This window comes from Triticum aestivum, chromosome 6A, assembly GCF_018294505.1.
Source record: "Triticum aestivum cultivar Chinese Spring chromosome 6A, IWGSC CS RefSeq v2.1, whole genome shotgun sequence".
In the NCBI taxonomy this organism is placed as follows: Eukaryota; Viridiplantae; Streptophyta; class Magnoliopsida; order Poales; family Poaceae; genus Triticum; species Triticum aestivum.
In genome coordinates this window covers 606,148,480-606,220,568 of record NC_057809.1, presented here as the reverse complement: position 1 = coordinate 606,220,568, position 72,089 = coordinate 606,148,480, and the positions used below count along the sequence as shown (strand labels likewise).

Here is a 72,089-nt window from a genome sequence, read left to right as displayed (position 1 = left end):
CTTTGGTACGGCCGAAATACGCCAGGGGCTTCAGTACCCCTCAACATGGTGTGAGAAGTCCGAACACTTTAACAAGTGCAGCACCCCGAACTTATAGCATTATATGCATCGGCTCTGAATCATGTCTTGGGTCAATAGTTGGGTTTGCCCGGCTCCTATGTTTTGGTGCCTTACGTTCCGCTATATCGGCTAAGGTAGCACTAGGAGAACCACTGCGATTGTGCCCCAGTTGAGCTGGGTCGAGCACCTCAGTGGAGAAAGCTAAAACTGACTGTCATGATGAAGCGAGAGCTGGTCGCTGTTCGAGAGGTTTTTCGAGTCCCTAAAGACTTATGCCGCGAGGAGTCGGCTCTGTCCGGCAAAGGCGTGGATAGCGCCCCAAACTCGGTCTTCCGAATACCAGGGGCTTTGCCAAAATTTAAAATTATAGAATTCTATGTCTAAGTGAGAGTGTTCACGCATTATAGTCTGATTGCCTTGTTCATTGGGCTGAGCGCCTCCCTCGAAGGACCCAAACATGGGAAAAAGAGCACTCAGGTTTATCGCCGAACACCCCAGCACTAGCGGCACGGGGGCAGAAGCCGACGACTCCGCCATCTCTCATAATTGATAAACAGCCGCACAGAAGGTACTATTTTAAATTCCAACAGCATTGCTTAGCGCATATGAACAAGTTTTCAGCGCACAGGACAAAACGAGCAAGTTTCACTCAAAAATTACATCCCTAGAACATTCATCCGCCACAAGGCAGGCACCCTTCAGAACATCCTTATAATCATTCTCGGGCTTGCGATGCTCTTTCCCCGGCGGCGGGCCGTCCTTCACAAGCTTCTCAGCATCCAGCTTGCCCTAGTGCACCTTCGCACGGGCAAGGGCCCTACGGGCACCTTCAATGCAGACGGAGCGCTTGATGACTTCGAGCCTTGGACAGGCCTCCACCAGCCGCCGCACCAGCCCGAAATAGCTCCCAGGCAAAGCCTCTCCAGGCCACAGCCGAACTATGAGGTCCTTCATGGCCTGTTCGGCCGCCTTGTGGAGCTCGACCAGTTGCTTCAACTGGTCGCTCAGGGGCACGGGGTGGCCGGCCTCAGCATACTGAGACCAGAACACCTTCTCTGTCGAGCTGCCCTCCTCGGCTCGATAGAATGCGGCGGCATCAGACACACTCCAGGGAAGATCTGCGAACGCTTCTGGAGAGCTCCGGATTCGGGTAAGTAACAAGTAACTCACGTTTATGTGTTTGCTTTGCATAAAGAATGCTTTACCCACCGCTATCTTCTTCACCTCATCCAACTCCTGGAGGGTCTTCTGGGATTCGGCCTTGGCAGACTTGGCATTTTCAATAGCCGCCGTGAGCTCGTACGCTCGCGTCTTTGAGTCAAGCTCCAAACTCTCATGTTTTTTCATGAGAACCTGGAGCTCTTGCTGCGCCTTGCCAGCCTGGGCCTCGTACTTCTCCCGCTCGGTGCGCTCCATGGCCGCCCTCTTCTCGGCCTCGACCAGCGCTTGCTTAAGGGTCGCCACCTCAGACGTGGCCCCTACAATAGCCACGATAATCCTGTCATTTTTTGCAATTGCACCTTTTTATATATATTTAAACAAGGTATTTCTTACCTTCATTGTCTTCAAGCTGCTTCTTGGCACGCCCGAGCTCTTGCTCGGACCGCTCGAGGTTCTGCTTTAGCGTGTCCACTTCCGCAGTCAGTGCGGCGGACGCAAGCAGAGAAGCCTGCATATGCATATTGACTCCTTTTTGTTAGACTCCTGCAAATTTTATTTGATCCTCTATTCGGCTTTTCTTCCCGAACGCCAAACAGAGCATCAGGGGCTACTGTCTATGCGGTAATATTATTTACACATTCTTTACTTACCTCAAAGCCTGTTAAAAGGCTAGTACAAGCTTCAGTCAGTCCGCTCTTGGCGGACTGAACCTTCTGGACCACCGCACTCATAATGGTGCGGTGCCCCTCGTCGATGGAGGCGCCTTGGAGCGCCTCCAACAGATTGTCCGACGCCTCCGGTTGGACGGAGGTCACCGGCACGATGGGCTTGCTCCTCTTGGAAGGAGGTCCCCTACCGGACTCTGGAACCTTTGAAGGTTCCGGAGCGGTGTCCGGCCTAGGGCCGGACTTGGAGCCCTGGGGGGTTTCATCCCCTTTACTCCTGGAGTCCGGGAGGTCGCCTTGCGGAGCCTCCAGGACCACCTCCTCCCGGCTTGGAACCTGTTGGGACAACACTTCAGTGTCGTCCGTAGGGCGGGGGGAGGAAGCCGTCGGAAGCAAGTTCACATCCGACGAGTCCAGTGAGCCGCTCGACGACGCGTCGAGCCGGTCTTTGGGTGGGCTGCATAAACATATTCGACATAAGGGAAAGCTGTGCAATAAATGAATACTATGAATTACTCTGGTATCCGGATACTTACGATTTTGCCAGGGGCTTGGCCCTGGGCGGCCACTCCTCTCCGCCGTCGTCGGCGTCGGTGGAGTAGTCCGGAGGAAGGGTTTTCCCCTTCTTGGACCCTCTGGCCTTCCCAGAGAGGGCGGCCTTCCTTTTCTTCTCTCCTCCCGCTGGAGGGGGAGAGGTCTCTTCTTCTTCCTCCTCGTCTTCACGGGAGGAATGCATCTCGGAACCGTCGGATGATGGATCCGACACCTCCAGGCGCCGGGGACTCTTCCGAGGCCCCATGGCCTTCTTCTTGGCCCTCTTCTCCGGCACCACATCGGGTGCCAGAACCAGCAGCTTCGCCAAGCGGGCATCGACTGGGTCTTCGGGCAAGGGAGCCGGATAGTCGATCTGTCCGGACTTCGCCTTACAACTTTGTCAAAGGTAAGGGAGCTTAGATCTCACATTGAGTTAAACTATGGAAAACTAATACCCTGTAAAAGGTACAAACAACTTACCGCGCTAGCATGACACTGCGCACTGAATCCGCGATCCTCGGTGGCGGATGCGGGAGCCTCGGCGCCCATGAAAAGCACCTTCCAGGCATATTCGTACGTCGTGTCGAAGAGCCTGCTCAGAGTTCGGTGCTGCATCGGGTTGAACTCCCACAGATTGAAGGCATGTTATTGACACGGGAGGATCAGGCAGATGAGCATAACCTGGACTACATTGACAAGCTTGAGCTACTTGTCCACCAGGGTTTGGATGCATGTTTGCAGTCTAGTAACCTCTCCTTTGTTGCCCCACGACAGGCCCGTCTCTTTCCAGGACGTGAGCCGCATTGGGGGTCCGGACCGGAACTCGGGGGCTGCGACCCACTCAGGGTCGCACGGCTCGGTGATGTAAAACCACCCCGATTGCCACCCCTTTAGGGTCTCCACAAAGGGGCCCTCGAGCCATAAGCCGTTGGGCATCTTGCCCACCATGGTGCCTCCACACTCCGCCTGGTTGCCGCGCACCACCTTCGGCTTGACATTGAAAGTCTTGAGCCAAAGGCCAAAATGGGGGCGCATGTAGAGGAAAGCCTCACACACGACGATAAACGCCGAGATGTTGAGGACAAAGTTCGGGGCCAGATCATGGAAATCTAGGCCATAGTAGAACATGAGCCCCCGGAAAAATGGGTGAAGAGGGAAGCCCAGTCCGTGGAGGAAATGGGGGAGGAACACCACCCTCTCATGGGGCCTAGGGGTGGGGATGAGCAGCCCCTTTTCGGGAAGCTGGTACGCAATGTCGTTAGACAAGTATCCGGCCTTCCTCAGTTTTTTGATGTGTCCCTTCGTGACGGAGGAGACCATCCACTTGCCTCCCGCTCCGGACATGGCTGGAGAAGGTTGAGGTGGGGAGTGCGGACTTGGGCGCTGGACCTCGAGTGCGCGAGAATGGATAAGCAAAGGAGGAAGAAGGCGTAGGTGAAAAGGTGGATCCTTATCCCCTTATATGGGTGGACGCAACTACGTGTCCCCACCAGCCTGGTAAAACTCGCTTATCTCCAAGCGTCGCGATCAATGGCGCGGTTGGGTTACCCACGCCCGTATTGATGAGAATCCCGGAATAAGGGGACACGATCTCTGCTTTAACAAGACGTGCCAAGGAAACCGCCTCACATGACGCGCTGAGGTGGGATAATGAAACGACTCGGATAAAGGCTTGGCCGTGGTGTGTCACACTATGGAATACGTCAGCAGATTAGATTTGTGTAAATATTATTCTCTCTATGGCAATATGTGGAAACTTATTTTGCAGAGCCGGACACTATCTTTGTGTACAAAATCTTCTATGAAGTACTTGGAGGAGGAACCCGCCTTGCAATGCCGAAGACAATCTGCGCGCCGGACTCGTCGTCATTGAAGCCTGGTTCAGGGGCTACTGAGGGAGTCCTGGATTAGGGGGTGTCCGGATGGCCGGACTATACCTTCAGCCGGACTCCTGGACTATGAAGATACAAGATTGAAGACTTCGTCCCGTGTCCGGAAGGGACTTTCCTTGGCGTGGAAAGCAAGCTTGGCGATACGGATATGCAGATCTCCTACCATTGTAACCGACTTTGTGTAACCCTAACCCTCTCTGGTGTCTATATAAACCGGAGGGTTTTAGTCCGTAGGACAACATACACAACAACAATCATACCATAGGCTAGCTTTTAGGGTTTAGCCTCTCCGATCTCGTGGTAGATCTACTCTTGTACTACCCATATCATCAATATTAATCAAACAGGACGTAGGGTTTTACCTCCATCGAGAGGGCTCGAACCTGGGTAAAACTTTGTGTCCCTTGCCTCCTGTTACCATCCGGCCTAGACGCACAGTTCGGGACCCCCTACCCGAGATCCGCCGGTTTTGACACCGACAATGCTTTTTAATGGGTCTCCCTAATTCTTGTCCCACATAAAAAGGTTGGGTGTTCAAATTTGCCAAATTATGTGGTCGTAGTAAACTATCGATAATTCTTCCTTCTAATCTTCTTGTTTTAGTTTATGCTCACCGACTTTGATTTGTTCCAAGTCATTGTATTAGTATGGTAATAAGAGCAACTGATGGAAGGAGTTGAACTTAGAAAAATAAATCGGGTTTTTCTGAAGCACCGATGTCTATTTCTACAGAAAAGACGCTTAGTTAAGTGTCTATACAAATAAGCACCGATGCTTAAGGAAAGCCTAATTTATTTCTGTAAGCATCTTCCATTGTACAAGACCTTAGATGGAGTTAAAGGTAAACCCCCCCCCCCCCCCAACCCCACCCCGTCCCGTCCCGTCCCACATGTCACTCCCCTCCGGTGACTCGCGGGATCCCTTGTTGTCCATGCTAGCGCCCCCACTCCTCCTCGGCGCATCGCCACCACTAGAAGTGTCTGCCAACGAAGCTAGCCCATGCACGTTCCAAGGACGGTGGGAGCAAATCATTGTTTATGTTGGGAAGGTGAAAAATGAGGTTTTGGCCAATGTGGAGCAGCTGCCAAAACTCGGGGTGCGAATAGCTCTTTTGAGAAACTTGCACCATGTTAGCTACGTGCCATCACAGACACGGACCAACAACTACATTGCATGCAATATTTTGGGAACTTGGGTGTAATCCATCCATAATAGTAACCTAAAGCAAGCAATGGTAGCAAATAAAGATGTCTGCATTTTTTAACTATACACCGCCATCATTGATATAGTGGTTAATGTGTCAGGTATATGCATATGCAGCCACAAGTGTCTCGTTATTATAAGATTCTTACTTCGGTACACCCGGCCCCTCCACAAACCGTATAAGGGCAGTATGGTCGATGAAAACCATATACCCATCTGCATATGTGACAAGTACAAGTCATCGTACCCATTTTTTATCAAACTTCAATAGTAAGCGCAAGTGAGATGTATCGAACTCAAGACCTATTGGTCCAAGGAGAACCACGCTAACCAACTAGGACATCCTAATGCTTGTGCCAATCTACTTCTATTCTTTATTCTACTTCAGTTCGCGGCTAGGCCGGCCCATTGTTGAACCGGTTCTTTTATCATTATTTTTCTTTTTCATTTTTTCTATTTCAAAAAATACTCACAATTGTAATATTTTCTTCAAATTTGAATAAATGTTCACTTTTCCGAATTTTGTAAAAATATTCGCATTTTAAAAAATGTACAGATATGCCAAAAAATTGTTCGTTTAAATAGAATGCTCACATCGATATAATTAAATTTCTGAACATCTATTAAATAGAAATTTTGTTTGTTTATTGTTCGTTTAAACAAAAATCTTTGTTTTCTGTTCGTCTAAATAAAAACATGCTCGCATAAAAAATCGAGCACTTATAAAATTTCTAAACATCTATTGAATAGAAAAATGAAAAAGAAAATGTATCAATCAGCGACCGGTTTATTGTTCATTTTTTGTTTCATTTTCATTCTTGTTGTTTTTCATTTTTTTCATTTTTATTATTTTTCTTTTTCAAAAATGCTCACATCAATATAGTGGACCCAAAATTTTCAACACACTAGCATCACCATGCCAAGCATCCATGATAAATTTCATTGAGTTCTGACATTTTATGCATTTACTAGGGTTTTCTCGGTGAAAAAAACCCTAAACCACTAGCCGAACGTGACATAACATGTGTTCGGTTTTTGAATTCCTTCAAATTTTGCATGGAGGTCTGCCATGAGTATGCCCACATGTAGGCAAAATTTGATGTCATTTCATACATGGCAAGAAGTAGACCATGTTTTAAAGGTGGTTGTTCGGGTAGGCAGGTAGGGTAAGTCTAGATGCACTTTTTTCCACAAAAATAAAATGGACTCAATTTTTTTCACACACTAACATCACCATGCGAAGCATTCATGATAAATTTCATTGAGTTCTCACATTTTACACATTTTCTAAGGTTTTCCCGGTGAAAAAAAATGTTAAAACACTAGCCGAACGCGAGGCAACGTGCGTTTGATGTCCGAATTCCTTCAAATTTTGCATGGAGGCCAGCCATGAGCATACCCACATGCTGGCACAATTTGGTGTCATTATATACATGGCAAGAAACACACCACGTTCAAAGGTGATGGTTCGAGTAGGCTGGTAGGGCAAGTCTGGATATACTTTTTTCACATCAATAAATGGGCCCAAAATTTTTGATACACTAGCATCACCATGCCAAGCATCCATGATAAATTTCATTGAATTCTGCATTTTTCATTTTTAGGGTTTTCCCGGTGAAAACCCTAAAACACTAGCTGAACGTGACGCAACATGCGTTCGGTGTTCGAAATCCTTCAAATTTTGCATGGGGGCCTGCCATGAGCATGCCTACATGCTAGCAAAATTTGGTGTCATTTCATGCATGGCAAGTCTGGATAGGGTAAGCCGACAGGTGGTGGTTCGGGTAGGCTGGTAGGGCAAGTCTGGATGCATTTTTTCACATCAATAAAATGGACCCAAATTTTTTCCACAAAATTGTTTCACCATGCCAAGCATCCATGATAAATTTCACCTAGTTCTGACATTTTGTGCATTTTCTAGGGTTTCCCCGGTGAAAAAAAACTAAAACAATAGCCGAATGTGATGCAACGTGCGTTCGGTGTCTGAATTCCTTCAAATTTTCATGGATGCATGCCATGAGTATGCCCATGTGCTGGCCAAATTTGGTATCATTTCATATATGGCAAGTCTAGATAGGGTAAGTCTAGATGCACTTTTTTCCACAACAATAAAATTGACCCAATTTTTCCCACACACTAGCACCACCATGCCACACATACATGATCAATTACATTGAGTTCTGTCATTTTATGCATTTTTCTAGGGTTTTCCCGGTGAAAACCCTAAAACACTAGTCGAACATGACGCAACGTGTGTTTGGTGTCTGAATTCCTTCAAATTTTGCATGGTGACCTGCCATGAGCATGCCCACGTGACGAAAAAATTTAGTGTCATTTCATGCATGAAAAGAAGCACATCATGTCAAAGGTAGTGGTTCGGGAAGGCCCGTAGGGCAAGTCTGGATACTCTTTTTCACATCAATAAAATGGACCCAAAAAATTTCCACACACTAGCATCACCATGCCAAGCATCCATGATAAATTTCACTGAGTTTTGACATTTTATGCATTTTCTAGGGTTTTCCTGGTGAAAAAAAATACAAAAACACTAGTGGAATGTAACGCAGTGTGCGTTCAGTGTCCGAATTCCGTCATATTTGGCATGGAGGCCCGCCCTGAGCATGCCCACATGCTCGCAAAATTTGGTGCCATTTCATGCATGCCAAGAACCACATCATACTCAAACCTGGTGGTTCGGGTAGGCCGATAGGGCGGGGCTTTTGTTATTTGCAATTTCTGTCATTATCAATCTACATGAACATTTTTATGTATCCGAATTGTTTCTTGAAATTTGTCAAAAAAAAATTAGAATTTCAAATTGAGTTTGAGAGTTTTATATACATGCTTTTTTTCAAAATTGTTAATAAATTCCCAAATATTGATGATGTACAGTAATTGCAAACCAAATTTTCTAAAAAACATTATCAACATTTCGAAATCATGAAGATTTATTAAATTTACGAACAAACAAAAAGGGGAACATTTTTTGAAGTTACAGAACATCTTTATAATTTGTAAAATATATTTGAAAACAATAAAAAATAGTATTCCAAAATTATTACGGTAAAGTTTGAAAGCAAACAACATGAAATTAATGAAAAAATACAAAAAGGAAAATTCCAATGAAAAATAATATACGCTCAGGCCTTGCCCACTCGGGCGACGGCATCGCTTCCGTTGGGTGCCTGTTGGGCCGGCTCAAACATTTGCCTATTAGAAAAAAGTTAATCAATTTTGAAAAAGAATGAAAAACAATTACGGGCTTTTATAAAATGTTTGTAAAAGTTGAAAAGAGTTCGTGGATATGGAAAAAATATCATGAATTTGAAAACATAGTTTGCAAATTTAAGAAAATGTTCAGAAATATAAATGGAAAAAAATCGGTTGGGCGGAAGGTTCCGTCTCAGAGTACCTGTTTTCGACATCGTTAGATGGACCAAATTTTTTCTAGTGCCTTGTATCACCATTCCGAGGCACCAAGCTAAGTTTTTGTAATTTCAACAATTCTGCATTTTCAAATTATATTCGTCTTTTTAAAATTTATTTGGAATTTAGAAAATAATCCTGTATTCAAATGTTTTCTACACAAATACAAAATATGTTTGCGGGAACTCAAAATAAATCGGTTTCAAATTTTTCTTTATATTTTTTTATTGTTGCTTGAAATGTCAAATTTCGTAGTGTTTTTCAAAAACAAATGTTCAAAATTGTGTTTGCTCCTTTTAAAATATGTTCGTGTTATGAAACACTGAGCAATTTTGTAAGATATGAACATTTTTTTGACATATCTATACAATTTTTTAAGCATCTGAATATTTGTACTTTATGAACAAAATTTTGAAAAATCAAAGCGTGAGCATTTTTTGAAAAATAAAAAGGAAACAAAAAAGAAAAAACTAATAAAAAACGAAAAGAAATAGGGATAAAAAAACCAAATCAATAATGGGCCGGCCCTGCCATGGACTGAAGTAGAAGAAAATACAAAGAAGAAGTAAGGGGCTGTGGTTCGCTACCTGATGCTACCTGAAGAAGTTGGTAGGTCCCTGGCCTGGATGGCCATGCCTCTCAATTAGCCTGCCTTCTTATCGGATGTCCCAAAAAAGAAGAAAATTCTTGTTTTTTCTTTCTAAAAATCATTCTCAAATAATACTAAGAAAATAGTATTGATTTCTATTTATTTTAATATAAAGTGTAGAGATATCCTATTTGAAGGAGGATGGGATTCAAAGGCCTCCAATTTTCAGCGCATATGCTCGGGCTAACAGTTGCCTGACTTTTAATACTAGTATCGGGGCTTGTGCCAGCCAATAGCAGCCTTTCTTTAGTACTTTTGATTTTTTTTAATGATTGATACTAGTACACCAGGTCAGGCAACAACCAACCACATATCTTCTCGTCTTGCCTGGCAGGCAGAAAAATTCAGCTTGCCACGTCTCTACCAGGCGCCACTTTTTCTCAGGCACACCGATCAGAACGCAAACCAAACAGCCCGGGATGTCCAAGTTAATTAGTGTGGTTCTCTTTTAACCAAGAGGTCTTGAGTTCGATTAAAGAAGCTGAAAAACAGCTAAGGGCGTCATGAGGAAAAAAAAGGTGCCACGTATATGTACGCAGGCCACGTATCGGCGTGGGTGAAAAGAATATCCTACCTTTATTATGAAGGAGTATAGACAGATCTTAGCCGTTAATGTGTTTAGGATGTACCCAAGCAAAAGTGAAATTTGATTTTGTGCTTGAGCTCCATATATGATCATTTTGATTTGACCGATGTAGGGAGCTATCGAAGTGATTCACGCGTAAGTTCTCGCAATGTTGTGAGAGTTTTGGTTCAAAACACAGACATGTGTGTGACAAGTCTAACATATTTTCATTTGTCGGGTTTGTGTCGAATATTGTGTATGAGTTGGGTTACGTTGGACTTGGTGTTGTAGTGTGGGTAGGATACGTGTAGCGTCGGAGTCGGACACGTTATACCCTTGGCCTCTTTTTTTGAAAGGAATAACAGATGTATTCCACTTAATCATGGTGCCCCATATCGGAGATCACCAAACCTGATACAAAGTCTGGGGCATCAGTTGCCCACATGAATAGAGGGTCCAGAGCGCCCCAAGCATGCTGCGCCAAAGCGTGTGCAACCATATTACATTCCCGGTGGCAAGAGAGAAAGTCTGAGAATTCAAAGGAAGAGCGACACAAGCTCCTAGCCTCTCTGAACAGGACTCCAAGCTCCGCAGCATCATAGGCTCGCCCTTTCAGCGCCGTGACCATGTTCAGGCAGTCAGATTCAAAGACAATGTGTTGTGCCCCTAATTCAGAAGCGCCCTCAATTGCTTTCATACAGGCAATCATCTCGGCCTGAAGAGGGCTGCGCACATTTTGCATCTTGCCAGCCGCCGCCACCAGAAAAGTGCCATGCTCATCGCGTGCAACAAAACCCCATGCCCCTGCTTTAGACTCTTCATGAAACGCCGCATCTGTGTTTATTTTTATGAGTCCCGCGGCCGGAGGCGTCCATGAATATTTGACTGTAGATGTAGGAGGAGATTTGGTTTGCAGACACGCATAATCCATCAGGTGCTTGGTGATGAAAGCACTGACCTCACCCGTCGATCGCTGCTTTTCGCCCGCGTAAGTTTTATTCCTTGTCATCCACCAGTCCCAAAGGAGGACACATGCCCGTAGCTTTCTCTCAATCGGAAGCAAGCAAATATGCCTCATAACATCAAAAGCATCGGGGCACTCACATAACGCCACACGAATATCCTCCAAATTCTGTTCCCTCCAAATCACCTTCACTTTTTTACATTTCAATAACAAATGACCACCATCTTCATCCAGCCTCTGGCACATGGGACATCTAGTATCCAGCTCAATGTGTTTCCTTTTGATATTGAGCAGAGTAGGAAGGATGTTGTGTGTTAGTCTCCACAGGAACATGCGAACCTTACCTGGGAGTTGAAGCTTCCAAATATGCTGCCACTTGTTCAGGGACTTACCTTGCTCACTGGAGGGGCCAGAGTTTTGTTGCTTATTAGCATCCTTCAGGTTCACTCCTAGTTGGTAGGCAGACTTCACTGAAAAAAAACCCTTCTTGTCAAAATGCCAAGAGACTGCATCTTCCATGTCCAGTTTCAATGGTATGGCCAGAATCAACCGAGCATCGTAATGGGTAAAAAGCTCCCTCACAAGCTCCTCATACCAGTTTTCAGTAATTGGATTGATCAACCCATATACCTTCGACACAATGGACCTCCCTTTGTGAGCAACAGGTCTCCTTGCCACCCCCCTCGGCAGCCACGGATCCATCCAGCAGTTTACTTGAGTGCCATCCCCAATTCGCCAAACAATGCCCTCCTTAAGCAGGTCGCGGCCTCGAAGAATGTTGCGCCAGGTGTAGGACATATCCCTATGCTCACCGGCCTCTAGAATTGAGCAATCAGGGTGGTACTTCGTCTTCAACACCACCGCGCAAAGCTATTCAGGGTTTTGGATCAACCTCCAGCTTTGACGAGCGAGCATGGCCATGTTAAAAATATGAAGGTCACGGAAACCCAGCCCACCATCCTTCTTCGCCTTCATGAGTCTTTCCCACCCGATCCAGTGACACTTATGTTGCCTGCCTTGCTGACTCCACCAGTAACGACAAATCATTGAGCTAATTTCTTCACACAAGCTCTTGGTTAGGTCAAAACAGGACAATGCATAGGTTGGGATGGCCTGGGCCACGGCTTTTATCAGAGTCTCCTTCCCCACCTTGGACAAGAGTTTCTCAATCCAACCCTGGATTCTCCTCCAGATGATTTCCTTGATGTACTCGAACTCCTTACTTTTTGCTGCTCCTAGATGTACTGGTAGACCAAGATAGCGCTCATTTTGTGTTTCAGTACAGATACCAAGGACCTGCAAAACTTGCTGCTTGTTATGATTGCTCGTTTTCTTGCTGAAGAAAGCGGACGACTTGTCCCTGTTGATTTTCTGGCCAGACTGTTTTTCGTAGACATCCAGAATCTCTTGCAGTCGAGTTGCACTTTCACTGGTAGCCCTCATAATAATCAAGGAATCGTCCGCGAAGAAAAGATGATTGATACTAGGAGCCCCCGGACAGATCTGAACCCCCTCAATGGAGCGATCCAGCTCAGCTCGCTGCAGCAAGATGGAGAAAGCTTCCGCACAAAGGATGAACAAATATGGCGATAATGGGTCACCTTGTCGCAAGCCTCTCTGGGGAAAGACAACCTCAGTCAGTGTCCGGTTAAACTTGACACGATAGGAAACAGATCTTACACACTTCATGATCAAACTCACCCAACCGGCAGCGAAGCCCATTTTATGCATCATCTTCTCCAGGAAGTCCCACTCAACTCGATCATACGCCTTGCTCATGTCCAGCTTAATTGTAGCGAGCCCTTGCCTGCCTCCCTTCCTCTTGTGCATCAGATGAGTGATCTCATAGGCTAGGAGCACATTGTCAGTGATCATCCGGCCAGGCACAAAGGCTGACTGCGTTGGAGAAATCAAATCCGGGAAATTACTTTCAGCCGGTTAGCAATAACCTTTGATATGAGTTTATAGAGCACATTGCAAAGGCTGATTGGGCGGTACTGTGTTAGAAACTCTGGGTTTTTTACCTTGGGGATTGACACAATGTTTGTCTCATTCCACCCCTCCGGGATCTCACCACCGTTGAGCACTCTTAGGACCTCCTCCTGAATCTTGGGCCCCACCATGTGCCAAAATCTTTTGTAAAAGATTGTCGGCATACCGTCCGGGCCTGGCGCCTTCAAATCACCAATGGAATCAAGGGCTCCCTTAATTTCTTCACCAGTAAAGGCCTTGGCTAGCATCTCATTCATCTCCGGAGTGACCGAGGAAGGAACATGACGGAAGATGTCATCGTTTAGTGGGCCTGCAGAGGATAAGAACAAACTTTTGTAGTAGTTAGTGATAAAAGGTCATATCTCTTCCTCCCCCTCCACTACACTTCCATCCTCCCTCTTTAAGCTCCTAATCGTATTAATTCTCCTCCTCTCCGATGCTTGAGCATGAAAGAACTTCGTGTTTCGGTCCCCTTTCTGGAGCCAATTTACATGTGCGCGTTGCTGCCAGTACAAGTTATATTGATCCTCGAGTCGGTCCAGTTTGTATCTCAAAAGTTGCTCCCTTGAAGTCTGCTCTTGGCTGATCCCTCCTCTCCTACACCTTTCAAGGTCTCTCTTAGCAACCTTAATTCTGTGTTTAAGCTCCCCTAGCACTTCTCTATCCCACCTCAGCAAACTCCCTCCCACCCTCCTGATCGCCTCCCCCACCGAACCTCCCCCCCATCCACAAAAGATGCATTCCACACCCCCTCAACTACCTCTGCACACCCCTCCTCCTGCAGCCAGCGCGCCTCAAATCGAAAACCACTTGGCCCCTTTCCATCGCCCATTAGCTTACTCTGCCCATTCAACTCTGCAATAACTGGGCGGTGATCAGAATGTCTAGGATCCCCATTTATGATTTTGTGCAGTGGGAACAAACACCTCCAGTTGGCATTCGCCACCGCTCGGTCCAGTCGCTCACGGGTATACCTAGCCACCATTTGCCAATTATTTCGCCAAGTGAATGGGTCCCCCACAAAACCCAAGTCCTCCAACTCGCATTGCTCCAAGAACCCCCGAAAGGCATCCATACATCCCTGGGCCTGAGCCGGCCCACCCTCCCTCTCACTGGCAAAGAGGATCTCATTAAAGTCCCCCACACACAACCACGGGAGATCCGACTGGCCATACAATGTGCGGAACAGCCTCCAAGTGTTCTCTTTCTTGCCCGCTCTAGATTCACCATACACTCTCGTCAATCTCCACCTTGTACCATTATCTTCCACCACCTCGGCATCGATATGGTACCTCCCTTTCCATCTCAGATTCACCTCAACTCCCCTCCTCCAGAAAAGAGCCAGACCGCCACTCCGCCCTTCACAGTCTCTTGCCACCATATTTACCATATTCATCCGCCACCTTAAGAAATCCAGCTCCTTTTCCTTCATCTTTGTTTCTGAAAGGAAAAGGATGTCGGGCTCTTCCACCCTCTGGAGGTCCAGAAGGCTCCGAACCGCCGATGGGTTCCCAAGCCCCCGGCAGTTCCAGGGTATTACCTTCATTGATGCTCGCAGGGCTGTTTCGACAGCCACGCTCCATTTTTATCCTCAGTGTTCTGTCCGGTCTTGCTCTTTTTTGCTTCTCCACCCTCCCCTTCGTCACAGTCCATCTCGTCTCCTCCCCGCTTCTCTCCCACCTTGACACCCAAGGGCAAACTACTATCTTCCCTCCCCTTTCTGTTAAGCCTATGAAACTTAGCTCCCCCCTTGCCACCTTTTTTGTTGTTTCCCTGATCTCCCATCACATACTCCACCGAAACTCCCACGCCTACACCGCCCTTTCCTTTCTCCACGCCGGTCTCATTTGACACATCTCCCCCATCACAACCCCTTAGAGCCCGAGATCTCCATTCCGCCCCCCATTGGTGTCTCTTGTGCTGTGGATTCCACAAATGTGAGCTGCCTCCTCCGCTCTGTCTCCCTTCCCGGGTCCTCATCCCCACTGATTCCCTCCTGCACCCGTGATTGAGCAATTTGTTTCTTAAGAGGGCTTGTGACCTCCTCCTCCCTAGTCCCATTTTCTACTGACTGTTGCCCTGATCCTGTTTTCTCCTTCCTCCAACTGTCGCTGTCGCTGCCTGACCTGCCTTTAGAGGTACCCAGACTAAGGCTTCTTCCACTCCCATAGCTTCGCCCTCGAGAATTGTTATGGCCCTCATTCCAGCTGCCTCTATTATTTTCACCCGTGAATTTCGGTATAAAGGCCTTTAGCCAAGAACCGAACTGCTTCTCCTCCCCCCTCTTCAGCCTGATAGAGCAGCCACTCTCAACATGATCAAGCCTGCCACAGATGTAGCAGAAATCGGGCAAGAACTCATATTCGAACCGACGCCAATTTTCTTGCTCCCTCTTTCTCCTTTCTTCTTATGTTAAGTTCTTCTCCTCTATTTCCTTCTCATCATCAGCATCTAGCACGAAACCCCTCATGATGGGCTTTGTAATATCCATACGGACCTTGATCCTCAAGTATTTTCCCACTGTCATACCGTCCGCGCCGGCATCTACTTCGAGGGCTTCTCCTATTATTTCCCCAATTGCAAGGCCCGCTTCACGACACATCATCCCCAGTGGCAAATCAAACACTCTGACCCATATCGGGATCGTTGTGAACTTGTAGTCCTTGATACCCTTGCTTGGATCAAAATCCTCCATCACCAACAGAGACTTCCCAAACATCCAGGGTCCGTCATCGAGGGCTTTCCTTTTTCCTGACTGCTGATGGAAAGTAAGCACAAAAATGTTGTCGCCCAGATCTTTGCACCTTAGTCCCCTCAAGGGACACAGGACCTTCCCCAGCGCATTCGCCACCCCATCCGCAAATGCCGGTTTGTCCGGCATCAGTTTCGCGAGAGCTTGCGGTTCCACGATCCCCCCCTTTCCTCCTCCACTCCAGGCTATCTTCCGCCCCTTGCTCTCCAGATCAGACAACTTTAGATTCCTCATCAGACCCTCGACACGATCCATCCTCACCCCAGACCAGGAATCCCCCAAAGCACAGAGGACAGAGAAAAGCTAGGGTTACAGGTGGTGTACGACGGCGCACCCTAGCAACGCGCCTAAGGCCTTGTGGTGGATGGGCGGGGGGGGGGGGGAGGGAAGGGTTCCCACCAGACGGGGAAGAGGCCCCAGGGGCAAGGCCGACGGGGACGGCGGCGCACCCACCAGACGCCGGAAGGGGATCGCCTGGGATTCGCCTAAGCGGTTGCCACAGGCAGAGACCTACCGCCACTCATGGGGCGGACCAAAACCTTACCCTTGGCCTCTTATATATATGAGGAAGCACCCCATGTTGTAACCCATGACGACTAGATAGCGACAGACTCGGAAGGGGGTGCCAGAGACTTGTGCCGTCGGGGTACCGCTTGTAGCAGCGCTGAGCGCGCCGCCGTCCGTGGTGCCCGCTGCTCGAGCGCTAGGGTTTGGCGCCAGCCGCCATTGCCCGTCGCCCGTCGCCGCCTCACACACTCTACTCTAGGTCGTGGACTTGGGGAGGGAATCGCTCTCAGCCTCTCACTCGCACCTGGCTCTGGCTCTGGCTGGCGGCTAGGTTAGGTCGAGGGACGAGGGATGCGGCCGTGCGGCGGGATGTGGCGTTGCCGCGTTGGGCTGAAATGCTAATGGGCCACATATTCGGTTTATTCGGTAAAAATAAAAAAAAATCGGTTTTATACCAACTACTGCTTTGTACACCGGTGCGAGCTCGTGTCGTGTTGGTTCCAACTGATAAACCGAAAAGCACACGGCACGGAGAGCAGAATGCAGGCGCAAGCAAGCACTGAAGCAGACACAAAGCAGCCAAAGCTGCCGGGCGGGTCATGCAAACACGTCCAGTGTGGCGCGGGCGCGTGTACGTTGCCGCCCGCGAAAAAGTTGCAGGCCAGCCAAATCACAACACAGGGCCAACTAATCAACCAACAAACCAACAGTCGAGCGTGTGCGTGCGGAGATTTTTACTATTGCACTGTACGCGCTAGCGTGTTGCTACGATATATACGTGACGTAGTACTCATTTTCCTACTGTATTTTCTGTTGCACATTTTCATTCCATCTCTACTCGCGCATGCGTCTAGGCGTGCCGACGGTGGTAGTTGACGAGAGCCGCTCACGTGCACTGGCCGCCCGGGGAGGCCAGTGGCCGATCCGGTGAGCTCACTCGCCCGCCGGCCACCCTACCTCAGAGTCCGGCATGCCCGTATTTTCTCCTCCCTCCCACTCCCATTCCGTCCCACCTATGGTGGCATGCGCGCGCGCGGACGCAGGCACGCAAAGGATACACGGTCCATTTCTGGGCCTCTGTCCCAAAAGCCACCGGCTCCAAAGGCGTGGAACTGGAACCCGTCCGGCAACGCCGTCATCGTCGCACACGACGCACGGAGGCGTACGTTGGCATGGATATTATGGGGCCCGGCCGGCGAGCTTGCAGTCTCGCTTGCATTGCATTGCAGCTAGTCAGAGCTCTGAGGCACTGAGCTCGCTGTCAGGTGCAAATGGCGCTTATACCCCTGACCCCCCCCCCCCCTCTCCCTCTGTCTCTCTCCTGCTAGCTGCTGCTACTACGAGTCTACTCCTACTGCCTCGCTGCTCACGAGACACGCCCGGGCGGCAGCGGACACGGCGCAACTTTCCACGCGCGCGCTCGCTCCCTCTCGCTTGACCGTGCGCGGACCCGGCCCCACAACCATGGCCCGCATGTAATCGTCGTAGCCTGGGTTTACTTGGAATGGGGTGGCGACGGTCCGAGAGGATGAGGCGAAAACATTGGTGCTCCCGAGGAGAGTGTTTGTTCCTAGAAACAGGAGCACGCCAAGCGATAGAGCCCTAGCAACTAGCTCCTCATTAACAACTTGATTAGTCTTTAACGAGAGACATGAACGGAAGACAGGACACTGTGCGCACTGCACGTACGTGACCCACTCGTGTACAGGTACTAGGAGGAGCACTTTAACTAACCAGGCGGGCCGGCCAGAGCTTGCCGAGAGCAGGCGCCAAGGGGAGTAGTGTGCTGCTGTAGCGACGCCGTGTCTCTGCTCTGGCTGCCTGCGGCGTCCTGCAACCAGTAAATAAATACTCGTACATGCGCATTTGGTGTATTGGAGACGATCGAGGCCGAGGCCGTTGTTGGTTGAGCACGCCGGGAGGCCAACAGAACCAGCCGGATGCCGCCACGCGCCCCGACGCCGGAACTCATCGTCTCGTCTCTCTGGAGTCGCATGCGCCTCGGCAACCAGACGGCGGGGCCTCCGGCATGCATGCATGCATGGCCATCGGCATGGGCGCCGTGGCAGACGGCGCAATGGGCAACGACCACCATTAGGAGTAGTGGTAGCATATTTTTTTGCGGGGGAAAGCATTTCATTACTTAATTGATAATGTTTTTACAATCATTCATAATGATAATGCTAATCTCCGTAGGAACATTTGCTAACCAATATGCCGCTCGTTCTTCTGCTCGTCCAATGGATGCCATTCTTCTGCGTCCGACTAATCTTCTTGATTTGAGCTTGCCTCTCCTTCAATAGGTCTGAGATTCCAGCCACTTGGTACATGTTTCTTGATCGATCGGGTGAGCAAGCATTGGCCAGAGACAAAGTTTCAGCACAGTCCGTCTCCACTAGTAGCGGCTTCTGGGACCAATGCAACGCCAACTTGAGTCCCTCATATGCAGCGACCTCGGCCTCGATCGGCCCATGGCAGTTTAAGAGCCATCTACAGGCGGCATAGATCACCAAGCCCGCTCCTGTGGATCCGTTGGCGGCAGGCGACATATGATCCATCAAAGTTTAGCTTGACATTATTTTCCGGCGGAGGTTCTCATGATGCCATGGCCGGACGTCTTGACTCGCTGTTGCTGCTACTCCCTCCTTCCATCTATATAGGGCCTAATGCGTTTTTTAAGACCGCGTTTGACTATTGACAAGATTAATAGTAGATGACATGCATAATGTGAAAATTACATCATTGAAAGCTCCTTTCGCATAGGAATTTGACGATGTGCTTTGTGTAACTTGCATGTCATATATTATTGCTCTAACATTTGGTCAAACTTAGCCTCGAAAAATGTATTAGGCCCTATATAGATGGAAGGAGGGAGTATGCAATACTACCTCTTCCAATATATTTTTGTAGCTTCCCCTTGATGATATCTCCATACGGGCACTGACTGATCATGAGTAATGATTTCGCATAGCTAGACAAAAATCGTTTAGATGCTTCAATAGGGATCATTGGCTTCTCATGGGGAAGCTCATTGTGGAGTAGTAGCATGAACACTAATCCAAACCCTTCAGCTTCATGAGTCCTCCCTGTCCGCTGCACGTCGGCGGTACGAGCGAGCGGAAACTTGCAAATGACCGGTCGCCGGAGTCGTTCCTCGCCGTGGTACGGCCGGGAGTGACGACACGATCGATGGCCGGCCGGCCGGGGCGTCGTGTTCGATCGCATGAAACGAGCTCATTTATGCCCGCGTACCTTGTGTCGTGTTCAATGGTGCCGCGACCTTGGCTGGCGGGACGCGTCACTGGTCACCGCATCAGCGCCGCAGCATGCAGGCCGGGGGAGTACCACGCTAGGGGGTCGAAGCAGCTTTTTATCCATTGCCAAATACCGACCCCCAGCCCGCTGGACACCGACCGACGCGGAGGAGTCAATACTACCGCACGCAGCTGCCCGCCGTGTTCTTGCACGTACTAGGTTTGACCATACCAAATTCTTCTTCTTTTTTATATAGCATCAGTACAGACACAAGTGTTCATATACACGCGCATACACTCACCCCTGTGAACGCACACACGCACACCCTATCCCTATGAGCACCTCCGAGAGACTGAGCGGCATCGCCGAAAATTCTAAAATAAATTTAGGAATAATGCGAGCACCAGGATTTGAGCTCTGGTGGGTTGAGGATACCACTGTCCATCTAACCAACTCAATCACAGATTGATTCGCGGATAACCAAATTCTTCTCGTCATGTATGATACGGAGCAGCATTTCTCCAGACAGACACCAACACGGAAAATGTGTTTCGTTTCGTGGCCGACCCGTGCGTGGTCCGCACGGTTCTCTACGCTTTTACGGCGAGCGAGGAGTGGTGTGCTGCAAACACGACAGCAAGCCATCTGTGTGAGTGACCCGCTCCTGGACGAGCCACACGGAGCAGATGTGAAGCGCGACCCAAACCCAGTGCTCTCGACCGACGCGACGCGACCGATGTGCACAGACACTTGCACCATACATACCACTATTCTCTTCCCTTTAAAAAGTAAAAACACGTCCCGGCTCGTAGGCATGCAGCCGCCCCCTGCTACCCCGTGTCTCTGCTCGTAGGCGGGCGCCCGACTCCGGTTTCGCCTCCGCCAGCTCTAGCCCACTGCTGCGCTGGCTTCCTAGCTAGTAGTACTTCTTCCTAGCGAGGTCGACCGATCGCGACGGCGGGCGCCGGCACGTCGTCGTCCGTCGCCAGTTCGCCGCCACACCACACACCACACGTTCGCATGCATGGCCGGGTGTGTCGACCGCGTTTAAGTTCGTACCGTGCGCACCTCGGTCCTCGGCTCGTCTTCTTTTCAACGCCGCGCGTCAGCGTCGCAGGCGCGGTGCGTACGGTGTACCTACTGTCTTCGATTTGTACCACACCAACGTTTTGTTTCCAACGGGGCCGCGTTTGTCCACTCGATGCCCGCGAGACAGGCTTATCCACTAGAAGGCGAGTATTTTTTTTTTGCGGGGGATTTAGAGAGCTTTATTAAATAAAAGTGTTCGCTGGACAGTCACCCACACTAGTAGAAAACAGAGCTTTAGCGCCGGTTCGTAAGGGCCTTTAGTGCCGGTTATGGAACCGGCACTAAAGCGCCCCCCCCCCCCCCCCTTTAGTACCGGTTCGGTACGAACCGGCGCTAAAGTGCCACCACGTGGCGTGAGCTCGCGCCCTGGTATGGGGGACCTTTAGTATCGGTTGGTGGTGTTACCAACCGGTACTAAAGTTTTTTTTTTTGAATTTTTTTTGAAATTTTGGAAAAAAATTTTTTGATTTTTTTATTTTTTTGAATTATTTGATGATTTAGTCTCTAATCACCTCTCTTAACTGCTCAAGTGTGGATCACTCATTCCAAATCATTTAACTTCCCGACCGGTCATCCATCCCTCTCACTACTCCAACCCGAGCATGCTTAACTTTCGGTTTCTATTCTTCTTTGTTTCCGAGTCTGCACTTGTTGTTTTCCTGACAATAGTAAGATGTCAATCCTATTAACCCTCACAAGTTTAGCTTGAGCATGAAGTCACACATTTCACCGTTTGAGTTTGAAACTATTATTCTAAAAAACAGTAATTATTTAGTAACACTAATATTTCTTGAATAAGTTTGACCATAGTTGGACCACAGTTTGACCATAGTTTGACCAGATTTAACCAAAATTCAAAAAATTGAAATAATTATTTAGTAACACTAATATTCTTGAATAATTATGTAGTAACATTAATACTTCTTGAATAAGTAGTTTGACCAGATTTAACCAAAAAATTTTAAACAAACTGAAATTTGACCATATCTTTTTTTCCTTTTGGAATTTGAGGATTCTAAAAAATTCCAAACAGGCCGTAGGCCGCCTCCATCGGATGCGGATTTTCGTGCTGAACTTTTTGATATATTATACGTTTTTTTTCCGACATCGTATGCAAAAGTTATAGCCGTTTTACATTTTCCCTGCACTTTTTGCAAAACATGTCCAAATTGTAGTTTTTAAATTTTCCTATCTAGTAGATGTAGTAATATAACTACCTCTCGAAGGATTTTATTTTTTGAAGTTTTTATCATTTTCTTTTGATTTTTCCAGAACTGAAATGGCGACACACGGGAGGGGGGGGTAGAGTTTGAAAATTGCCCTATAGTGCCGGTTTGTGTCACAAACCGGTACTATAGGTCAGACCCCTTTAGTACCGGTTCATGGCACGAACCGGTACTAAAGGTTAGCCCTTTAGTACCGGTTCGTGCCATGAACCGGTAGTAAAGGTGATCGTGGGGCCCCGGCCTGACGCCAGCCTGCCATCACCCCTTTAGTACAGGTTCGTGCCACAAACCGGTACTAAATGTTCAACACGAACCGGTATTAATGCAAATCCGTTTGAACCGGCACTAATGGTACCATTAGTATCGGGCCAAAATCAAACCGGCACTAATGTGCTTCACGTTTGACCCTTTTTCTACTAGTGCCAAGAGGCTGCTGGTCAGGAAGCTCTCGGTCACGTTAAGCGTACATGCACGCTTAGCACACAAGTGTGCAGGACCGTTAGCAGCTCTACTTACATGAGAAATATCGAAAGACAAAAAGCTAGCAGAGAGCTCTCTAATTTCAGACAGGATCGGTGCTACTACCGAAAACTCAGTGTAGCTAGAGTTCCAGAGGTTTACTGCCTCTAGACAGTCGGTTTCCAGTTGCACGTGCGTGAATCCTCGAAGCTTTGCAAAGATGGTGCCCTCCCGAAGAGAGAGCACTTCGGCAATGAAAGGATCCGTGACCCCCATGTGGGGTTTGCACCATGCACCTAGGAAAGCCAATGAAGAGCGGGCGACGCCACCCGCACCCGCATTGCCAGCATCGCGCTGGATCACAGCATCTGTATTCACCTTGACGTAGATCGTCTCGGGCGGCCGCCAACCGTGGCCTGGCAGTGGTATGAGACTCTGCCGGGGAATGTCAAGCAACGCCAGGTCTTCCCGGATACGCCGAACCGAAGATGCTGGGTCGATGATATCTTGATCATGTGTCCTCCTATTATGGGACATCCAGATAGCCCACATGACCGTGATAATGATGGCACGGTCTTTCTCTGAGAAACGTTGCTCACAGAGTATGTCACGCGCCCAAGTGTTGGGGTGGAGCCTTGGCAATGAGATCTCAAAGAGCAACCGGGCCTCCTCCCAAAAGCTTCTTGCATGAGAACAGTGCACTAATGCATGCATCAGATCCTCGTCCATCGCGAGATAGAGCTTGCATAAGCTTGTCTCCTTTATGTGTCTGTGTTGGAGTGTCTTCTCATCTGGGATGATTCCTCGAATAACTCGCCACCAGAACACCCTGACCTTGGGAACTACTTTGAGCTTCCATAAAGCACTCCACATATGTTGTTCATTCTCTGATGGTCCTGCTACCTGCCCTTCTTCTAGAGTTGCATGCTCTTTTTGATTCATTAGAGCTCGATAGGCTGTTTTAACAGAATAAGTGTCAGATCTCCCATGTGCCCAAGCATAAAAGTCCTCCCCGCCGCCGTGACGTAGGGGTATATTCAGGATCACGTCCGCATCGGGTGTGATAAAGGTTGCGCGGACCAGATCCCGATTGCAAGACCAGTTATCATAGTCGATCAAGTCGCTCACCATGTTGATCGTCGTGTTTGGCGGCCTGAGTAGCGGTCTCATGGATACGGTCGATGGCAGCCATCGATCCTCCCACACCGAGGTGGTAGTGCCATCACTAATTCTCTTAACAAGGCCTGCATTAAGTGCTTGACGACCAGCAATGATCGCCCTCCAAGTAGCAGAAGCTGACTTTGGTATAGTAGCCTGCATAAAATCACAATCAGGAAAGTATCTTCCTTTCATAACTCTGGTGCAAAGTGAGTCCGGTTTCGTCATGAACCTCCAGCCATGTTTCCCAAGAAGGGCAATGTTGAACTGTTGGAGGTCACGGAAGCCCATCCCCCCTTTGATTTTTTGTGTAGCAAGTTTGTCCCACGCAATCCAATCAAGAGCACGTCTGTCCAGAGAGCTCGCCCACCAGAATTTTGCCATGTTTGATGTCAAACCTTTGCACAAGTTTTTGGCAGCAGAAAGCATGACATGCTGAAAGTTGGAATGGCCTGAACGATTGACTTGATTAGGGTTTCTCTCCCGGCACATGCAAACAAGCGTTCTGACCAGCCTTGCATCTTACCCTTGGCCCGATCTCCAATATGTTCGAAGGTTCCACTAGAGATCTTTCCGATTGCAGTGGGGAGGCCGAGGTAACGCTCTGAAAACGCTTCGGAATGGACATTCAAAAGTTGTTTCAGACTTGTTTTGAGCGCCGCCGGTGTGTTAGGACTGAAGTATATAGAACTTTTTGATCTGTTAACACATTGGCTAGAGGCCGCACCATAGATCATGAGGATGTCGTTCAATCTAGTTGCACTCTCGAGGGTCGCCTTGATGAAAATCAAGCTATCATCAGCGAACAAAAGATGACTTACCCAAGGCGCTCTGTGATTCACTCTAATGCCACGATCAACGAAATTTCCATAGTGATTAATCAGAGCAGAGAAGCCTTCAGCACATAGCAGGAAAAGGTATGGCGAAACTGGGCATCCCTGCCGGAGGCCTCTCGACGGGGTGAAGTAGGGCAACAGCTCCCCGTTAACACGCACAGAGAAACGTACATATGTGACACACTTCATGATCAGTCTCACCAACCTGCCAGCAAATCCAAGCCTCAAAAGCATAGCTTCAAGAAAATGCCACTCGACTCGATCATAAGCTTTCATCATGTCCAGTTTGATTGCACAAGAGAAATTTTTCCCTTTCTTCCGTCTCTTCATCGTATGTACACTTTCAAATGCAACAAGAACATTGTCTGTGATCAAACGACCCGGGACGAAAGCACTTTGCTCCTCGCTAATAATCTCATCCATGCAAGGCCTTAAACGATTGGTAATGGCTTTAACAACAATCTTATAGAGTACTGGGCACAAAGCAATGGGCCGATATTGCGAGATATTCTGCGGGTGGCGTACCTTTGGGATTAAAGTGATGGAAGTGTCATTGAGCCCCGCCGGTAGTTCACCACCATTTAAGAACTCCAATAGCGTCGGGACTATATCATGCCTGAGTAGATCCCAATGGCGTTGGTAGAAACCTGCTGTAAACCCGTCCACCCCCGGTGCTTTTGACGGGGCCATCTGAAAGAGGGCAACCCGAATCTCTGATTCATCGAACGGTTTACAAAGAAGATCATTCATCACCGGCGTGACCCGGTTCGGTACATGCGATAACAGCTCATCACTGTTGCTGTACCCATGAGACGTGTAGAGACTTTGATAAAAAGCAAGTATCTCTTCCTTATCCTCCTCCCCCGAAGCACAGATTGAGCCGTCAGACCGCTGTAAGTTAGCGATCTTGTTAATGCGTTGGCGTTGCTTAGCCTGCGCTTGAAAGTAGGCCGTGTTGCGATCTCCCTCGCAAAGCCAAGGGACACGTGATCGCTGCTTTAACCATATCTCCTCCAACTTCAATGCCTCTCGGAGCTTTGACATGGTAGCTTTTTCTTCATCTGAAGGGCCCCGTCCAACCGACTGTCTTCGCAGTCTGTCAAGTCATTTTTGCAGCTGACGGACGGTCCTTGTTAAGCACCCGAATTCCCGAACCCCCCAAGGCGCTAGTTTCTGTTGTAGGGCTTCTAGAGAGTTCATGATCCCGAGCAGACCCGGCTCCTTTGCTTGTGCACGCCAAGTTTCAGTCATCAGCTGTTCATAGTCACTATGAGTTTGCCAAACGTTCTCATAGCGAAAAGGTTTTGAAGCATGTCTGTTGGGTGGATGGTGTCGAAGATCCACCACTACAAAGCAGTGGTCAGATTCTAAGGAACACACATGGCGCACTATAGCATGCTCGTACTTCTGTTAGAACTCCTCGTTAGCGAAAGCTCGATCAAGCCGAGCCTTAACATTTGCATTACCGGATTGTCGGTTGTCCCATGTGTAGGGAACCCCAGACCACCCCAAATCTTGGAAAGCACAATCACTGACAACATCGCAGAAAACTCTCATTTGCCACTCCGGTCGAGTTGTACTGCTAAAATGCTCTTCCCCATAAAGGGTTTCGTTGAAATCACCCATACACAGCCACTCGGAATGAGGTAAGTTGTGTAGGGTACGTAGGAATCGCCAGCTATGGTGTCTGTTCTCTGCCCTTGGCGCTCCATAAAACCCGGTGAACCTCCAGTTCACCGAGGCGTTGAGTGCATCGCAAACCACAACATCGATATGGCTCGAGCTATAGTTCTTGAGCTCCACTATTACATCACGAGACCAAAAGAGGCCAATGCCCCCACTTAGTCCCTTGCTGTCCAAAGCAAAACAGCCAGCAAACCCTAGCGTCTGCTGCAATTTTTCCACACGTTTCCCTCGGATCTTTGTTTCCATGACAAAAACCAGAGCGGGGCCTTCTTGCTTCACGACACTGCGAAGCTCGCGAACTGCCTCGGGGTTCCCAAGCCCCCGGCAGTTCCAGCTTAGGCAAATCATTGCTTCAGGCAGGGGCGACTAGCATCCTCTGCCGAAGATTCAGAATTCGTAGGTGTTGGTTTCTTTTTCTTTACCTCTCTCACTGTACCATCATTTTCCTCACCATCATCTGCACTCTTCTGCATGGCCACGTCTGAATGTTCTGCTTCCAAAGTAGTAGCTGTAGCGTGGTTTGTCAGAAGAGGCAATTCAATTCTACGGTATACTTGGGCAGGAGCCTCCCCTTTGCGTTTTGGTGCAGTTCGTTTCACTGGGGATGTCACCTTGGCCCCCTGCTCAGTTGCATTACTTGAGTTCCTTGTGTCATTCTTGCCTGATTTGGTTTGGTTGGTTTTCGATGAACCTTCTGAAGGCGAGTAGGTAAATCAACATTTTCCTCGTCCATTTCAAGTTGTATGTACGAATTCTAAAGGCTGGTTCAAGGTTTTCACCGGGGACTTAAAAGTAGGTAATTCCCGGTCACTCATGACATAACCTTGGCCGGTCCAACAATTCGGCCGGTCGCTTTCCACCCACATGATGGAGCAACCCACCTCCATCCAATCTAGCGTACGAGTGCGTCCCACGATCATTGCTACAAAACACATGACTGTTTGCTACAATGGCTGATTCGTCCGACCCGACCACACCTGAGAACACGGGAGGTGCGGTTTGTGTCGCCCCCGTAGTCTCCTTTGATGGTCGGAACAGTCAGAGGCCTGTGTCCGCTGACCAGCGCGGCTTGGGGCGAGCTCCCCAAACAACACACCTATCCTTGGAATTGCTACAACTGTGTCTTGCATCCGTGAGAAGCTGCTACCCGCCATGGATCTCGACTCGACCTCTCTTGTTAGGATGAGCTCCGTCGCCCTTCCATGTTGTGTTCCTTCGCGTCTGCTCGACGCTGGTGGTGTTGGACTAATGTTGCGGCGAACGCAACGACACATGAACAATGCGGTGGTCTTCGAGCATGCAGCCCGCCATGGTCGAGATGAATTCGATCAGGTGAGAATATACTCCAATATCCTAGGTACATCCTCTCATAGAATTCTTGCAATGACACCTTGATTTTAGTTCATGAGCACCACATGTACAAAAGTTCGGTTGGATGCCTCTCCATGTTTCTGAAACTGAATGCTAGTACACGTTTCTTAGTGTTATGTGGAGAAAAAATATGCTACGAAGACACTTGCCACATGCTACATGCTGCAGAAGAATTTACTCAAAATTGAAGAAAAGAAGTTGATATTTGAACTTGTGCAACATGCTACTACCTCTGTCTGGTTTATTGGTCTTCTTTGTATTTTGTCCCAAATTTTACCCGTAGGTTTAACTAACAAAATGTTAATGCATGTCACAAAAAATATATTGTTGGATTCGTATTTGAACATAGTTTTCATATATTGTTTATCCCAGTTTCTATTTTATTACCTAAAATTATGATCAAAATATGACCCCAAATACAAGGAGGACTAATAAATCAAGACATGCTATGTGTTAGTTGAAAAAAGCATGTTCTATTTGTAGCAAAAAAAAACATGGTCCGACTTACCTAAGGACGTAGTTTTTGTGTTCAGATATGAACTATTAACCTACGGTCCGAATATTTACTCAAAAATGTCTTGCATGTATGCTCTAAAAAATTGCTACAGAGGATGAATTTTGTTTCTAAACTAAAATATAGCATCATAAGCCACCCCCTCCCCCCCTCATAGAAACATATGCTTGATAGAAGGGTTGTTTGTGTAATATTTTTTTAAAAATTGTTTCATGGTTTGTCTTTAGCATAAAAAATGTTGCTGATTGATTTGAGTTTCAACTAAAAGTGGCCACTACATGAACGTGTAAACAATGTTTCATATACTGCATCCATCAGGTAGAATCTGCATATATATATTTGAAGTTGCAAAAACAATAACTTGTGCACTGATTTTGTTGCGGGATGGTGCTCCAGAGCCATTGATTTTCCTTGATGATGAACTGCTAGAGGCTACGACAGGAGATGAAAAAGGTGGCTTTGATCTGAATGGGCCTTCGAAAATGGATAGTGAAGACAACATGCATCAGAACATGGATGATGCAACGCATAACAAAATCAGCAATCAGCCTTTGTTCCCGGGAGGTTGATCACGGATAATATTATTTGTGCGTATGAATGTTTGCACTTCATGAAGAGAAACAGATCCAAGACAAACAGCTTTTGTGCACTTAAGCTTGATATGATGAAGGCATATGACAGACTAGAGTGGCCTTATCTAAAGGCAATTATGGTTAAGCTTGGCTTTGCACCAGATTGGATCCATACAGTTATGAGCATGATCACTTCTGTTTCATTCTCGGTCTTGTTTAATGGAGAAAGATTAGAGAGCTTCTCACCTTCCAGGGGTATCAGGCAGGGAGATCCTATTTCCCCTTACTTATTCTTGATTGCAGCGGAGGGCCTTTCGTGCCTTTTAAAACACAGTTCTCAATCATTAGTGCTCGGTGGCATAAAGGTGGCGCCCACGGCTCCGGTAGTGAACCACCTTTTGTTTGCAGATGACAGCCTGCTGCTTTTCAAGTCTAGTGTCCAGGGGGCAAATGAGGTTTCAAACCTACTTGATGCATATTGCTTGGCTTCGGGCCAAAGGGTAAACTATGATAAATCGTCCATATTTTTCAGTAAGGGATGCCCGGAGACCCTTAGGGTGGAGATAAAGAATATACTTAATGTGCAGAATGAGTCTTTGAGTGAAAAGTATTTGGGTCTGCCGGCCGATGTTGGACAGTCCAAAAATGGCACCTTCAAATATTTACGAGATAGAGTTTGGGAAAGGATAAAGGGATGGATGGAGAAACTTTTATCAGTGGCAGGAAAGGAGGTTCTCATAAAATCTGTGGCTCAAGCTTTACCAGTTTTTTCGATGTCTTGCTTCAGATTACCTCGAGGCCTTTGTGGAAGCATTACGTCACTCATTCGTCAATTTTGGTGGGGGAGCAAGAGAGGCAAGAGGAAACCATGTTGGGTAGCTTGGGATTTGATGACCCGACCGAAAAGTTTGGGAGGACTTGGCTTTCGGGATATAGAAATCTTCAACTTGGCACTTTTATCTCGGCAAATTTGGAGATTATTGAATGATCCCTCCTCTCTTAGTGCACAAATCCTTAAAGCATCATATTTTCCACAATGTATAGTCCTTGAAGCTCAACTAGGTCCACATCCTTCTCAGGTGTGGCGATCTATACTTGATGGGTGAGATATTATCACCCAAGGAGCTATCCGGCGTATTGGTGATGGAACTACCACGAACATATGGCAACATAGTTGGATCCCAAGGGACGGAATGATGAAGCCGGTGGCCTCCTTAGTTGCTGACCCACCGCAACTGGTTTCTGATCTGATCGACCACACTAGAGCTACGTGGCGAGAGGACTTGCTTAGACAGGTGTTCATACCCATTGATGTGGAGGCGATCTTGCAAATACCGCTCTGTACACGGCGTGTGGACGATTTCTCGGCATGGAATGATGATCCAAGGGGGCGTTTTTCTGTACGGTCAGCTTATAAGATGATTGTCAAGATCAAGATTGGGCGCGAGGCATGGCTGGAGGAAAGGGAGGATCCTTCCAACTCTGAACATGAGATGAGTGGGTGGAACTCGCTATGGAACATGTCAGTGCCACCGAAACTGCGCTTTTTCACTTGGCGATTGGCGCAACACTCACTCCCTACGGGAGATGTCCTAAACCATCGTCATATGGCCACTACGAGTGCTTGCTCCCTATGCGGAGGGCAGGATAGCTGGCGGCATTCTTTGCTGGAGTGTAATGTGTCTAGGTGTGTGTGGGCACTTTCAGAAGCTGAGATGGCCGAGCACATGTGGGCAACCTCAGAACCTGACGCACGGCTGTGGCTCTTTGCCATGAATGACTCTCTTCCACCGGAGCAATTTCAGTTGATGATTGTTACTTTATGGGCGATTTGGAGTGCAAGACGGAAAGCTATACATGAGGATACATACTAGACTCCGTTTGCCACTGACAACTTCATCAAAGCTTACTTATCAGACATAGAGTTTTTGAAGAAGAAGAAGGAGGAAGCACATGGGATAGCAGTACCACGACTCCGTACGTGGATTCCACCACCAACAGATTACTACAAACTCAATCTGGACGCGGCCGTGTCATGCCCAGGTACGTTTGGCACAGTTGGTGTGGTTTGCAGGGATGAGAGAGGCTTGTTCATGGGAGCGTCAGCTCTCGTTTTCAGAGGACTGCACAACCCCCAAGTGCTAGAAGCACTAGCTGTTCGGGAGGCATTAGCACTTTCAGAAGATCTCTATATCAACCATTTACTTGTTGCCTCCGATTGCAAGGTGGTGGTAGATGCAATCAGACAGGGAAGCTCAGCAGAATTTGGAGCCATTGTCGAGGAAATCAAGACTAGAGCAACTACCTTTATTTCATGTTCGTTTACTCATGAGTATAGGACCTCCAATACGGAGGCCCATAATCTCGCAAAGCATGTGTTATCTTTAGGGTTTGGCCGACACACTTGGCTAGGACAACCCGGCGATCTTCTTTTTGTACCTATGAACATTATGATTCAGTAATAAAGCTTTGTGAGATTCTCAAAAAAAAATGCAACGCATAACAATGACCATGATGCCCATAACAATGCTGATGAAAATGTTGTGACACTTGTTGAGTAACCAGATGATGAGGATGTATCATCGCCGCTAATTATCCCATTCATTCGAACGCATTTTGACAATGTTAATGAAGCACAACGCGTGTACAGTGATTATGCAATGAAGATGGGATTTTGTACTCAAATTGTGACATCGAGGTACAACAAGAGAAGAGGCTTTGAGAAGGTTTTGACGAAGAGAGTTTTGAGTGCACACACTCCTGGAAGACTGCTTCTAAGAATAGCGGTGGTAGCATTTGTAATGGCGCTCCGACAAATCAGTATGATGATATTGACATGGACTTTGCTGGCCAGGACAAAATCATCAGGTGGGATATTATTTCTAGACCCAAAGACCAAGCGGGGCTTGGGATTGATAACTTACAAATTAAAAATAAATGCTTGCTGAGCAAATGGTTATCTAGGCTATCAGTTGAGACTAATGGTATGTGGGCACAGATTCTACGCAACATATACTTACAATCTAAGACTTTACCCAGGTTACCGTAAGACCTAATGACTCGCCCTTTTGGAAGGGGCTAATGTACCGATCTGGGGTTTTGGGACAAAGATTGAATACGGTTTGAGATGAGATGATGCTGATGAAGATGTTGATGAAGATTGATCCTCCCATGACGAGAGGATCGTCGGTGATGTCGATGGCTTTGATTCCCCCCCCCCCCCGGAGAGAAGTATCCCCGGCAGAATCGCCCAGACCGCCTCGAGATGCCGACGCTTTGTCTCAAAAGGCTTCTCTTATTTCTTTTTCTAGGTCAAAACCCTTCATATAACAGGAGATGGGCACCGGAGGCCAGCTGTGGGCCCCACAAGGCATCAGGGCGCTCCCAGGGGTTGGTCGCGCCATGTTGCCTTGTGAGCAACTGGTGCCCCCCTCTCGTATTTCTTTGCTCTAGTATGGTTTTTTTATATATTCAATAAAAAAATCTCCATGAACTTTTAGGTCATTTGGAGCTCTGTAGAATATGTATCCTTTACGTAGCTCTTTTAGGTCAAGAATCCCAGCTCCGGTAATCTCCCTCTCCATGTAAATGTTGCAAATTAAGATAGAAAGGCATTAGAATTGCATCATAAAGTGGAATAATGACCAAAAACAATATATATAACCGTAAGAAAATATGATGCAAAATGGAGTTATCACCGTGATCCCAGTCCTCATTGCAAACACAACGGAAACACAAATTAGGCATGAAGCAAGATCAACCAAGGCTATCAACTACCCATGTGAACACTATGGGGGTGGAATTTTTGATACAATACAAGATCAGCTCCATATGGCAAACAAACAAGCAAATCCCTCAACTGTATCAACAAACATTGGTCTCGTGAACCAGATCGATTAGCAGAGGGGTAGGAGTTCAAAAGATGCCAACCTTATGCAATGTACATGGCCAGAAGGGATGGGGATGATAAGAGATGAATCAAGACGTGAGGGAGAGGAGTTCGGAGGAAGCTAGATGTGGCTGGCGGTGACGGCGGAGGGAGTGGGGGTCCGAAGGGAAGGGTAGCGGTGGGAGGCGGCCAACTGCAGCAACATGGGACATTAGGATCGCGAAGAGGAGGGCAGCAATGGGCAACACATTTCAGGTGGGCAACAAGAGTTGTCAGCGGGCACACAACGAGATAGAGGATGGGAAGAGGACGTGTGTGTCATGGAGGACCCGCTGAAATGGGATTACGCAGGCATCCAACAAAAGAAGGAATCTATGTTCTTGGAAGCAAAGAAAAAACTCCGCTATTCCGACCTTAACTTTTTGCTCAAAGAACGAATCAAACCCCTTGTCGAAGCCATCCCTTATGATATATAACCCTGGATCGAGTCAAATTTGGGGCGGCTGAACCCACTTAAGCTGAAGCCTTAGTAGATGTCGACGGAAAGGTGAGAAGAGCTGATCAAACCTACCAATCAAATGTTAGTTTTGCGATGTACATACAAGCTGGTTTCACCATTAGCGATGAATTGGATTTATTAGTAAGGGAATAAATGAAGCGGACCGGAAATAAGATGGATTTTGGAATAGAAAGAATTTCTCTTCTAGGTTTCTGCTTCAAGACAAGGACTGCCACAAAACATGATCTGACGGTCAGTAACACCAACAAAGGGAGGGTCCGTGATTGTGCTCAATTTTACTGTCTTAAATATACTACCTCATGCCATGAGTATCTCTTTCACCTCTATCGCCGCGTTGTTCACAATGGTTTGCTTGAGATACGGTGACACGCTGATCGTGAATCCTCCAGGAATAAACCAATGTTTTATCGATGCGCACAACTTATAGGTGGTACTCAGGAGGTGAGTGAACCTTTGATGACACGTAGTTCGTCATGCCAGCACAAATTATACTTATTAGCCACAAACCAAGACAATAACAGCGTTTTTGGGGAAATTAAGGTAGGGGAATGTGAGTTAAGTGGTGGGAGTTTGTGGGAGGTTTACATGTGGGAAATTGATTTTTAGTCCCATTCCTTTGTTTGGTGTGTGACTCGAATGGCTAATGGGAATTTGAGAGGTAGTTATTGCCTTGGTTGTTGCGTGAGTTTAGGCATGAGAATAGTGCTAGTATTTATCCTAATTAAACATTGATTAGAGTTGCCGTTCTACCATATCGTGCAATAAGCATGTCAGATAAACGTTCAATCTATATGCTGAGGGGTGGACGTGCAAAGGGCAACCAAGTACCCGGCCGGCCGGCAGCGGCAGCAAGTCGCAAACGAGAGATTTATTCCTATCAATACATCTCTTGCTCGAGATCTACGGTACAGGATCCTCAATCAAACATGGCATGAACATGTGTATGGAGAAAAACAAAAACAGAAATGGGAACAATAAATCCAGATGGACCCGTGAATGTGGAGAATCAATCCAGTGTTTATTTCTTTTTTGTTCAATTCTCAATCCCCACCTAAATTACCAGGTGCCCCAGGGAAGAAATCTGTGGGAGTTCCCTCCCTTAACTCTCCTTCCCATTCCTACCTCAACTCCCATGTCTTCCAATCATACAAGGGACTTTTAGTCTCATACCTCTTTAATTCTCATTTATTCTAATTCCTCCAAACCAAACACATTGTAAGGCATATACTCTAATTTTATACTAAGTTGTTATATTTAAAAAAGTCATACATACGTCTTAATTAGTATGATTTTCCATTAATAATTGACATAATTTACTATATGATTATGTTAATTTCTAAATATTTCTTATGTTGTTATTTGTTATACATTTGTGGTGTACATTACTAATCTTTTCCAATATGCTAAATTTAAACTGTGTGTTGCAAAGTTCTCTTTGATTAATTTTTTACAATTGCGCATACTATATAATGTATACATATGTGTTTGTGTGTGTGTGTGTGCGTGCGTGCGTGCGTGCGTGTGTGTGTGTGTGTGTGTGTGTGTGTGTGTGTGTCTATGTGTGTGTGTGTGTGTGTGTTCACATATATTTTAGTATTAGTATTAGATATCATGGCAGAGATCTCTATGATCTAACTAATATCTCAATAATCGTTTCTAGTGTATTGTTTGATAAACATGTTTACAAAAACTTCTAAATATAAATTGGAGGGTTGGCAAATGTTTTTACATGTTGTGTTCAAAAATAATTTTTCGCGGCGTGCATCCTTTATACTTATTATTGACATCGCTTATAGTAATTAGTGGTGTACAAAAAAATATAGATGATTCTATTTCTGCATATGTACACCTTGATTTTTGGCATGCTTGTTATGTGTTTGGTTTGATTTTGTGTATAGAAGAGATCCTCCTAATTTAGAAGAAACACTTAAATGGAAATAAACATAGAAATTTTGTAACAAAGATGTATGTACTACCTGAAGGATGTCCATTGGAGGAACGCAATCGATGTGTGTGACCAATGGTTTAGTGTAAGTTGATGCGCCATACGCATTCTGATCACCTCGAGCTTATCCTTATTGGATGATACTCATTGTTTTACCTTTGTACAATATATGTGGTATACTTTGGGCCACTCAAACTAAATGTATATTTATTGACATCTAGAACAAGTTATTTACACGATTCTGAACATACTTTTATTTGGGTCTCCCCAATTCTTGTCCCGTATAGAAAGGTTGAATATTCAAATTTGGCAAATTATGATGTTGTTCTAAATTCTTCATAATATTTTCCTATAAATTTCTTATTTTAGTTTATGCTTATGAGCTTGATTTTTTGTAGGTCATTGTATTGGTATGATAATAAGAGCAACTGATGGAAAGAGCTGAGATTGCTTAGTTGCATAGTATAATGTATTGATAGCATTTTCTTGGCTTTTGGCAGGGGTCACTGACGGTGTCCTGGACTAGGGGGTACTCACCACGTCGTCTCCCGATTTATTAGATCGGGCCGAGGCCCCCCATGGCCGTATACTCATGGGCCAGTTCGGACAGCTGCCGCATACAAGGAAGATTTCACAAGACTTGGCGATCAAGACAAGGACTCCTTCCCACCGGCGTATTCGGCTAGGACTCTTGTTATCCTATGCCTCTGGTGCATTATATAAACCAGTGCCAGGCTAGTCGATAGAACATACAGAACAGTAATCATACCATAGGCTAGCTTCTAGGGTTTAGCCTCTCCGATCTCGTGGTAGATCTACTCTTGTACTACCCATATCATCAATATTAATCAAGCAGGACGTAGGGTTTTACCTCCATCAAGAGGTCCCGAACCTGGGTAAAACTTCATATCCCTTGCCTCCTGTTACCATCCGGCCTAGACGCACAGTTCGAGACCCCCTACCCAAGATCTGCCGGTTTTGACACCGACATTAGTGCTTTCATTGAGAGTTCCGCTGTGTGATCGACAAAAGGATCGATGGCTCGCCTGCAGATCAACTGCGACTTCGACGTCTTCGTCACCAGTTCGACTGGTCACCTTGGTTCGACCAAGAATTGCGCCGCGTGTTCGGATCATCATGTTCGGACGAGGGCCTTCATCAAACATCAACTCCGATCTCTATCAAGATCACGGAGGAATCATCTATGGAGCTCAGGGGCTCAACGTTAACATTGCCCTCAAGCGACCGTGCTGTTTTTTTGGACAGCGAACTCGTATCTGCCGCCACCACCTCCTCGAATATCGCTTTGACGATCGCTTTGGTGGAATTGTGCGGAATTGAGTCTATAACAACCCTGGAAAATTTTGTCGAGTTCCGATGGAGGAATCTCTGGCAATCCACGATATACCGGAGCCCTGTCAAATCTGGATGGGAATTTGGATGAGTTTAGGGCGTGGTGTCCAACTTCTAGCTCGGACGTCCTTTGGAAGATCCGACCGTTGATCGGCTACGGAATTCCTATATCTAACACCTCTCATAATTTCAGCTCGATCCGACCGTCCAAACTCCAGGAACCTTCCGATTAGTGCATCACTTTTCGGATCTGTTTTCTGCGCGCAGAAAACGAATCCGACCCGAGTTCATCTTTTTTATGAACGGGATTTCGGACATCCTTTTGAAGGAAGTTTTGTATGGGGTATTGTGTTTTGTTCCCGAACACATCCCACTAACTTTAAGATCTTTTGAACATGATCTTCAACATCATGCTGGTGTCAAACCAGTCCGGCAATATTACTCCACGGCTGCCGACCTGCGCTAGACACGTCGTCACTTTGTTGAGCCGAGCTCAACTTCTTCGGATCATTATCTCGGCAAGCCGAACAAGAGTCCGGCATCGCGAAGGATAAATCATCAGCAACATCGTCGCCCCACGGATTACACGGAGCAGGCATACCGGCATCGCCGCACGGTCGCATCATCAAGCCGGCATCGACCACGTCACGACCTGCATCGGCAGGACCGCACTATTGCTTCTTCAAGCTGGTGTCCTTCACGCCGACCTACTTCGACTCATCGGCTGACATTGAGGCTTCGACATCTCGGCTGGACCGGGGGCTTCGCCATATCTTCATCAACCTATACTCCGGAGACTTCGGCGTCACTAGCCGACCAGCTCCGTCATGTTAACTGGACCGAGGGCTTTGCCTCGGCGAGCTGACCTTTGCCAGCATCGCCGTGCCGTCGCTTTATCACCCATCAGGCAATGGGTGCGCGGATCGAGTCCCAATTTTGGGAATCACCTTCCTTCGGATTGCTAACAAATAAACCAGGTGCTATTAATCCTAGTATTTTTTGCTTGTTTGGGTTCATTTTTCCCAAGAAATTATTATTCTGGTTTGTCCATGATATGTACACAGGTCTATCAAATGGTGACCGCATTAACGATGGTCGCGTGGGAGTTCGATCAGTTTCCGTACATAGTCCGGTGAACGCCGCATCCGGAGCTCGGACCGACCTGTGAATTCAGGCTTTGTCACGCCTTACTACATCACGCCGACGCCTTGCATCGACATTAACTTCGGCGCCAGGCCATATTTCTTCTATTCCTCATTTTGCATAAATTATTCATTATGCAACATTTTTTTATTATCATTATTACTATTATCTCCGGTTTGCACTATTTTTTGTGCACAGGAAAATGATCCGGTGACTTCGACGTCACTCTGCCGGTCTGCATTGACCGTGTTATGTCACCACTTCGGCGTGTCGAGCTCTCCGCTCCGCCACCTCGGGACCAGCTTGGGGGATGGAACATTGCCCTGCACCAAGCTCGGACCGCGTCATCAATACCGAACACATTAACCAGCTAAGTCGCTTTCATGCTCATAGTTTTAACTTTTAACTTATGTTCGGTTCGACCAAGCATTATATTTTTTTGGAACAAAGTTGCTTGTAAAAAAATTTCCTTGTCCAAACTTTGTTTGTGACGCATAAATTCAAATACCCAATTCATTTGGGGGCTTCCTTCATAAAGCTTTTTCACTTGCATATGATTATACTTGTACGGCTTCATTCCTTGTTCGTGTATTATGCCACAATATGCACCATATTGACTTAAGCGATTTGCAAGCTGGGTTGCCTCGCTCCTGTGTTTACCCCTACATTCCTGATTGTTCGGCTAGGGAGTAAAGGGAGCACCTCTGCGATTGTCACGATCGGGTCGCCCGAGCCGGACCTCAGACTGGGTGAAGCCGAAAGCTAGCGCTCTTATAGTTTTCAATGATGGTCGGCACACAATGGAACTCATGAGTACAAAAAATCTATTGCACAAGTCTCATAATAACAATGAGCACCGAAGAAAGGTATCAGTGGGGGTACTATTTTCTTCGAAGATGCTTCTTACACTTCACGGTAATATAGCATAAGTTCCCTGAACGCGCTTTGTCTATTACAACCTTATGGCCTGATTGCCTGGTTATTGAAAACACCGACGATATTCTCGACCGATGGAGTACATAACACTTTTCGATCCTTGACCAAAGAGAGAGAAGCTGACGGTCGGTTAAGAAGCGTTTAAAATTTGGTTGAACATAGATATGATATAAGTACTTCGGTACATGCAATCATTCTTCTACCCAAGTCACTTGGGGGCTCTTAAGTTTATTTGAGCCCTTTTATAATAAGTGTTCTTCTTCTTAGTCGTTGCAAAGTTTTATTATTATTATTTATCTCTCCTTTTTTCGACACGAGTGTGCAGTCACTAGCCGGGGAGCCTAATTTCTCTCTCAAAGCCACTAGAATTTAGTTTGCTAAACTGGCCTGATGAGAAGTACTCCGCCCTCGGGATAGGAGGTTGAAGCCGTAGGCTGACCCACTCGAAGTCTTGAGATAGGATGTATCATGTTAAAGCACGACAGAAGCACTTCTTTTTTCTAAGACCAACTTTCGGATTGGCACCGAACACTTGATATTGTTCGGACGTCGTGTTTTTACTGACGTTTCTTGGTTTTCCAAGCTTTTTGGCACTTTTAAACTATTTGTGCTTTTTCCAGCATTAGTCTCGCAGAACGCCGGACACCTTTAGGGATTCGGCAAAAACATTCTCAGATATTGCTATATATGCATCGGTTTCGAATTGTGTCTTCGGTCAGGTTGCCCGGCTCCTGCACTTGCTTCCTACGTTCCGTTTTGTTCGGCTAGGGATGCAAAGGGAGAACCACTGCGATTGTGCTTCCAGCTCACATGGTTAAGCACCTCAGTGGAGAAAGTCGAAAACTGATTTTCACAATAAGCGTAAATTGGTCAGCGATCCGATGACTATGTTAAATGATGGGCCGTTCATAACATTGGCTGAAGTGTTTACGGCTTGACCCTGACTGTCGCCGAACACTACCGGGGGCTATTAACTGGCCTCCCAAACTAAATCCTCAATATTCTGCTCTTACATTAGAGTTGAGGTTTAATGATCATGCTTAACATGACAACCCAAAGAAAGGAACCGATAGCGGGACTATTTTCTTTGGAAGACATTTCTTTTGTTAAAACAGTAATATAACTCTCTGCGTACCTTTGTTTATAAAATTGTATGGCCAGATTGCCTTGTTTGTTGTAAATCTTTGCCCTCATAAAGGCTTTATAAAGTAGGACAAACACTCCTCGGCTACTGGCCGAGGAGGTGGAAGCCGATGGTCGGTCAACAAAGTTTTGTACAATGCGAAGCCGAGCATTAATGACATAAAGTACTTGGATACATAGAGTCATTACACATAATTTGTAATTTTATTATGGATATTGATCCTTAATTCGGCCACCCGTGCCCGCATTAAGGCTCGGGGGCTACTGGGCTTCGGGCTTATTATTTACAAATATTAAAGGGGCACATTGATCCACTGATCTGGTGTTACCACCCGACCAGTATCTCGGGGGCTACTCCATTGCTTGTCCAATGCAGAAAATTTTAAGTGCAATATAGTTTCCGAGGAGATTTTGATCCTCGGGTTGGTCGGCCGCACCCAACCTGAGTCTCGAGGACTGAGCACGCCACTTTTAGTGTCCCGAAGTATTCTGCCGAGCTTGGACTTGATCCTCAGGCCGATTTTGCAAATCAACCTGAGTCTCAGCGGCTACTGGGATCAACGGTCTTACGTCATCCTTCAGGTGCATCTCGGGTTTTAGACCGATACACACCTTGAGGGCTACTGGCTATATATCTCGGCAGAGAATAAATTGCACCAATAAAAAATATCCACAAAAATCGGCCCACATTCGGGGTGGTGCACCACCTCGGAAGCAGCCCGGCATAAAGCTCGGGCGCTAGTGGCTGGCTTCATAGAGGGCATTTCCGGCATTAAGCTCGGCTAAACTCCTTCAAACTTCTTTGAACCAAGGTGATTTACGACACCTCGAATATAGTCCGGCGTTGGAGCTCGGATACATTCCGGCATTAGAGCTGGGAAGCGGTCCGGCGTTGGTGCTCGGTTGCAAAAGATACATCGAATACCGTCCGGCGTTGGAGCTCGGACGCAAGAGGACGCTGCCGCCCGGGAACAACTTCAAACCCGAGGTCTGGCATAAAAATAACAAGGCATCGGTAAAGGCCGGAAACTTAAAGCGGCTCCTCGGATACCCGGCGTGTAAACTCGTCGAATGCATTTCGGCGATCCTCAAGATCGAAGATAAAGAAGATTTGTTGAACCAGTTTTCAAGACTGACGACCAAAGATGAAGAATAGTTCGGAAGAATCGAGGAGCGTCCCTAACTTGAAGACCGGTTCAGGGGGCTACTGACGGTGTCCTGGACTAGGGGGTACTCACCACGTCGTCTCCCGATCTATTAGATTGGGCCGAGGCCCCCCATGGCCGTATACTCATGGGCCAGTTCGGACAGCTGTCGCATACAAGAAAGATTCCACAAGACTTGGCGATCAAGACAAGGACTCCTCCCCACGGGCGTATTCGTCTAGGACTCTTGTTATCCTAGGCCTCTGGTGCATTATATAAACCAGGGCCAGACTAGTCGATAGAACATACAGAACAACAATCATACCATAGGCTAGCTTTTAGGGTTTAGCCTCTCTGATCTCGTGGTAGAACTACTCTTGTACTACCCATATCATCAATATTAATCAAGCAGGACGTAGGGTTTTACCTCCATCAAGAGAGGCCCGAACCTGGATAAAACTTCGTGTCCCTTGCCTCCTGTTACCATCCGGCCTAGACGCACCCCCTACCCGAGATACGCCGGTTTTGACACCGACAGTCACCATGTGTGCACATCAATTGACCACACAGCCCATAGGCTCGTAGCTTGGTAGTAATATCGCCTACCTCTTTATCCTCTCTTATAGTCTCTTCCTTCCTATCTTGCAGCACCTCCTCACCCCCATCCACTTCCTCAGACATGAATGACAACATGCATTGAACACATGCGTATTGGGGCGCAGAGATAAAGCAGTTGGAAAAGCCCTTGATGGAGTTTATAGATCAAGACTAATTGGCTTGGTTCCATGATGATCTTGATAGAGCCATGCATGCATGAATTCCAACTTACTTAGTTTGAAGTGTTTTAAAGGCTATGGCTTTACTGGATTGTAAAACAGTTTCATAATACCACATTGTTTATGAAAATCACAGGAGCGTGCATGCATGAATTGCAACTTAGGGCATCTACAATGCAAAGGTGCTTGTTTGGGCGCTTAGACAATAGAAAGAATTAATTGAGAAAATAAGATCGGGGTAAGAGTCTGCATGTCCAACGTGGGGTGCCTATTTAAGCGCTAATGGGATTTTCCCCCGTAAAAGATATGGGTAGCACTCGATAAAAAAAAGGCTCGTGCTAAAAAAAGCCAAGCGTCTGGTGCCTGGCTTTGCATCAACGCTAGCCAGAATCCCCTGATCGAACGGGATTCGGCCATATCAGCCAGGAATAGAAGTCAGGCGCCTCGCCTAGGCACCGGCGTAGTAGATGCCCTTACTTACGGTATATACAAACCAAATATGTGCCTATATCACTGCCCAATAAGCCCAAACGCAACTTTCAAACCAAGACTATAGAACCAAGTGCTCGACAGTGGCTGTTTACCATGATTGAAACACTGTCGCATGATGCATTCATCAGACTGGTGGTTGCGTTGTGGGTATTATGGTGATCCATGATCTTCAGAGAAATGATATCCACTATCGTCAGTTAACAGAAGAGGAAAAAAACACTTGCATTTTCAAACTTCAGACCATAAGCAAGAATTCCCTGCACCGTTATTTTAAGCCTGCAATTACATGGGAACAGAGTGGAGACAAACTAAAACAAAAAGAGGAGCCACATGGCTCAACTCCAAACACAAGATTTTTATTCTCGCCAGAGAACAAAAGCAACACAGATGCACGTGAGAGGCATCATTCCTGGTCTTTGAAGTAGAGATGAAACATTTACTATGACAGCTTCAGCTCATCATGGAGAAACCTAATTGGTTCATCAACTAATCATTGTCACATAGATTTAACTGCCATTGACTGAACCCGGTCTTTGCACAAGCGAAACTATGACTACAAGAATAGCACCACCACCAGTCTGCTCTGCTTCTGCTTGCAACTACAAGAGCAGTACCATGTCTTTCTACTCTGCTACTGCTGCTGCTAAAAGAAGCACCATACATTACATAACACAGTTTTGTAATTGTAAATTAAACCTGTCTGTATCATCAAATCATCAACATACATATTAACAGCAACATCCTAAACTTAGTCCTTTCATCATCACATAATAAATTGATTGCCATCACCACTGGGCTGAACACAGGAACTACAAGAACAACATTACAAAGCAGCAGTATATGATGTGTTGATTTGATGTTGTTCTTGTAGTTCAATATATTGCTGTTAATCTATGTGATGACTAAGTTCAACATTACAAACCCGAATTGACTGCCATCTACTGCTACTACCAAATGTGCATTACAAAGCAGCAGGATACATTAACTAATTGACACAAACAGAAATTAAGCTAAGCAACTAGCATACCAGGCACCACCTGCAGCAAGCAAACAAGTTTTGTGTCGAGTACTCCCTAAAACAAAATGAAATTGTGTCACAGCTGCAGCTCCTCATGGATAACAACAGACAGGGTAGATTAGATTAAACCTTGTTGCCTCACCAACTAATCAATCATCACCACAAAGACCAACTGAACTCATTCTTTGCACAACTGAAACTGGGGCTACATGAACAGCACCTCTCCCCCACACTGAGCTGCTCAGCTCGCAACAGTAGCACCATAAAAAGCACCAAGCCTTCTACTCTGCTACAGCTAAAATCAACACATCATCATCACATGGATTAACATCATATTGAACTTACTCATCCTTTCATCAACAATCATCGTCGCATAATAGATTAACTCTTTTTTCGACAAAGACATAATGGATTTAGGGTTGACTGCCATCTACTGAAACTTAGTCCTTGCACAAGTGAAACTGGAACTACAAGAAGGCTGATATGCTTAGCCACAAGTCTTGTGCTACTTCTACTGCAGTACTGCTGCTGCCACCAAGCAGCAGAATACATTAACTACTAACACTAACAGCAATTAAGCTAAGCAACCTTTGAAGCATGCCAGGCACCACCTGCAGCAAGCAAGCAAGCAAGTTTGCTTCTTGCTAGAAACCTTTGAAGCATCATCCACCTAATTCCCTCCAAAATAACCACTAACTGAATCGGTCACCAGGTTAATTAGTTACCCATTTTGCAGCCAACTTCAGACAAGGAATGCCACCTGAATGAAGATGGGATGATCAGAGCAGGATGTCGGCCTTGGATGGCAGCCTCCGGAAGAAGTTCATGAGCGGGGACGGCATCCGGCTGCGGAACCTCGGCGGGCGCATGGCGTAGAGGCCCCACAGCCCGACCAGCAGCTTCATCGGCACGGCGTAGGCGATGACCGCAGCAGCGACGCAGGCGACGGAGAAGAGCATCGTCGCCCTCGGGTCGCGCCAGCTGAGCACCGCCTGCATCCGCTCGCCCTGCGTCGCGATGTCGCCCACCACCGTCTGCACCCTCCCGGCCACGCTGCGGAGGCGGTCGTACCTGAAGCGCACCACGTCGCCGCGGCTCGACGGGAACGTGTCGAACTCCTCGTCCAGCTCGTCCACGGTGGCCGCGTCCGCGTGGGACAGCCGCATGTCCATGTGCGGCGGGTGCCTCGGGCGCACGCGGTAGCGCCACAGCCCGGTGAAGGCCATCACCAGGAAGGCCGTCGGCAGGATCAGCTCCGGCATCAGGACGAACACCAGGAACGTGAAGACGGCGACGCATGAGTGCACCGGGTAGTGCCAGGAGCGAACCAGCTCGAACCACCGGCCAACCGCCATCACGCCGGAGAGCACGGAGACGAGGCGGAAGAAGTTGGCCTTGCTGCGCCGCATGCTCCACAGATGTGAGCGGTGGTCCAGCATGTACTCGACGACCTCCTTGCCGAGCGGCGGCTCGGTGCGGCCGAGCCGGGCGGCGACGACGCTCGTGGCCTGGAACCGCAGGCTCTCGACCTGCCGCACCAGCAGCGGCTCGACGTAGTGCATCTTGGGGAGCATCGGGCGGGCATAGGCATGGTACATGTTGCCGGCATTGCTGGAGCAGAAGCGCACGGCCAGGTGGAGCTCCCCCATCTTCTTGACACCGGACGGATGCAGCATGAGCAGAGGGTAGGCATGAGTGTACACCCTGTCGGTCTCCAGTGTCGAGAGCCTGATGCGGACCTTGCCGATGCAGTTGTCACGGACAGCCACCGTGGTGTTGTTCCCAGGCGCCGGCTTGTCGACATGGCAGTTGTCGAAGACGCCGACGGTGATGACGGTGCAGGGGTCGAACACCTCCCAGGTGTACTGCTCGTTCCACCGGGGGCACACCGAGTCGACGACGGTGCGCGTGCGGATCCACTTCTGCCCATACTTTGCGACGCAGTAGGAATCCGCCGTGGCGCCCCTGCCATCGGCCCGGCCCTTCATCGGTGTCAGACCAGTGGCACCCAGCACGCCGAGCTCGAGCACCCCGACATGCGGGTACCACAGCTGCTTGGCCGTCGGCCGGAGATCGCTGCTGTACGCCGTTGCTTCATCCAGAACATGGTAGCCGCCGTCGAGACTTAGCCGGAGATGCACCCGGCTCCCGAACCTGTTGTTCGGATTGTTGACGGCGACATTGCCGCCGCCGGCGCCGCGCTCCAGCCCGAACCACCTGGAGACAACAAGCTTCTCATCCCAGCGCCTCTCGATGGCAGTCACCGGGACGACGAGGCGGCCGAGGATGTCATCCCTGCCCGGCGACACATGATCCTCCAGAGAGACCACCAAGAACTCCTCGAATGGCTCGGCAACCACAAACATCAGGTCTTCGTTCCAGAACGGGCTCGTCGGGCCCCGGTTCGCCATGATCGGCGACGCTCGTGTGCGCAGCATCTGGCTCCCGATCTGCGCGCGCACGAAGAGCTCCGGGTACCGGCCCATCGCCATGGGCCCCTTGTCCATGGGAAGCAGGTCCTGCGCCTCGATGACGGACACACGGAGGTACCACAGCTTGGGGGCGACGTAGACCTTGGACTTGATGGATCCCAGGGGGCCGTGGCCCTGGACGCCGGCGGCCTTGGAGTGCCACGCCTCGGCGAAGGCCTCGTCGGCCTGGGTGCCGTACCACACGGCGACCATCACCTCCACGCTGCCGCGCTCGCCCTTGCGGTCCTCCATGGCGTACCACTGCGGCGCCAGCGTGCTGTCCGGCGGCGCGCGGCGGGGCACCTCGGAGAGGTCGAACCAGATGCGGCCGACGTGGTCGTCGCTGCCGCGGGCGCGCACGAACACCTCCACGAAGGAGGACTGGATGGTCTCCTTGGAGAAGGCGAAGACCTGGTCCCACTGGTGCGCGGCGGCCGGCGGCGTGACGCCGCGGTAGTTCCCGAGCTTGACCTCCGCGACGGCCTCGCCGGGCGTCGCCACGCCGCACGCGCGCACCACGCGCACGTACAGGTACTGCATCTGCTCGACCAGGTCGTAGGTGGCGCTGGCCTTGTCGGCCGTCAGGCCGCCGCCGAGGTGGGGACGCGTCTCCTTGAGGGAGAAGTCCGCGGGGCCGCCGGGGAACATGCTGGGCACGGGGTAGTGGTCGGCGAGCATCACCGGCTTCATGGCCGCCGGCTGCGGCTGCGGCAAGACCTCCATGGGCTGCTGCGGCTGCTGCTGTTGCGTCTGATGCGGCCGCGCGGCCACCACCGGCTGCTGGCGCTGGCGCTGGCGCTGGTGCTGCTGCTGCTGCTGCTGCTTCTTGCCCCCATTCACGGGCGGCGCGGCGACCACCTCGGGGCCAGTCACCACCACCTTGGCCGCCTTCTCCTGCTTGCCCTTGGCGACCATCTCGCCGGCCCCGGCGCCGGCGCGGTAAATCTTGAGCGTGATCTCGCCGCGGATATGCGAGAAGAGGCTCCGCTTCTCGAGCGTGAAGAGCTGCGGCACGACGGGCTCCCCTGGCGCGGGCACGCCGGCGGCCGGGACGCGCACCTTGCCGAGGAAGTTGCGGCCGTGGGGGCTGTTCCCAGAAGAGGCGGCGCGGTCGTTGTAGACGCCGACGTCGATGGCGCGGTAGGGGAGGTCGTCGGGGTCGGCGACGGGGAAGACGAGGCGCTCGTTCCAGACGGGGTTGAGCTCCCTGGGGCGCGGCCGGGTGCGGCGCTTCTGGTGCTCGAACTCCACCTCCACGTAGGCCGAGGAGGAGCCCTGGCCGTCCTTGGGCATCAGGTTGTGCGCCGCCACCACCTCCACCACCAGCTTCTCCGCCTTGGCCATCCCCAAGATTCAAACTCGCTCGGAGAACAGAGGAGGGAGGAGGGAGGGGGGTGGAAAGAGTGGGCTGGTCTATGCGGGGAACGAGGAGGGGGAGGCGGGCGCGCGTGGTGGAATCTCCATCATCGCAGTCGATGGGGGCGAGGGGATGAGGGCGAGGTGGGTTCTGCTGCTGCTGCTCTGCTCGCTGCCGCAGCTCGGGTGGTGGTGGTGCTTTGCTGCTCTTGGGTCGGGTGGCCGTGGCTTTGGGTGGTTTTTGAGGCGGGGGTTTTGGCGTTTGGGTTTGCTCCGCTCGGCTGGCGATTCTTTTGGAATTGGAAAAAGAAGTCGTCTTTGGATAAGGAGGGATTTTGATCTACGAATTAAACCAGCGAAATTAATCCATCAATTACCTGCTAAGATTTCATACTAACGGGACTAACGGCTAAGTAACCCGTGCTTGAAAAAGTCAGCCTTCTGTTATCTCTTCTTCCCTTTATCAAATTGATTTTGATCTACGAATTAAACCAGCAAAATTAATTCATCAATTACCTGCCAAGATTTGATAGTAACAGGCCTAACGGCTAAGTACTCATGGGTGAAAAAGTCAGCCTCCTGTTATCTCTTCTTCCCTTTATCGTCAAAAATAGTTTGCAAAATTTCAGTAGTTGTAACATAAAAATGTATCTTTTTTGCAAAGTAGATCTTATCATTAACTAAGTGAATTACGATAGTTATGTTTTTTCTAGTTTATCAATCTTTTTGCCAACGGTTATCCTACATGGCTTCACGACAAAAAGTTTAATAATCACTCTGGTGTATCTTTCATCACAATTGCAATTTATGTATTCTAGCAATTGTTGTAGTATCGTTTTAAGTCTTTTGTTTTTTTCTGACGCTAGAAGTGGAGTCATGAAATCTAAAAGCCTAAATTCAATGAACAAAACAAAAGGGGAGTGCTACGCGTCCGCCGGGCGATCTTTTCAAAAAGATCGGCCCGGTCACGACCCGTTGGATCTGGTGTGTGGAGTGCGCCTTCATCATTGCAATAGATGTATTGTTACAGAACTACTTCCACAACATAGGTCTTGTTACAGAATTTGTTTGCAACGACAGTTTTGTTGAAAAAAGATTGTAATTTTTTTTGCAACTCGGGTCTTGTAGCAGAAAATTTCTGCAACAAAGGTTTTGCTGCAAAACACAAATCTCGTTGAAGAGCATTGCAATACCACATATATTTCAGGAGCATGGCCCTTGTTGCAGAAAAGCGTGTCCGACTAAGGGCCGCATACGAGCCTTCACTTGGACACGTCGAGGCAGCCGTTGCAATCCGCGGGATGATGGTAAACGTTTCCCATTGTTTTTTATTTATTGTCTTGATGATTACCAACCGGGCGCTGCTATTATTGAGTGGTCAAGTATCACCCGGTAGCATTGCAACATATGTCGTGTTCTAGAAAATTTCTGCAACAGAGGTTATGTTGTAGAAAATTTTACAGCATAGGCCAAGTTGCAGATTTTTTTTGCAAAAGGTCTTGTTATAGTTTCTTTTTCTTGCAATTGAGGTCTTGTCTCAAAAAAATTCGTGACAAAAGTCTTCTTACAGAAGTCGGGAAATTTGCAAACAAAAATTGCAACAAAGGTCTTGTTGCAGAATTATTCTGCAACGGAAGTCTTGTTGCAGAAATTAATAGTCTTTTCAAAATCGATTTCTGTGCAAACCGAGGACCTGCAACTATTCCTGGGTGAGACGAGAGCGATAGGATCATGATTTCTAGGGAGGGAAAGGTGGACAGCGGGCAGGGCCACATGGACACGTGGTAGACAACGAAGACGGTTGACGTTTCGGAGCGATCCGCCGGTGGATACTAATCATTTCCCAAAAAAACAAGCTGGTTAATTGAAAAACATCAATGAATGTGCAGATCCTATTTAAAGAAGGTAACTATGGATATAATTTTTTTATTTTTCCAAGGCCGAGTTATCCAAAAAAAAAAAAAAAGCTTAATGTCACCCTGGTGTACACGCCCTCGCGTTGTATAGACATGTGCTAACTATTTGTTTATATACGTTGGTTACTTACTTACGGCTTTTGTCTCACTTATAGCAATAAAAAGCGGAAGGATGAAAATTAATCACAAGATCCACTGAATTAAACTATTGACTACTACTCGTAGTAAATGAACGGGTTAACACTATTACCGTTAAAGTATCGATCATGTTAAAAACATCATGGAGTGCGGAGATCCCGTTTAAAAAATGAAAGGAGACATTTGATATGCAAAATTAATCCATCAATTACCTACAAAGATTTGATAGTATCGCCAACGCTTCAATACAACATTCTTTTTGAGGAGGGATTTGATCTGCCAATTAACCCAGCAAAATTAAGCCATCAATTATCTACCAAGATTTATTAGTAATGGGCCTAGCGGCTAAGTAACCCGTGGTTGAAAAAGCCAGCCTCCTGTTATCTCTTCTTCCCTTTATCAGATTTACTGAGTTATCACTTTCAAAAATAGTTTGCAAATTTCTAGTAGTTGTAAAATAAAAATGAATCCTTTTTTCAGTATATTTTATCATCAATTAAGTGAATTAAGATAGGCATGTATTTTTAGTTTACCTATCTTTTTAGTCAATGGTTATCCTACATGGCTTCTTGACAAAATGTTTAATAATCACTCTGGTGTATCCTCTATCACATTGCAATGTACGTGTTCTAGCTATTGTAGTAGTAGTGTCGTTACCTATCTTTGACATTAGAAATAGAGTCATGAAAAGCAAAAACCTAAATTCAATGAATAAAACAAGTAAGTTGGTTAATTGAAAAACAACAATGAATGAGCAGATCCTATTTAAACAAGATTACTATGGACACATGCTTTTTTTGATTTTCCAAAGTTCAAATTATCCACTAAAAGAAAGCTTAATGTCATTGTGGTGTACACGCCCTATGGGTTGCATGGACATGTGCTCACTGTCGGAGCGTTAGAGGGACCAAGAAGGGTCCTCCCCCTCCCCCCTCCGAGAGAAAAAACTGCAAGGATGTGCCCTTGCTAAGCCTAAACTCCCTGTTGGTCTCCCGACCTCTAATCTCTCTAGCTGTTTTGGCCCCTCTCTGGATTTTACTCACGCTTCGCCACTGCACGTGCTAACTATTTATTTATATACAACATTACTTATTTACGTCTTTTGTCCTACTTAACATAGAAGTGGAACAGCGAAAATTAACAAGAAGATCCACTGAATTAAATCTATTGACTGCTGCTCATAGTAAATGAACGGGTTAACACTATTATCAATAAAGTATCGGTGATGTTAAAAACATCATTGAGTGTGGAGATCCCATTTTAAAAAAGGAAAGGAGGCTTTTCATATGTGAATTAACCCATGAAAATTAATACATCAATTACCTACCAAGATTTGGTATTAACGGACCTAACGGCTAAGTAACCCGTGGTTGAAAAAATCAGCTTCCTGTTATCTCTTCTTCCCTTTGTCAGATTTATTAGTGATTTATCCCTTCAAAAAATAGTTTGTAAAAATTCAGTAGTTGTAAAATAGAAATGTATCCTTTTTTAGAAGTAGATTTTAAGACTAATTAAGTGAATTGAGGTAGATATGTTTCTTTAGTTCGATCTTCTCAGTCGATGGTTATCCTACATGGCTTCACGACAATTTTTTTAATAATCACTCTGGTGTATCTTCCATCACATTGCAATGTACGTGTTCTCGCTATTCTAGTAGTATCATTTTAAGTCTTTTGTTTTTTCTTTGGCGTTTGAAGTAGAGTCATGAAAACTGAAAACCTAAATTCAATGAATGAAAAAATGAACTGGTAAATTGAAAAACATCATTGAATGTGTAGATCCTACTTAAAGAAGATATTTGTGGAAACATGTATATTTAATTTTTCCAAGTATGCATTATCCACTAAAAAGAAAGCTTAATGTCACCCTGGTGTAAACGCCCTCGCGTTGCATAGACACGTGCTCACTCGTGGAGCGTCAACGGGACCAAGAAGCCCCCCCCCCCCCCCCCCCGTCCATGAGAAAAATTGCAAGCATGTGCTTCTGCTAAGCCTAAACTCCCTGCTAATCTCCCGGCCTCTAATCTCTCTAGCTGTTTTGGCCCCTCTTTCGCCACTACACGGGCTAAATATTTATTTATATGTAGTGGTTACCTTTTTAGGGATTTTGTCTCACTTAGCATTAAAAAGTGGAGTGATGAAAATTAATAACAGATCCACTAAATTAAAATATTTACTACCACTCGTAGTAAATGAACGGGTTAACACTATTATCAGTAAAGTATCGACGATGTTAAAAACATCACTAGTGCGGAGATCCCATTTTTAAAAAAGGAAATGAGGCATTTGATATGCGAATTAAGCTAGAAAAAATAATCCATCAATTACCTACCAAGATTGATAGTAACGGGCCTAACAGCTAAGTAATATGTGGGTGAAAAAGTCACCTCATGTTATCTCTTCTTCCCTTTATCAGATTTAGTGATTTATCACTTTCAAAAAATAGTTTGTAAAAATTGAGTAGTAGTAAAATAAAAATTATCCTTTTTTCGAACTGATTTCATCGTTAACTAAGTGAATTAAGAAATATGTATTTTCAATTTACCCATCTTTTCAGTCAATGGTTATCCTACATGGCTTCACGACAAAAAAAATTAATAATCACTCTGGTGTATCTTTCATCACATTGCAATGTATGTGTGCTAGTTATTGTAGTAGTGATTCTAGAAAAAGCTATTGTAGTGGTAAATATTCATCGTTGCACTACATTGGTTACTAAAGCTATTGTATCTTCCATCACTCTAGCACTCATTTTAAGCCATTTGTTTCTCTTTGACGTTAGAAGTAGAGTCGTGAAAAATAAAAACCTAAATTCAATGAATAAAAAACGAATTGGCTAATTGAAAAGCATCAATGAATGCACATATCCTGTTTAAAGAAGGTAATTATGGAAATATTTTTTCAGGTCCTCACTATCCACTAAAAGAAATCTTACTGTCACCCCTGGTGCACATGCCCTCGTGTTGCATAGACATGTGCTAACTATTTATTCATATACATTATTTACTTATTTATTGCTTTTGTCTCACTTAACAATAAAAAGTGGAATGTTGAAAATTAATCACAAGATCCATTGAATTAAACTATTGACTACTACTCGTGGTAAATGAACGGGTTAACACTAATACCGGTAAAGTATCGACGATGTTAAAAAAAGCATTGAGTGCGAAGATCTCTTTTAAAAATATGAAATGGGCATTTGATATGCGAATTGACCCAGCTAAATTAATCCATCAATTAACTACCAAGATTTGATAGTAACGTCCTAACGGCTAGGTAAACCGTGATTGAAAAAGCCAGCCTTCTGTTAGCTCTTTGCCTCTTCCCGGCATCAGATGTAGTGATTTTCTCTTCAAAAGTAAGCTTGTAAAAGTTACTAGATGTAAGATAAGAATTCATCACATTTATGGGAAATAAAATTTTATCCTTAATTAGGTGAAGATAGATATGATCCTTTTGGTTTACCTCTTTTAAGTGAATGGTTATCCTTCTTGGGTTTACTAACATAAAACAGAAAGGTTAATATCACCCTAGTGCATATTTTATCACATTGCAAAGTGTAGTGTCAAACACATTCTTATATTATGAGGCGGAGGGAATAGTACCGATTTATGTCTTTTGTTTCTCTTTGATTTTAGAAGTAGATTCCTGAAAATTAATAACTAAATCCACTGAATGAGGCGGGTGATTACGACATGTAGTAAACAAAATGGTTAATAGAAAAACATCATTGAATGTGCAGATCTCGTTGAAGAAATGTTAACTATAGAAACACTTATTTCCATTTTTCAAAGTCTGCATTGTCCACTAAGTGAAAGCTTAAGGTTGCCCTTGCGTACACCCCCTCATGTTGCGCATGCACCTGCCAGCTATTTTCTTTATATACAACAGTTACTTACTTATGTTTTTTGTCTCACTTGACGTTAAAAGTGGAATGATGAAAAATAATAACTAAATCCAACAAATGAAACTATTGACTGTTGCTAGTAGTAAATGAACAGATTAACACAATTACAAGTAAAGTATTGGTAATGTTGAAAACGCACCAATGAGCGTTGAGACCTGTTGGAAAAGATCATTCACCTATGAACCAAATTTGGCACATGCTGATAATTACATAGGCTAGTTGGTGTGGCCAAGTTTGCGAGATGGAGGCACCTATGACATGGGATGAAGGTTGGTGGCGAAACAAATGGAAGAGATTTTGTCGGAGTTAGAGCCAAGGTTGAAGTTGAAGAGTAAAAGGGTTAGATGAAATGGAGAAGATCATGAGAAGAAGATGACTGGTGAAATAAAGAACAGGACAAACCAGAGTGTGATTAGAATTGTTTTGATAATTTCCAAGCTGCCAAGAAATAACTATTTTTAAGTCATCATGGTGAACCTTCAACCAGATTTTAGAATGTGTATAGATAGAAAATATGAGAAAGTCGTGATCGACAACTACTAATAGCAATAACTGAGTGGAAATACTTTCCTCACCAAATTGAATTCGTCTCGACCATCGTGGATTGCATGCTCGAAGACCACCGCATTGTTCATGTGCCATTGTTGCGTTCGCTGTAGTGCCAGTCCACTACCACCAACGTCGAGCGCGCACGAAGGAAATCGATGTAGAAGGGTGGTGGAGCTCATCCAAACAACACAGGTCGAGCCGAGATCCATGACGGTTAGCAGCTTCTCACGGATGCAAGGCATGGTTGCAGGAATTCCAAGGACGGGCGTGTTGTTTTGGGAGCAAGCCACGCCAGTCGGCGGACACAGACCTCTAACGAATCAGACTGCCGAAGGGGACGGGGGCGACACAGACCGCGCCTCCCTATTATTAGGTGTCATCGAATCAGACGAACTAACCGCTGTAGCAAACCATCAAGTGTTTTGTTGCAATGATCGTGGGACCGGGACGCACTCGTATGCCATATTAGAAGGACCGAGTTGCTAATCATGTGGGTGGGAAGCGACCGCCCGAATTGTTGGGCCGGACGGAGCGCCGCCCAAGGTTATATCATGAGCGGCCGAGAAATATCTACTTCCTTCGTTCCATGATGTAGTATGTACGGAATTATTGGAAAGTTAAACTTTGAAAACTTTTATGTGTCCAGGATTTTTTGTTTGCGGGGCTTCCTATAATGAACTTAATGGTACTATAAGATTGGCGTTCTAGTCGTAAATATTTTCTACACAAATTTGATCAAACTTTGCGATGCTTGAGTTTTAAAAAATTCTATGATGAATGAAATGGATAAGCCTGCCTCCCCTGGCGTGGTACAGATCGTAAACAGTAGTACACCGTACGCACCGCGCCTGCGACGCTGACGCGCGGCGTTGAAAAGAGCACGAATGACGCGGTCGACACGCCCGGCCACACTTGAGATGAACTTAAACGCGGTCGACACGCCCGGCCATGCATGCGAACGTGTGGTGTGTGGTGTGGCGGCGAACTGGCGACGGATGACGACGTGCCGGCACCCGCCGTCGCGATCGATCGACCTCGCTAGGAACTAGCTAGCGGAGGCGAAACCGGAGTCGGGCGCCCGCCCATGCCGCGGCGCCACGCTGTCCAAGCAAAGCCGTCCGCCCGAAGCAAGCAACACAGCGCACACACAACACAACCGCCCGCCGCCTCGCGTTTGCCGACGTGCGCACGCGGCGCCGGCTTCCACGTGGCGGCTATCCGGTGGCGGTGCCTCGCTTCGCTTTCGCTCTGGCTCGTTTCCAGCGTTCGCCTTCGCGTCGGGCAGTGCGGTCGCGTCGCAATGAACACGGCAGCGGAGACACAGGGTTGGTTGCTTGGCTACAGCAGGAGAGCGGCAGGGGGCAGCTGCATGCATGCATGCATGCCTACGGGCTGGGACGGACGTGTTTTTTTTAAGGAACAAAATGGTGCATGGTGCAAGTGTACGTACGTGCACATCGGTCGCGTCGGTCGCTCGTGCAGGAGTGGGTCACACAAATGGATTACTCTCCTGTTTGTACATCTACGTAAGTGTAGTATTTTTGTCCGTATATCATACAAGATGAAAGGAATTTCTTTTTTTTTTCTTGAAAGGAACACATTGTATGCCATTACATTAGAATACTTGCACATCGCCAACAACAACATCGAGTACAGATTCTGGGAAATTACCAAGCCAAGTCTCATAGCAGTCGTTTTCCATGCCTAGACCATGCATAGCTAAAACGTGTGCTGCCCTGCTACATTACACTCTTCATTACAATGTTCAAAGCTTACAACAATCAAACCTACATGCATCTGAAATTTTACATCTTGGAGTAAGGATACCAACTTTGATAAATCATACTCCGAACTGGTGATTGCCTGCTTCAACATCATGAAATACGTTTCAAAAATTACCTGCTGGCACCCCATTCTGATCGCAATATTTGTAGCATGTTGCAGGGCAAGCGCTTCAGCGTGTAGCGAGTCAGACACATGCTTCAGCTTACCCGCACCAGCAGCCCGGTCATTTCTCAACGTGAAACGCCATCCTCCTGCTTTTGATGCTTTGATGAAAGCCCCGTCTATATTAATCTTCAGTTTTCCCTCTGGAGGTGATTTCCATTTCTGCATTTTCCTGTTGCTCTTCTCTTTTTCTTGAGTCTTATCCTTCATACAGTTAAAAAATATAATATTCAGCAGAAGATGAAACTTCCCCTATGGGTCTAATTTGGTCGTCATTATTGGCTTTATTTCTCTCATTCCACCACAACCACATTAAAAAGCAGACTTTGAGACATTCACCCGGTTTAGTTTAAAAATGTCCTCAAGAACCTTTTTCGAATCAGGACAATCAAGAAGTTTAATTCTAATATATTCTAACATGGATGTTCTCCACACTTTTCTTACTTTTTTGCATTTCAAAAATATATGTCCACCATCTTCATTGAATCTAAAACATAATGGGAATCTAGTATCAGTAGGCATACCTTTCCTTTTTAGATTTGTCCTTAGAGGCAGGCTGTATGTTGCAATTCTCCATAGAAAATGCCTCACTTTACTTGGTAGGGGAAGTGCCCATAACTTCTTCCAGTCAAAATCTGAATTCTCTATTGCTGCATTAGAAGTTGAAGTTAGTCCTGAAGACAATTCTCTTACTGCATTATCTACAGCAACCATGTACGTTGACTTTATCGAGAAGAGACCCTTTTTATCATAATGCCAAGCGAGGAAGTCACATGTTTGTTCTTGAATAGGTATCTGAAGGATGATATTTGCATCTTCTGGCCAAAATGTTTGCTTTATTAGGTCAACATCCCATTAGTATGTTGTAGGATTATCAATTCAGAAACTCTTCCTATTAAGTTTCTTCCTTTTGGCGAACTGATCCTCCTCGTACTTCCATACTCGAATGTTTTATCCATTTTCTACTCGCCAAATGATTCCCCTTTTGAGCAACTATACCTGTCGGTGTCAAAACCGGCAGACCTCGGGGTAGGGGGGCCCGAGCTGTGGATCTAGGATCGATGGGGAACAAGGGACGACGAATACAGTGTTTACCCAGGTTCGGGCCCTCTCGAAGAGGTAATACCCTATGTCCTGCTTGATTATATTGGATGTATAGTATGGTTTACAGAGTAGATCTACCTTGAGATCAACATGAGCTAAACCCTGATGCGATGAGGTGATGAATATAGCTCTCGCCCTAAAGACTACAACCCTAGGTTTATATAGACACCGATAGGGTTAGGGTTATGAGAGATAGATTACAATAAGGGATAAAAAGATCATGTCTATCCTTAACTTGGAGGATGTTAAACATGAAGGAAATATGCCCTAGAGGCAATAATAAAGTTATTATTTATTTCCTTATAATCATGATAAATGTTTATTATTCATGCTAGAATTGTATTTTCCGGAAACATAATACATGTGTGAATACATAGACAAACAGAGTGTCACTAGTATGCCTCTACTTGACTAGCTCGTTAATCAAAGATGGTTATGTTTCCTAACCATGAACAATGAGTTGTTATTTGATTAACGAGGTCACATCATTAGTAGAATGATCTGATTGACATGACCCATTCCATTAGCTTAGCACCTGATCGTTTAGTATGTTGCTATTGCTTTCTTCATGACTTATACATGTTCCTACGACTATGAGATTATGCAACTCCCGTTTACCGGAGGAACACTTTGGGTACTACCAAACGTCACAACGTAAATGGGTGATTATAAAGGAGTACTACAGGTGTCTCCAATGGTCGATGTTGGGTTGGCGTATTTCGAGATTAGGATTTGTCACTCCGATTGTCGGAGAGGTATCTCTGGGCCCTCTCGGTAATACACATCACATAAGCCTTGCAAGCATTACAACTAATATGTTAGTTGTGAGATGATGTATTACGGAACGAGTAAAGAGACTTGCCGTTAACGAGATTGAACTAGGTATTGGATACCGACGATCGAATCTCGGGCAAGTAACATACCGATGACAAAGGGAACAACGTATGTTGTTATGCGGTCTGACCGATAAAGATCTTCGTAGAATATGTAGGAGCCAATATGGGCATCCAGGTCCCGCTATTGGTTATTGACCAGAGACATGTCTCGGTCATGTCTACATTGTTCTCGAACCCGTAGGGTCCGCACGCTTAAGGTTACGATGACAGTTATATTATGAGTTTATGCATTTTGATGTACCGAAGGTTGTTCGGAGTCCCGGATGTGATCACGGACATGACGAGGAGTCTCGAAATGGTCGAGACATAAAGATTGATATATTGGAAGCCTATGTTTGGACATCGAAAGTGTTCCGGGTGAAATCGGGATTTTACCGGGTTACCGGGAGGTTACCGGAACCCCCCGGGAGCCATATGGGCCATCATGGGCCTTAGTGGAAAGGAGAAAGGGGCAGCCCAAGGTGGCTGCGCCTCTTTCCCCTCCCCTAGTCCTATTAGGACTAGGAGAAGGTGGCCGGCCCCCCTCTCTCCCTTCCCCTCCGAGGAATCCTAGTTGGACTAGGATTGGGGGGAGGAATCCTACTCCCAGAGGGAGTAGGACTCTCCTGCGCCTCCCTCTTTGGCCGGCCAGCCTCCCCTCCTCTCCTCCTTTATATACGGAGGCAGGGGCACCTCTAAACACACAAGTTGACACAAGTTGATCCACGTGATCGATTCCTTAGCCGTGTGCGGTGCCCCCTGCCACCATATTCCTCGATAATACTGTAGCGGAGTTTAGGCGAAGCCCTGCTGCTGTAGTTCATCAAGATCGTCACCACGCCGTCGTGCTGACGAAACTCTTCCCCGACACTTTGCTGGATCGGAGTCCGGGGATCGTCATCGAGCTGAACGTGTGCTCGAACTCGGAGGTGCCGTAGTTTCGGTGCTTGATCGGTTGGATCGTGAAGACGTACGACTACTTCCTCTACGTCGTGTCATTGCTTCCGCAGTCGGTCTGCGTTGGGTACGTAGACAACACTCTCCTCTCGTTGCTATGCATCACATGATCCTGTGTGCGCGTAGGAAAATTTTGAAATTACTACGAAACCCAACAGTGGCATCCGAGCCTAGGTTAATGATGTTGATGTTATATGCACGAGTAGAACACAAGTGAGTTGTGGACGATACAAGTCATACTGCCTACCAGCATGTCATATTTTGGTTCAGCGGTATTGTTGGACGAGACGACCCGGACCAACCTTACGCGTACGCTTACGCGAGACCGGTTCCCTCGACGTGCTTTGCACAGAGATGGCTTGCGGGCGACTGCCTCTCCAACTTTAGTTGAACCAAGTATGGCTACGCCCGGTCCTTGCGAAGGTTAAAACGGAGTCTATTTGACAAACTATCGTTGTGGTTTTGATGCGTAGGTGAGATTGGTTCTTACTTAAGCCCGTAGCAGCCACGTAAAACATGCAACAACAAAGTAGAGGACGTCTAACTTGTTTTTGCAGGGCATGTTGTGATGTGATATGGTCAAGGCATGATGCTGAATTTTATTGTATGAGATGATCATGTTTTGTAACCAAGTTATCGGCAACTGGCAGGAGCCATATGGTTGTCGCTTTATTGTATGCAATGCAATCGCGATGTAATGCTTTACTTTATTACTAAACGGTAGTGATAGTCGTGGAAGCATAAGATTGGCGAGACGACAACGATGCTACGATGGAGATCAAGGTGTCGCGCCGGTGACGATGGTGATCATGACGGTGCTTCGGAGATGGAGATCACAAGCACAAGATAATGATGGCCATATCATATCACTTATATTGATTGCATGTGATGTTTATCTTTTTATGCATCTTATCTTGCTTTGATTGACGGTAGCATTATAAGATGATCTCTCACTAAATTATCAAGAAGTGTTCTCCCTGAGTATGCACCGTTGCAAAAGTTCTTCGTGCTGAGACACCACGTGATGATCGGGTGTGATAGGCTCTACGTTCAAATACAACGGGTGCAAAACAGTTGCGCACGCAGAATACTCAGGTTAAACTTGACGAGCCTAGGATATGCAGATATGGCCTCGGAACACGGAGACCGAAAGGTCGAGCGTGAATCATATAGTAGATATGATCAACATAATGATGTTCACCGATGAAACTACTCCATCTCACGTGATGATCGGACATGGTTTAGTTGATTTGGATCACGTGATCACTTAGAGGATTAGAGGGATGTCTATCTAAGTGGGAGTTCTTTAATAATATGATTAATTGAACTTAAAATTTATCATGAACTTAGTCCCTGATAGTATCTTGCTTGTTTATGTTGATTGTAGATAGATGGCTCGTGCTGTTGTTCCGTTAAATTTTAATGCGTTCCTTGAGAAAGCAAAGTTGAAAGATGATGGTAGCAATTACACGGACTGGGTCCGTAACTTGAGGATTATCCTCATTGCTGCACAGAAGAAATTACGTCCTGGAAGCACCGCTGGGTGCCAGGCCTGCTGCTGGAGCAACGCCAGATGTTATGAACGTCTGGCAGAGCAAAGCTGATGACTACTCGATAGTTCAGTGTGCCATGCTTTACGGCTTAGAATCGGGACTTCAACGACGTTTTGAACGTCATGGAGCATATGAGATGTTCCAGGAGTTGAAGTTAATATTTCAAGCAAATGCCCGGATTGAGAGATATGAAGTCTCCAATAAGTTCTATAGCTGCAAGATGGAAGAGAACAGTTCTGTCAGTGAGCATATACTCAAAATGTCTGGGTATAATAATCACTTGATTCAATTGGGAGTTAATCTTCCAGATGATTGCGTCATTGACAGAATTCTCCAATCACTGCCACCAAGCTACAAGAGCTTCGTGATGAACTATAATATGCAAGGGATGAACAAGACTATTCCCGAGCTCTTCGCAATGCTAAAAGCTGCGGAGGTAGAAATCAAGAAGGAGCATCAAGTGTTGATGGTTAACAAGACCACTAGTTTCAAGAAAAAGGGCAAAGGGAAGAAAAAGGGGAACTTCAAAAAGAACGGCAAGCAAGTTGCTGCTCAAGAGAAGAAACCCAAGTCTAGACCTAAGCCTGAAACTGAGTGCTTCTACTGCAAGCAGACTGGTCACTGGAAGCGGAACTGCCCCAAGTATTTGGCGGGTAAGAAGGATGGCAAGGTGAACAAAGGTATATGTGATATACATGTTATTGATGTGTACCTTACCAATGCTCGCAGTAGCACCTGGGTATTTGATACTGGTTCTGTTGCTAATATTTGCAACTCGAAACAGGGACTACAGAATAAGCGGCCACTGGCAAAGGACGAGGTGACGATGCGCGTGGGAAACGGTTCCAAAGTCGATGTGATCGCGGTCGGCACGCTACCTCTACATCTACCTTCGGGATTAATATTAGACCTAAATAATTGTTATTTGGTGCCAGCGTTGAGCATGAACATTATATCTGGATCTTGTTTAATGCGAGACGGTTATTCATTTAAATCAGAGAATAATGGTTGTTCTATTTATATGAGTAATATCTTTTATGGTCATGCACCCTTGAAGAGTGGTCTATTCTTACTAAATCTCGATAGTAGTAATACACATATTCATAATGTTGAAACCAAAAGATACAGAGTTGATAATGAAAGTGCAACTTATTTGTGGCACTGTCGTTTAGGTCATATCGGTGTAAAATGCATGAAGAAACTCCATACTAATGGACTTTTGGAACCACTTGATTATGAATCACTTGGTACTTGCGAACCGTGCCTCATGGGCAAGATGACTAAAACACCGTTCTCCGGTACTATGGAGAGAGCAACAGATTTGTTGGAAATCATACATACCGATGTATGTGGTCCGGTGAATATTGAGGCTCGTGGCGGATATCGTTATTTTCTCACCTTCACAGATGATTTGAGCAGATATGGATATATCTACTTAATGAAGCATAAGTCTGAAACATTTGAAAAGTTCAAAGAATTTCAGAGTGAAGTTGAAAATCATCGTAACAAGAAAATAAAGTTTCTAAGATCTGATCGTGGAGGAGAATATTTGAGTTACGAGTTTGGTGTACATTTGAAAAACTGTGGAATAGTTTCGCAACTCACGCCCCCCGGAACACCACAGCGTAATGGTGTGTCCGAACGTCGTAATCGTACTTTACTAGATATGGTGCGATCTATGATGTCTCTTACAGATTTACCGCTATCATTTTGGGGATATGCTTTAGAGACGGCCGCATTCACGTTAAATAGGGCACCATCAAAATCCGTTGAGACGACGCCTTATGAACTATGGTTTGGCAAGAAACCAAAGTTGTCGTTTCTTAAAGTTTGGGGCTGCGATGCTTATGTGAAAAAACTTCAACCTGATAAGCTCGAACCCAAATCGGAGAAATGTGTATTCATAGGATACCCAAAGGAAACTGTTGGGTACACCTTCTATCACAGATCCGAAGGCAAAACATTTGTTGCTAAGAATGGATCATTTCTAGAGAAGGAGTTTCTCTCGAAAGAAGTGAGTGGGAGGAAAGTAGAACTTGACGAGGTAACTGTACCTGCTCCCTTACTGGAAAGTAGTTCATCACAGAAAACTGTTTCAGTGACACCTACACCAGTTAGTGAGGAAGCCAATGATAATGATCATGAAACTTCAGATCAAGATACTACTGAACTTCGTAGATCAACCAGAGTAAGATCCACACCAGAGTGGTACAGTAATCCTGTTCTGGAGGTCATGCTACTAGATCATGATGAACCTACGAACTATGAAGAAGCGATGGTGAGCCCAGATTCCGCAAAGTGGCTAGAAGCCATGAAATCTGAGATGGGATCCATGTATGAGAACAAAGTATGGACTTTGGTTGACTTGCCCGATGATCGGCAAGCGATTGAGAATAAATGGATCTTTAAGAAGAAGACTGACGCTGATGGTAATGTTACTGTCTACAAAGCTCGACTTGTCGCAAAAGGTTTTCGGCAAGTTCAAGGAATTGACTACGATGAGACCTTCTCACCCGTAGCGATGCTTAAGTCCGTCCGAATCATGTTAGCAATTGCCGCATTTTATGATTATGAAATTTGGCAAATGGATGTCAAAACTGCATTCCTGAATGGATTCCTGGAAGAAGAGTTGTATATGATGCAACCAGAAGGTTTTGTCGATCCAAAGGGAGCTAACAAAGTGTGCAAGCTCCAGCGATCCATTTATGGACTGGTGCAAGCCTCTCGGAGTTGGAATAAACGTTTTGATAGTGTGATCAAAGCATTTGGTTTTATACAGACTTTTGGAGAAGCCTGTATTTACAAGAAAGTGAGTGGGAGCTCTGTAGCATTTCTGATATTATATGTGGATGACATATTACTGATTGGAAATGATATAGAATTTCTGGATAGCATAAAGGGATACTTGAATAAAAGTTTTTCAATGAAAGACCTCGGTGAAGCTGCTTACATATTAGGCATTAAGATCTATAGAGACAGATCAAGACGCTTAATTGGACTTTCACAAAGCACATACCTTGACAAAATTTTGAAGAAATTCAAAATGGATCAAGCAAAGAAAGGGTTCTTGCCTGTGTTACAAGGTGTGAAATTGAGTAAGACTCAATGCCCGACCACTGCAGAAGATAGAGAGAATATGAAAGATGTTCCCTATGCATCAGCCATAGGCTCTATCATGTATGCAATGCTGTGTACCAGACCTGATGTGTGCCTTGCTATAAGTTTAGCAGGGAGGTACCAAAGTAATCCAGGAATGGATCACTGGACAGCGGTCAAGAACATCCTGAAATACCTGAAAAGGACTAAGGATATGTTTCTCGTATATGGAAGTGACAAAGAGCTCATCGTAAAAGGTTACGTTGATGCAAGCTTTGACACTGATCCGGATGATTCTAAATCGCAAACCGGATACATGTTTACATTAAACGGTGGAGCTGTCAGTTGGTGCAGTTCTAAACAAAGCGTCGTAGCGGGATCTACATGTGAAGCGGAATACATAGCTGCTTCGGAAGCAGCAAATGAAGGAGTCTGGATGAAGGAGTTCATATCCGATCTAGGTGTCATACCTAGTGCATCGGGTCCAATGAAAATCTTTTGTGACAATACTGGTGCAATTGCCTTGGCAAAGGAATCCAGATTTCACAAAAGGACCAAACACATCAAGAGACGCTTCAACTCCATCCGGGATCTAGTCCAGGTGGGAGACATAGAGATTTGCAAGATACATACGGATCTGAATATTGCAGACCCGTTGACTAAGACTCTTCCACGAGCAAAACATGATCAGCACCAAAGCTCCATGGGTGTTAGATTCATTACAGTGTAATCTAGATTATTGACTCTAGTGCAAGTGGGAGACTGAAGGAAATATGCCCTAGAGGCAATAATAAAGTTATTATTTATTTCCTTATAATCATGATAAATGTTTATTATTCATGCTAGAATTGTATTTTCCGGAAACATAATACATGTGTGAATACATAGACAAACAGAGTGTCACTAGTATGCCTCTACTTGACTAGCTCGTTAATCAAAGATGGTTATGTTTCCTAACCATGAACAATGAGTTGTTATTTGATTAACGAGGTCACATCATTAGTAGAATGATCTGATTGACATGACCCATTCCATTAGCTTAGCACCTGATCGTTTAGTATGTTGCTATTGCTTTCTTCATGACTTATACATGTTCCTACGACTATGAGATTATGCAACTCCCGTTTACCGGAGGAACACTTTGGGTACTACCAAACGTCACAACGTAAATGGGTGATTATAAAGGAGTACTACAGGTGTCTCCAATGGTCGATGTTGGGTTGGCGTATTTCGAGATTAGGATTTGTCACTCCGATTGTCGGAGAGGTATCTCTGGGCCCTCTCGGTAATACACATCACATAAGCCTTGCAAGCATTACAACTAATATGTTAGTTGTGAGATGATGTATTACGGAACGAGTAAAGAGACTTGCCGTTAACGAGATTGAACTAGGTATTGGATACCGACGATCGAATCTCGGGCAAGTAACATACCGATGACAAAGGGAACAACGTATGTTGTTATGCGGTCTGACCGATAAAGATCTTCGTAGAATATGTAGGAGCCAATATGGGCATCCAGGTCCCGCTATTGGTTATTGACCAGAGACATGTCTCGGTCATGTCTACATTGTTCTCGAACCCGTAGGGTCCGCACGCTTAAGGTTACGATGACAGTTATATTATGAGTTTATGCATTTTGATGTACCGAAGGTTGTTCGGAGTCCCGGATGTGATCACGGACATGACGAGGAGTCTCGAAATGGTCGAGACATAAAGATTGATATATTGGAAGCCTATGTTTGGACATCGGAAGTGTTCCGGGTGAAATCGGGATTTTACCGGGTTACCGGGAGGTTACCGGAACCCCCCGGGAGCCATATGGGCCATCATGGGCCTTAGTGGAAAGGAGAAAGGGGCAGCCCAAGGTGGCTGCGCCTCTTTCCCCTCCCCTAGTCCTATTAGGACTAGGAGAAGGTGGCCGGCCCCCCTCTCTCCCTTCCCCTCCGAGGAATCCTAGTTGGACTAGGATTGGGGGGAGGAATCCTACTCCCAGAGGGAGTAGGACTCTCCTGCGCCTCCCTCTTTGGCCGGCCAGCCTCCCCTCCTCTCCTCCTTTATATACGGAGGCAGGGGCACCTCTAAACACACAAGTTGACACAAGTTGATCCACGTGATCGATTCCTTAGCCGTGTGCGGTGCCCCCTGCCACCATATTCCTCGATAATACTGTAGCGGAGTTTAGGCGAAGCCCTGCTGCTGTAGTTCATCAAGATCGTCACCACGCCGTCGTGCTGACGAAACTCTTCCCCGACACTTTGCTGGATCGGAGTCCGGGGATCGTCATCGAGCTGAACGTGTGCTCGAACTCGGAGGTGCCGTAGTTTCGGTGCTTGATCGGTTGGATCGTGAAGACGTACGACTACTTCCTCTACGTCGTGTCATTGCTTCCGCAGTCGGTCTGCGTTGGGTACGTAGACAACACTCTCCTCTCGTTGCTATGCATCACATGATCCTGTGTGCGCGTAGGAAAATTTTGAAATTACTACGAAACCCAACAAAACATTGTACTCGCGGTATTATGTATAAATCGTGATAGTTGTGGCGTGTGTGTTGTAAACTTGTTAGGATAGGTTAGGTATTGAGATAAGATCCTAGTAGTTAGTTTAAGCGATCTATCTCTACCTAACCTAAACCCTAACCTCCTGTACTCCTATCGCCGCCGCACCTTGTGGCTATATTAACATGCAGCGCGCCCCTGGAGATGCATGCGCTTCAGCACCTCCTTTCACATGGTATACAGAGCCTAATTCTTCCATACGTCTAGACCATGTCGTCCTCCTCTTCTTCCCACGCCATGGCTATGCCCTCCCTCGCCTCCCTCGGCCACACCATCACCAAAAAGCTTACCCGCGAAAACTTTCTGGTGTGGAAGGCTCAAGTGCTCCCGCATGTCAGGGCCGCGGCGATGACGAGCTATCTTGACGGCTCGATCAAGGAGCCCGCCGCTGTCATCGTCATCGAGAAGGACAACGCCGGGAAGAAGGAGATCACCGAGGCGCCCAACCCAGAACACGCGATCTGGGTCACTCAAGATCAGCAGGTGCTTACCTTCTTGCTCGCCTCTCTATCCCGCGAGGTTCTGATGCAGGTTTCCAACCACACCACCGCCGCGGGAGTCTGGCAAGCCCTGGTGGAAAGCTTTTCTGCCCAGTCCCGGGCGCGCCAGATACAGCTCCGTTCTGCGATCGGGAACGCACGCAAGGGCGACCTCTCCGCTGCCGCCTACTTCACCAAGATGAAGAGGCTCGCCGACGAGCTAGCTGCTGCAGGAAAACCGCTTGATGAAAACGACGTCGTCTCGCACATCCTGGAGGGTCGCATGCATGAGCCCGACTACAACGGCTTCGTCACTTCCATCTCCACGCGCGCCATCACCGATCAACCGATCGGCCTCAGCGAGCTCTTCTCGCTACTGCTCGCCGCTGAGTCTCGGATCGCCGCCCAGCACGCCGCCTACACCGCCCATCACTCTGTCAACCTCGCCGCAAAGGGTGGTCAAGGTGGATACGGCGGTGGACGCGGCGGTCAGGGTGGTGGACGCTGGTGGCTACAACGGGGGCAACTACAACGACAACTCGAGCGGCGGTGCGCCGCGCCAGCAAGGTGGTGACCGCGGTGAGTGCGGTGCCCGCGAGCGCTGCCAAATCTGCAAGGAGGAAGGCCACGGTGTGTGGCGCTGCAGGAAACGCTACGACAAAAGCTACAACAACAATGTACGCAACCCCGCAGGTGGCGGTGGTGGCGGCGGACGCGGCGGCGGTGGGCGTGGTGGCGGCGGTGGCAATCCTCGCTCTGCCAACTCTGCCCACTCCTATGTGTAGATACTAATTGGTATCTTGACACCGGCGCTACTGATCATGTTACCGGGGAGTTGGAAAAGCTAGCTGTTCGAGATCGCTACATCGGCACCGACCAAATCCACACAGCAAGTGGGCAAGGTATGGACATAGAACACATTAGTCATTCGGTATTATCTACTCCCTCCGGTTCTCTACAGTTAAACATCATCCTTCATGCTCCTAGTGCCGACCAGAGCCTTCTTTCAGCTTATAATCTTATGAGAGATAATGATGTTTTCATTGAACTTCACCCTGAATTCTTTCTTGTCAAGGATCGGGCTACCCGAAGAACAATTCTTCAAGACAAGAGTAGGTGGGGGTTGTTCCCCGTGATCGGACGGCAGAGTGCTCCCCAACACCAAGTCCTTGCTGCCATCAAACCATCCACGTCTCGATGGCACAAACGCCTAGGGCACCCAGCTCTTCCGGTAGTTCAAAAGATTCTCCGCGAATTCAACCTTCCTGTTTCAAATAAACAAGATCACCTCCTAGTGTGTGATGCATGTCAAATGGCCAAGAGCCATCAGGTACCTTATTCTCGTTCAACTAGTGAGTCCACAACTCCTTTAGAGCTTATTTTTTCAGATGTTTCGGGTCCTGGACCCGTCTCTGTAGGAAATTAGAAATACTATGTCAGTTTTATTGATGATTTCAGCAAGTTTAGCTAGATATATTTACTCAAAAATAAATCTGATGTCTTCGAAAAATTTCGTCTTTTCCAAGCTCATGTTGAACGTCTGTTTGATCGTAAGATCATTGCCATGCCATCCGATTGGGGTGGGGAGTACCAACGGTTGAACTTTTTTTTGAACGCATTGGCATCACACACCATGTTTCTTGCCCGCATGCTCATCAACAGAATGGCTCCGCGGAGCGGAAACATAGACACATCATAGAAGTCGGCCTTTCTTTGCTTGCTCATGCATTTATGCACTCAAGTTTTGGGACGAAGCGTTCCTCACTGCGGTCTATCTTATAAATCGCGTCCCAAGTAGAGTTATCAAGAACCAAACTCCTCTAGAACGACTATTTGGCACCAAGCCCAACTACTCCTTTCTTCGTATCTTGGGGCGTGCCGTTTGGCCAAACTTGCGCCCTTTCAACAAGCATAAACTTGAGTTTAGATCCAAACAATGTGCCTTCCTAGGGTACAGTACTCGCCATAAGGGCTACAAGTGTCTTGATATCTCCTCCGATCGTGTCTATGTTTCACGTGACGTTGTTTTTGATGAGCAAGTTTTTCCCTTCGCAAGTCTCCACTCCAACACCGGTGCCCAACTCCGCAAAGAATTGCTTCTTCTACCCTCTCATCTCCTGCCATCTCCTAACTTTGCTCACGGGGGAGCTGGTTTTGCTGCTGACAATGTGTCCATGTCTAATGCTAATGCCCATGCTGAAAGTGTGCAGGAAACAGGGCAGCCAAACGTTGAGGATTTTGGTGAAAATTCGTATGATTTTATGCAGGAAAATGACAACTTGCATGCAGCCACAGAGGATCCTCCGGTGGCCTCGGGATCAGCCGCGCCAGGCGAATCGGACGCGGGATCGTTGCCTGCAGCAGCCGCAGGCGAATCCACCGCGGGATCAGCGCCTGCAGCGCCAGGCGAATCCACGCCGGGATCCGCATCCACTGGCGGGCGCCCTGATTCGCTGCCTCCGCGTGGGCCCGCGTTGGATGGCGTGCGGTCCCCGGGCGGACCGACCAGGCGTGCCCCCCATGCCTCCCACGAGGCGGGGAGTGTGCCTCCCGGCGCTGCCCACGAGGCGGGGCATGTGGCTCCTGGCGCGGCGCGGTCCCCCTCCACACCCATGGCCAACTCAGAACTGCCAAGTGGCAGCGTGCCCTTGGCTGCCGCACCAGATCCTCCTGGTTCGTTGTAGACAGAGGATTTGGGATCTTCTGCTGCTGTGTCTGCATCTGACTCTGTTGTTTCCTCTACACAAAATCGCCTCCAAATACAGCAAGCTCGACCAGCTCCACCTCCTCCTGCCCGATCACATACTCGGTCCCAGAGTGGTATTGCGAAACCCAAGGTATATAACGATGCTTGTGTTCGTTGGGGCTCTTTCTGTGCCACAGGTGAACCGAAGAACCTTCATGATGCTCTTGGTGATCCCAAGTGGAAGCAGGCCATGGATGAAGAATTTTCAGCGCTTGTGGCAAACAAGACATGGCACTTGGTGGCACCGGTCAGAGGGAGAAACGTGATTGACTGCAAATGGGTGTACAAGGTAAAACGCAAATCTGATGGCACGATAGACAGGTATAAGGCACGTCTTGTGGCCAAAGGTTTAAGCAAAGGTATGGAATTGATTATGAGGATACCTTTAGCCCTGTGGTGAAAGCTGCTACTACTCGCTTGATCCTTTCTGTTGCAATATCTAGCAATTGGTGCATACACCAACTAGATGTAAAGAACGCATTTTTGCATGGTGTTCTGGAAGAAGAAGTATATATGAAGCAGCCTCCTGGGTATGAAAGTTCAGCTTTACCACGACATGTTTGCAAAGCTTGATAAAGCAATCTATGGTTTCAAACAAGCACCTAGAGCGTGGTATTATCGTTTGTACTCCAAGTTACAGTCCCTTGGTTTTGCTGCATCCAAAGAAGATACCTCATTGTTCTTTTATCATCGGCATGGAGTCACTATTTTTATGCTTATTTACGTTGATGATATTATCGTCACCAGCTCCTCCTCTCGAGCAGTTGAAGCTCTCCTTCAGGATCTCCGCATGGATTTTGCGCTCAAGGATTTGGGCGACCTTCACTTTTTTCTTGGCATTGAGGTAAAACGTGTGGGCAGTGGAATTATTTTATCTCAGGAAAAATATGTGCATGACATCCTTGAGCGAGTGGGCATGAAAGGTTGTAAACCTTCTCTAACTCCATTGTCTACGTCAGAAAAGTTGTCTCTTCGTAATGGAGAGGTGCTTGGGGCTGAAGACTCAACCAGGTACAAAAGTGTTGTAGGAGCATTGCAGTATTTGACTTTAACCAGACCAGACATCTGTTTTTCAGTAAGCAAGGTTTGTCAGTTCTTGCATGCACCTACCAGTACCCATTGGACAGCAGTTAAGCGAATACTTCGTTATCTCCAAGCAACTAAGAGTCATGGTCTCAAACTTGCTAAGTTAGATTCCACACTCGTCAGTGCTTTTTCACATGCAGATTGGGCAGGTTGTCTTGAAGATCGGCGATCCACTGGAGGCTTTGAGGTTTTCTTTGGAAGTAACCTGATTTCTTGAAGTGCACGCAAGCAGGCTACTATGTCTCGATCAAGTACAGAAGCTGAGTATAAGGCCCTAGCAAATGCCACTGCTGAAATCATTTGGGTGCAGAATTTACTGACAGAGTTGGGTATTCGTCATTCACCTGCAGCTTCTCTTTGGTGTGACAACCTTGGAGCTACTTATCTCTCTGCTAATCCTGTTTTTCATGCGAGGACAAAGCATATTGAGATTGATTACCACTTTGTTCGTGAAAGAGTTGCAAACAAGCTTTTAAACATTCGATTTGTGCCTACTGGTGATCAAGTGGTAGATGGCTTTACCAAGCCATTATCATTGCGGCAGCTGGAGGCCTTTCGACACAATCTCAACTTGGATAGTTGTGATTGAGGGGGAGTGTTAAACATTGTACTCACGGTATTATGTATAAACCGTGATAGTTGTGGCGTGTGTGTTGTAAACTTGTTAGGATAGGTTAGGTATTGAGATAAGATCCTAGTAGTTAGTTTAAGCGATCTATCTCTACCTAACCTAAACCCTAACCTCATGTACTCCTATCGCCGCCGCACCTTGTGACTATATTAACATGCAGCGCGCCCCTGCAGATGCATGCGCTTCAGCACCTCCTTTCACAGAGGACACACCACGGCTTCGTAGATCTTTCGTCGCTACGCGGCTTCACCAGTCCGGCCCATATTCAATGGGTCGGCGCCCTGAGGACCCCTTAGTCCATAATTCCCTCAGTAGTCTCCGGACTTATCTCCAACACCAAGACTTGTACCCGGCATTCGCTCACCCAACGGTATCCCGCTTGCGGGGCGAATTCTTCAATGTGCTCTGTTCATATTCGGAGCCAAGTGATGTGCAGTAATCTGAAACGGCATTTTTACTTAACAACGAAGGCAATAACAAAAAACCGTTCAAGTGTAAATACTACCTCCGTTTCAGTTTATAAATCCTACGCGTATACTTAGGTTGCCAATTTTATCGCCTTAATATAAACCATATAACACAAAAATTATACGGTTTGAAAATAGAGCATCTGAAGTTTATATTGATATATTTTTTGTAATATATGACTTGTATTAAGTTGGTCAAATTAACGATCACGCGCACGTCCCGTAAACTGGGAGAGAGATATTAGTGTCTTCATCCGACAATTTTTTTCTCTTTTAATGAAGATTCGCCTCCGGCCATAACATCGAGCAGTTACTATTTCTCGAAGCACGGCTCGAGGCTGACGCCACGTTTGGCACGTCCCCTCGAGGTGCAGATCGTGTCCCGCTTCACGTCTCTCGTCCAGGACAGGAGTGGGTCACACAGATGGATTACTGTCGTGTTTGTACATCTACGTACGCGTAGTATTTTTTCCGTATATCATACAAGATGAAAAGAATTTCCTTTTGCGGGAAAGGTGCAAGGAATTGGCTTATCCAAACCGGGCCCGAGCCTAAAAGCGTAGCTGTGAAAACACAGTTGGGCCCGAGCCAACCTAGTACGTGCAAAAACACAGCGTGCAGCTGCGTGCGGTAGTACTGCCTCCTCCGCGTCGGTCGGTGTCCGGCGGCCTGGGGTCGATATTTGGCAATGGATAAAAGGTCGCTTCGTCCCCCTAGTGGTACACCGTACACGCACCGCCCTGCAGCAGCGCTGACGTGGTGACCAGTGTTGCGTCGCACCAAGGTCGATCGCAGACGTACGACACAAGGTAACACCGTACACAGGCATAAATGAGCTCGTTGCATGCGATCGAACACGACGTCCCGGCCGTTGCGCTAGTTGGAGCAAGGCCAACTCCACCCCGTTCGTTTTGGCTAAAAAAGACAAATCAGACGGCCCAGTGTACGGGTTGTTCACTTTCGACCATCCTCGGCCCAAGTTTGTGCCGATTTTGGGGAAAACGGACAGCGCGCGGACGGGCGGGAAGCGCGCGCTTGTCCTCCCTTGGCCCGTCTGTCGGCATCACACAGCAAAAACCCCCGCGTCTCATTTGGCGCCATTCCCCCAAACCGTCCCACGTCCCTCCCGCCGCCTCCTCCCTCCCCCGTCCATGGCTGACGCCCAGCCGAATTCTAGCGGTCCGGCCGTCGACCCGCCCGCAAAGGTGAAAAAGAAGGCGACCAAAGCTCCAAGGAAGCCGTGGTCGGAGTGCATGCCGGAGGAGATCGCCAAGTTGGACGCGGAATCGGCGAACAGGAGGAACCGGAGGGCGGTCGTCAAGGTCAATGCCGCCGCGGCCAAATTCGCCGCCAAGC

At 46.9% G+C, this 72,089-nt stretch overlaps 1 protein-coding gene across 1 annotated transcript; it reads right to left on the bottom strand.

Annotated features, from left to right (window-relative positions):
* Window positions 1–43,247: 43,247 nt before the first annotated feature.
* Window positions 43,248–46,929, bottom strand: LOC123128961 (FT-interacting protein 3). Its single transcript, XM_044549086.1, has one exon. The coding sequence runs from the start codon at window positions 46,709–46,711 to the stop codon at window positions 43,676–43,678; it is 3,036 nt and encodes a 1,011-aa protein (XP_044405021.1). The 5' UTR covers window positions 46,712–46,929; the 3' UTR covers window positions 43,248–43,675.
* Window positions 46,930–72,089: the final 25,160 nt, after the last annotated feature.

Coding starts and splice junctions, on each gene's coding strand:
- LOC123128961 (XM_044549086.1), bottom strand. CDS start 46,711: ATGGCCAAGGCGGAGAAGCTGGTGGTGGAGGTGGTGGCGGCGCACAAC.